A 72,089-nucleotide genomic window follows, 5' to 3' on the forward strand; every position below is an offset into this window, starting at 1 on the left:
TAATTCATTCACACCCTACCTCCTCAGTCTCAATAGTTTCGTGCCACCACCCCCAGTCTGGCACCACCCCTAGTCTCCAGTCAAGACATGTCATCAAAACCTTGTGGGTGGACTAGTCACATTGTATCTATAGCAAATGGGATGATGCTCCTTTTCCCTGTGGTATTCGCTAATCAGGCAATAACTAAATAGTTATATTTTATCTGTTATGTTTTTGAGGTATCTAAAAAAAACTTTACAATACCTTCCTCTGTTATTAGTCACACAATCAGTGAGGAGATTGACAGACAGACTTGCACAAACACTTATCGAGTGTTTTAGCATTGAAACGTGACCTGCTTGTCTCGTCTCTGTGCCAACTCTGTAATCAAAACATTTTCAAGATGAATGTTGAAGGACTTTACAAATTAGATAAGTATGGCGAAGGGTTCGGATACATTTGGAATGCATTGTCCTTTAATAGCTCAATATGGAGATACAGTGTAAAAGAGATACAGTGACATACAGAGCATTCGGAAAGTATTCAGACCCCTTCCCTTTTTCCACATTTTGTTACTTCACAGCCTTATTCTAAAATGCGTTAAATTATTTTCCCCCTCATCAATCTACACACAGTGCCCCATAATGACAAAGTGAAAACAGGTATTTAGTAATTATTGCAAATGTATAAATACAAAATATACATTTGCTATGAGACTTGAAATTGAGCTCAGGTGCATCCTGTTTCCATTGTTCCTCCTTGAGATGTTTCTACAACTTGATTGAAGTCCACCTGTGGTCAATTCAATTGACTGGAAATTTTTTGGAAAGGCACACACCTGTCTATATAAGTTCCCACAGTTGACCAAGCCAGGTCGAAGGAATTGCCCGTAGAGCTCCGAGACAGGATTGTGTCGAGGCACAGATCTGGGAAAGGGTACCAAAACATTTATGGAGCATTGAAGGTCCCCAAGAACACAGTGGCCTCCATCATTCTTAATAAATGGAAGAAGTTTGGAACCGCCAAGACTCTTCCTAGAGCTGGCCGCCCAGCCAAACTGAGCAATCGGGGGTTGGTCAGGGTTGTGACCAAAAACCTGATGATCACTCTGAAAGAGCTCCAGAGTTCCTCTGTGGAGATGGGAGAACCTTCCAGAAGGATAGCCATCTCTCCAGCACTCCACCAATCAGGTCTTTATGGTAGAGTGGCCAGACTGAAGCCACTCCTCAGTAAAAGGTATATGACAGCCCGCTTGGAGTTGGCCAAAACGCACCTAAAGGAATCTCAGACCATGTGAAACAAGATTCTCTGGTCTGATGAAACCAAGACTGAACTCTTTGGCCTGAAGGCCAAGCGTCACATCTGGAGGAAACCAGGCACCGCTTATCACCTGGCCAATACCATCCCTAGAGTGAAGCATGGTGGTGGCAGCATCATGCTTTGGTGATGTTTTGAGGGAAAGATGAATGGAGCAAAGTACAGAGACATCCTTGATGAAAACCTGCTCCAGACCTCAGACTGGGGGAAGGTTCATCTTCCAACAGGACAATGACCCTAAGCAAACAGTCTAGACATGCAGGTGTGGCTTCGGGACAAGTGTTTGAATGTCCTTGAGTGGCCCAGCCAGAGCCTGGACTTGAACCCGATCTGGAGAGACCTGAAAATATCTGTTCAGCTTCGCTCCCCATCCAACCTGACAGAGCTTGAGAGGATCTGCAGAGAAGAATGGGAGAAACTCCCCAAATACAGGTGTGCCAAGCTTGTAGCGTCATACCCAAGAAGACTCAAGGATGTAATCGCTGCCAACGGTGCTTCAACAAAGTACTGAGTAAAGGCTTTGAAGACGTATGTAAATGTGATGTTTCAGTATTTTATTTGTAATACATTTTTAAAAATGAGGGAAAAAAACAATTTAATCAATTTTAGAATAAGGCTGTAAAGTAACAAAATGTGGGAAAAGTCAAGGATTCTGAATACTTTCCGAATGCTCTGTATATAGTATGATTGTACACAATTCATACACTATGGAAGTAGGCACATATGAGTCTCAATAGCAATTCTACTCTATATTAAAAACGAACAATCTCACCAGCCAGTATATGATTTAGCATGGTTTAGAATGATCAAGTATTTGGCTATTGGTGCGTACAGTAGTTGTATTATGCAGCATCATTGTTTTGAATGTCTTAAGATGCCATTGAATAAACTTGATCTCATAAAACACTGAGTAAAAAAAGCCATATTGTTGATGTGAGTAAAAGATATAGGAATCTCTGTTACCAATTACTTTGACTTTGTACTGCGACCATTTGCTTCTTCTTCTTCTTCTTTTGTAAAATAGCCTAGTCACTCTCTAAGATCAAAATGCACAACATCTTCTCAAGCCAGGTTCTCTCAGTGGAAGAGAATTGAACTTAAAGAGGAGCCTCTGACCTAGAAGGCCAAATGGAGCCTTGGAGTCACACTAAGAACCAGCGAGAGGACTCAGTGTTCATATCATATCATAAACCACAGTCATACTGTGCATGAAACATTTCATTTTACCAAACAACTTGAGTGAAGTAAACTTGAGAAGCTATGCAATCCAATTTCTGTAAAAAGATAACGACGAGACTCCGGTCGTATAAGAGCAAAACCTTGACCCATAATCTCGTCGTTTTCTATCAGTAGAGTAAAAATGAACTGAAAATAATGTACCAGAAGCTTTTATGTGCACCCAATGATGTGCAGCGTACCATTTGAACAACATTTCACACATTTAAAAGTATAAGTAATTTGCTTTGAAGCCATTGGTTGATCCTCTGCAACAGTAGGTTCAATTTTGTTTCTGTGGGTGACATTCAAATATCATAAACAACTTACTAAATCATCAAATCACTGCTGTCTGGCACATGGTGGTTCAGAGTAAGATAAAAAGGGAGAGTATACTTGAGCATTCAAGTGTTTGGCTAGCTCACACCACAAGACCAAGACAAAGGGGACTCCACTTGGCAGGTTTCCTGGTTGCTGAGAGGCGTTGCGACATCTTCACTGAATGTTCCCTTCAAAGAGTTCAGTCTGTATCGTCAGGTGACTATGAACTGATACACCATTGGTCAGTACCTGAAATAGAGGATAGACTAAGTCGCTTGATGTGTTGAAATATTCAGATTAGATACAACAGTAACAGATATTCTAATACAGATTCAGAAATGTAAAACAGTAACTTGCGAGAAACTTTCTTCCACTTAAAAAAAAACAGAAAGTACCACTCTCAGAAAGTACCACTGTGCCTCACACAGCCCCTTAGCAATACTAAGAAAACACGTCTCCGACCACTGTTCTGAGAACACAGCAGGGGGCATGTTCAAAGTGTTCACAGGCCTCATTTCTTTCGCTGTTGTAATCGGGCCACTCTCCCTTTGAAAACGACACTTACATCAAGTACCAAAGAATCTCACGTGGAGAGTGGATTTCTTATATAACTATTGTTTTCACCTCTCATTATTTTCACTATTAGGTCGACTTTTAATATTAGTACTAGTACTATGAGTGAGAAAGAGCTGATGGTAAATGGAGATAAAGCACAGAGATGAGTGGTTGAGGAAGGGAATGTTCTTACTATGGTGTGAGTGAGCAATGTCTTACGGAAGAAAATGGGGGAAGCGGTTGCAGCAGAAAGAGACTCGTGAGTTGAAGTGGAGAGTGATTTTCTGATCGAGATCAGATTGAGAGGCACATTCAAAATACCGTACTGGTGTGAGACAATCACTTTTATTCTGTAACTGGAACACCCAGGTTCTCTTTATTTTCGGAGGGAATGGCTAGGTAGTTTGTCCTGTAGATGGGTACAAAAGAGAGGCAAATCTAAGATCCTGCGGTGCATCCATGGAGCACCATACTGTGAACATTTCATTGGGCCTTTCTTATTGAACTCTGTCAACGGAAAACAATTGAGACAATTGCAAAACAATTTAGACAATTGGGGTAACTTACCATTGGGAATGTTACAGTTTATTCATGACAACAGCAATTCTGAACATACTGAACATAAGCCTGGACACTGACTAAGAAACATGACATCGATTTATTTCAACTTTGCTAATAGGATTCCCACAACCCATGAGTTAGCCTATTTCCTAGCCATTATTCTACACGACAAAAGTATTCAAGTAAGAGGAGCAGGTCAAATGAAAGTGGGGAAATGGTAGGAAATCAGTAAATCACACTTGCAACTGGTGTGGGATCATCCTGTCTCCTAGCCAACAGTCCATGATTGATGTAATTTAGGATCAGTGATGCATGCTACAGATCCTTTTAAATGGATGCATTATCCTGTACTGTTGAACCGCCAGTCACATACAGTATATTATGGCTGGCTGCCATCAGTGCGCCTCTAACGTTTATCTGCACAAACAGCTCAGTGCCCATCTGCGTCCCAAATGGCACCCTATTTCCTATACAGTGCATTCTTTTTTTTTAACCAGCGCCCTAAGTCCTGTCGGCACTAGACCGGACGGAGGTCACGCCTTGCAACACACCACTGGTGGTTAAACTTACTGTGGTATTCTTGGGCATAGGGTCATTAGGCATTGGCTCTAGACTGAGTGCAAAGAGTTGTCTATTTAAAAAGCATTCTCGGAACAACTGACACAAGCCATGTAAATGTAGCAGTGTACACGCTCTTCATTTGTTCAGAAGTGCATTATTTTAACCCATTTCCTCAATCGATGCCATCAGACATTCTCTCATTTTCCCAAGTAAGTTCTGTGTACATCCATCCTGCACTACTGGTACTTCCATTGTAAGGTACAGGAATAGTGTCATTGGAATCAAACATTCACGGTATATTACCCGATATCTTTATTGTAAGGTTGAAATTTGATGGCCCACAATCCACTGTACCGACTTCCATCTACCGCCCAGCACCATCACCAATCATTGGGAGCTGACAGCACCGAAATATATTGAAGCCTTGGCCACAGAACAAGTCAATTTCAGATCCGGCTGCAAATCCACAGAGCACTAAATTGGTTGTTTGAAAATGGCAGAACAGGAGTCAGCAGAGCGCTCCAAACTATCCAGGGACCTCAGCAGAAAGACAACTTACTGAAATAGCTGACCGACTACTATTGACCGACAGCATGAGCCCTCAGAAATTACACCTCCATTACACTCTTTCACAGAACGCACAACCTATACATTGGATACTGCATGGCCTAACAGTAAATGTAAACTATTCACTACCCCCAATTTATTGAAGGAGTCGTAAAATCAGCAAGGGGAATTTTACGCCACATTGTCAGTAATGCTTACTGTTGGTAAAGCCTAAACTCCGCATATAGTATGAGACACTTAGCATCGTATCCATTCTGTATGTGCTGAAGCCAACTCTAGTTGTCTATCATTGTCCTACGGCCTACATCTAGATACGTGGTTCAAAGCAACGATAGAAACTAGAGTTGGCCTTGGTACATTCAGTATGGAGACGAGGCCATGATATGAGGCTACAAGACACGAGGCTACAAGATACGAGACTACGAGTTACAACGCTACGAGATACAAGACACGACCGCGAGATATGAGCGTATGAGATCTAATGCTAAGAGATACAAGCCTACAAGATTCAAAGCTACGAGATACAAAGCTACGAGATACAAGACAAGCCTATAAGATAAAAAGCCATGAGACACATGGCTAAGAGCTACTCACGCGGTGTCCTGGGCCTGCTCGTCCGACTTGGAGATCTTCCTGTAGCAGTATACCATCTCCACCAGGAGCCAGCAGGTAAGGAAGACCAGCAGGACATACATCATGATCTCTGAGTACAGGGCAGTGGTGTCCTCACTGGCTGCCAGACAGACACACACAACCCATAGAGATGGATATAGGGCACACTTGCTACAAAGTCGGTTTCAGCATTGGCAGCGCCATCAAAGGCTTTCACCATTTTAAAGTAGGCAACTGGGTGGGACTACCTATGGGTCAAGGAAGGATAACAGAATTTCATCCAAGTCAGCAGAAGGGATCAGCAAATACTTCTGAGCAAAGATTCAAGCTCAACAGGTGGCAGTTAAATAATTAACTTTAGCTCAGTGCCTGTTCAGGCTATACACACTTGAACACAGTAGGTGTAGGTATACACCTTTTTAATTTGATTACAAACCGCCAATAAACTCATATAATTAGAAGAAGAAGACATTGACTACTTTGAAATTGATATAGCCCTCAATGGTTCTGCCCATGCTGTCACAGAAGTGATGAATGGCAAAGATAGGTGTGCCCTCTTTCCATCTCTATGACACAACCCACACCACATCTGTTTGGATGGACCACTGCAAGACAACAGAAATAGACAATGTATTTAAACTGCATTGATTTGATAGGGACTTACTGTAAATCTTGCACAGACTGTTCTACAATTATGTGATTTCTGAATAAAGCAAAGAGCTGTAAAGATAACTATGTGTTAGTTAGATAACTATGTAGGCCTATTTGTTTGTATGGGACGGTGAACAAATTCTCAATATGTTTTGAGACCCAGCATATCAGCCATAATAAATAACTGTCCTGTCGCCACTAGCAATGAAATGGCAATTCTAATTCAAATTGCTTCAGTATGTAGCAATCTATTTCTGATTTATCCATTCACTCATAATAAAAAAATATAAACAGTCCCATATGTGGGCATTACAGCTAGTTCTGTTAGCCAGGTGAAGTCAATCTCATTCATTATGGGAGGCAGACTTCTTCAGGGATCGGTGTCACTTCCACGATACGGTTGAGCAAATGTTGGCTAATGCGATTAGTTTGAGGTTGTAAGTAACAAGAACATTTCCCAGGACATAGACATATCTGATATTGGCAGAAAGCTTACAGTCTTGTTAATCTAACTGCACTGTACAATTTACAGTAGCTATTACAGTGAAATAATACCATGCTATTGTTTGAGGAGAGTGCATAATTTTGAACATGAAAAGTTATTAATAATCAAATTATGCACATTTGGGCAGTCTTGATACAAAAGTTTGAACAGAAATACAATGGTTCATTGGATCAGTCTAAAACTTTGCACAAACAGTGCAGCCATCTAGTGGCCAAAATATAAATTACAACTGGGCTGGAAAAATACATGATGGCCTTTCTCTAGCATTTCAAAGATGGTACAAAAAAAATACAAAAGAACAGTTGATTTTTTCTTTGTATTATCTTTTACCAGTTATATTGTGTTATATTCTCATACATTCCTTTCACATTTCCACAAACTTCAAAGTGTTTCCTTTCAAATGGTACCAAGAATATGCATATCCTTGCTTCAGGGCCTGAGCTACGGGCAGTTAGATTTGGGTATGTCATTTTAGGCTAAAATTGGGGGAAAAGGGGCTGATCCTTAAGAGGTATGCTTTGTGTGTACATACACGTTTTGTAAAAAATGTTGGTACATATTGAGAAGATACATTTGATGGGATAATGGTCCAATGATAAAGATGGTAAGATCCAATTATTGCTAGTATAATCACATTTGTAAAGTATACAGAATAGTGTTTCACATAACCTTATTGGGAATAACCAAAAAGTCCTCTCATGATGCTTTAGTGTTTTCCTCCATGCATAGTACACTATAGTCCAGGCAATTTATTGCCAGCTGACAGTTAGTGTAGCTCTATGCAAAACACATAAGATATTGTAGCACATATTGATAGGTCAAATTCCCTCAGTTAAACAATTGTCATACTGCAAACCCAACAGTATTATTCAACAGTCATGCAATTTCTTCTTCTCTTTTTCTTACATAGTATTCAGACCCATTTACTTATTCCATATTTTGTTACGTTACAGCCTTATTCTAAAATGGATTAAATTCCAAAATGATTCTACACACAATATCCCATAATTACAAAGAAAAAACAGTTAACATTTCTTTTTAAATTGCAATTGCATAAAAAAATTACTGAAATGCCTTATATATTTAAATATTCAGACCCTTTGCTATGAGGCCAAACTGAGCAATCGGGGGAGAAGGGCCTTGGTCAAGGTCACTCTGACAGAGATTTAGAGTTTCTCTGTGGAGATGGAAGAACCTTACCAGCAGGACAACCATCTCTGCAGCACTCCACCAATCAGGTCTTTATGGTAGAGTGGCCAGACTGAACCCACTTCTCAGTAAAAGGCACACGACAGCCCGCTTGGAGTTTCCCAAAAGGCTCCTAAAGACTGTTAGACCATGAGAAAGAAGATTCTCTGGTCTGATGAAACTTTGGAAACTTTGTGTTCCAAGATGGCATAGCAGTCGGACGTGTGTTTTGTCTAGTCCCGTCCCGTGTAAATATAGTTTTTTTCCTCATTTATTTGTATATATTTCGTATATATTTTAATCTCACTTTCCATCTACGGACTGAATATATTCTCCTGCAACCCGCCTCACCCGGATCTGCTATTTTTATACTTTAGAACCGTAACCCCCATCAGAGGTTGGCCAGCTAACTAGCTTCTAGCTAGTAGTCAATTAGCCACTGCTAGCGTTCTTCACTGTTAACTCGGATACAAGCAAGCTTTAGCTCGGTCAATACCTGCCAGTCTGTACAGCGCGATATCAACTCAGAGCATATCGGACTGCTTTTTCTCTACCACATCTCCGGATTCCTACCACAAGCTCTGACCCTTTACACCGGATCATCGCAGCTAGCTAGCTGCAATCCGAGTAGCTATTCTTGGCTAACGTCTCTGTCCCGAAGCAAGCACCAGTTAGCCTTGAGCTAGCCTCGAGCTAGGCCCATCTCCCGGCTAGCCGAAGAGGTCCACAAGGCAATTCTTGGGCTACAATACATCTTTTGCCAATTGGCCTGGACCCTTTACTGCCAACACGGATCACCGCCGATCCATCATGACTGGTCTGCCGACGTAATCGTCCGAGGTGGTTTCAACAGGCCCCTTCGTTGCGACGTTGCTGGCCCATCTGCTAGCCCTGGCCCGCTAGCTGTCTGAATCACTGTGTTCCCAGTTCATCTAGCGTAGTAGCGACTACTGAATCGGCTCCCTGACTCATCTATTGATACTCACTGGACCCTATGATCACTCGGCTACACATGCCTCTCCCTAATGGCAATATGCCTTGTCTATTGCTGTTTTGGTTAATGATTGTCTTATTTCACCATAGAGCCCCCAGCTCTGCCAATTATGCCTTAGATATCCCTTTTTGTTCCACCCCACACACATGCAGTGACCTCACCTGGCTTAACTGGTGCCTCTAGAGACAAAACCTCTCTCATCGTCACTCAATGCCTATGTTTACCTCCACTGTACTCACATCCTACCACATGCTTGTCTGTACATTATGCCTTGGATCTATTCTTCCACGCCCAGAAATCTGCTCCTTTTAATCTCTGTTCCGAACGCACTAGATGACCAGTCCTTACAGCCTTTAGCCGTACCCTTATCCTACTTCTCCTCTGTTCCTCTAGGGGTTAACCTAGGCCCTGCAGCGCCCAACACCTCTCCCATTCCTTAGGCGCTCTCATTTGTTGACTTCTGTAACCGTAAAAGTATTGGTTTCATGCATGTTAACATTAGAAGCCTCCTCCCTAAGTTTGTTTTATTCACTGCTTTAGCACATGCCGCCAACCCGGATGTCTTAGCCGTGTCTGAATCCTGGCTTAGGAAGGCCACCAAAAATCCAGAAATTTCCATCTCCAACTACAACATTTTCTGACAAGATAGAACTGCCAAAGGGGGCAGAGTTGCAATCTACTGCAGAGATAGCCTGCAGAGTTCTATTACACTATCCAGGTCTGTGCACAAGCAATTCGAGCTTCTACACCTTTCCAGAAACAAGTCACTCACCACTGATGCTTGTTATAGAACCCCTCAGCCCCCAGCTGTGCCCTGGACACCATATGTGAATTGATTGCCCCCCATCTATCTTCAGAGTTCGTACTGTTAGGTGACCTAAACTGTGATATGCTTAACACCCCGGCCATCCTACAATCTAAGATAGATGCCCTCAATCTCACACAAATTATCAAGGAACCTACCAGGTACAACCCTAAATCCGTAACCATGGGCACCTTCAGATATCATCCTAACCAACCTGCCCTCAAAATACACCTCTGCTGTCTTCAACCAGGATCTCAGCGATCACTGCCTCATTGCCTGCGTCCATAATGGGTCCGTGGTCCGTAATGGGACCACCCCAATCACTGTCAAAAGCTCCCTAAAACACTTCAGCTAGCAGGCCTTTCTAATCAACCTGGCCTGGGTATCCTGGAAGGATATTGACCTTATCCCGTCAGTAGAGGATGTCTGGTTGCTCTTTAAAAGTGCTTTCCTCACCATCTTATATAAGCATGCCCCATTCAAAAAATGTAGAACGAATAACAGATATTGCCCTTGGTTCACTCCAGACTTGACTGCCCTTGACCAGCACAAAAACATCCTGTGGCGTTCTGCATTAGCATCGAATAGCCCCCGCGATATGCAACTTTTCAGGGAAGTCAGGAACCAATATACACAGTCAGTTAGGAAAGCTAAGGCTAGCTATTTCAAACAGAAACTTGCACCCTGTAGCACTAATTTCAAAAAGTTTTGGGACACTTTAAAGTCCATGGAGAATAAGAGCACCAGCTGATGTTCTGAAAGAGCTGCAAAATCTGGATCCCTACAAATCAGCTGGGCTAGACAATCTGGACCATCTCTTTCTAAAATTATCCGTTGAAATTGTTGCGACTCCTATTACTAGCCTGTTCAACCTCTCTTTTGAATCGTCTGAGATCCCCAAAGATTGGAAAGCTGCCGCGTAATCCCTCTCTTCAAAGGGGGAGACACTCTAGACCCAAACTGCATTCAACTGTCAATCACCGCATTCTTATCGGCAGTCTCAATAGCCTTGGTTTATCAAATGACTGCCTCTCCTGGTTCACCAGCTACTTCTCAGATAGAGTTCAGTGTGTCAAATCGGAGGGCCTGTTGTCCCTGTGGCAGTCTCTATGGGGGTGCCACAGGGTTCAATTCTCGGGCCGACTCTTTTCTCTGTATATATCAATGATGTCGCACTTGCTGCTGGTGAGTCTCTGATCCACCTCTACGCAGACAACACCATTCTGTATACATCTGGTCCTTCTTTGGACACTGTGTTAACAAACCTCCAAACGAGCTTCAATGCCATACAACACTCCTTCCATGGCCTCCAACTGCTTTTAAATGCTAGTGAAACTAAATGCATGCTCCTCAACCGATTGCTGCCCGCACCCGCCCGCCCAACTAGCATAACTACTCTGGACGGTTCTGACTTAAAATATGTGGACAACTACAAATACCTAGGTGTCTGGTTAGACTGTAAACTCTCCTTCCAGACTCACATTAAGCATCTCCAATCCAAAATTAAATCTAGAATTGGCTTCCTACTTCGCAACAAAGCCTCCTTCATTCATGCTGCCAAACATACCCTCGTAAAACTGACTATCCTACCGATCCTTGACTTCGGCGATGTCATTTACAAAATAGCCTCTAACACTCAGCAAACTGGATGTAGTCTATCCCAGTGCCATCCGTTTTGTCACCAAAGCCCCATATACTACCCACCACTGTGACCTGTATACTCTCGTCGGCTGGCCCTCGCTAAATATTTGCCGCCAAACCCACTGGCTCCAGGTCATCTATAAGTCTTTGCTAAGTAAAGCCCAGCCTTATCTCAGCTCACTGGTCACCATAGCAACACCCATCCGTAGCACTCACTCCAGAAGGTATATTTCACTGGTCATCCCCAAAGCCAATACTTCCTTTGGCCGCCTTTCCTTCCAGTTATCTACTGCCAATGACTGGAACGAATTGTAAAAATCACTGAAGCTGGAGACTCATATCTCCCTCTCTAACTTTAAGCACCAGCAGTCAGCTCTGAGCTTACCGATCACTGTACCTGTACACAGCCAATCTGTAAATAACACACCCAACTACCTCATCCCCATATTTTTGTTAATCTTCTTGCTGTTTTGCACTGCAGTTTCTCTACTTGCACATCATCACCTGCACATCTATCATTTTCGCCTCTATTTCTCCTCTATGGCCTATTTATTGCCTTACCTCCATACTCTTCTACATGTGCACACACTATACATATATTTTTTATATTGTGTTATTGACTGTACGTTTGTTTATGTGTAACTCTGTGTTGTTGTTTTTGTCGCATTGCTTTGCTTTATCTTGACCAGCTCGCAGCTGTAAATGAGAACTTGTTCTCAACTGGCCTACCTGGTTAAATAAAGGTGAAATATATAGATATTTTTTAAATGGCAAGTGTCATGTCTGGAAGAAACCTGGCACCAACCCTGTGGTGAAGCACGTTGGTGGCAGCATAGAGGGAAAGATGAACGGAGCAAAATATAGAGAGATCCTAGATGAAAACCTGCTCCAGAGTGCTCAGGACCACAGACTGGGGCGAAGGTTCATCTTCCAACAGAACAACGACCCTAAGCACACAGCCAAGACAACGCAGGAGTGGCTTCGGGACAAGTCTCCGAATGTCCTTGAGTGGCCCAGCCAGAGCCTGGACTTCAACCCGATCGAACATCTCTGGAGAGACCTGAAAATAGCTGTGCAGAGACATTCCTTATCCAACCTGACAAAGCTTACGAGGATCTGCAGAGAAGAATGGGAGAAACTCCCAAAATACAGGTGTGCCAAGCTTGTAGCGTCATACCGAACAAGACTCGAGGCTGCAATCGCTGCCAAAGGTGCTTCAACAAAGTACTAAGTAAAGAGTCTGAATACTTACATATTATATTTCCGTTTTTTTTAGGTTTTACAAATGAGCAAACATTTCTAAAAACCTCTTTTTGCTTTGTTATTATAGGGAAAAAACAATTTAATACATTTTAGAATAAAGCTGTAACATAACAAAATGTGAGGGGTCTGAATACTTTCCAAAGTCACAATAGATAGGAACCCCCAGCAGTCCACAATAGATAGGCAGATAGAGGTAATGTAAAGTGAATGTGCGAATAATTGTATACAAGTATACCTATTAAATAGTATTTATGAGTAAGGTGAACATCCAGCTAGCATCCAGTAAATGGAAAACCAAATGATGTACATTAATAGATCGTAAAGTAGATGGTTAGAAAAAACCCTCCCTTACTATGAGCCCTTCAATTGAGCTTTGATAATAAAAACAGAGCAAAAACACACAATTACTCATACAATACAACTATTAAAAACGTTTCATGAAAATTGTAAATAGGATTAATAACATACCGAATAGCACCTAAGACAAAATAACACATTGGCAACAAGAATAAGGTTTATGGGTAAAGCACATATAAATACGCAAATCACACATTGCAAACCACAGATAGTTAAGCCTCCAGCAGGGAGCTTGAAATGACAGGAAGTACAATTACAAAACAGGAAGTACTCTTACCTTCCTCTCTGACCACCAGGTTGATTATCAGGCTGTTGGTAACCGAGGGAGAGTAGCAGTCAAACTCAAACTGTCGGAAGACCACACACTTGTAGGTGCCCGTGTCGTTCATTGTGACGTTGAGGATACTGATGGAGAGTTCCTGCAGGTCTTTACTTCCATTCCACACCAGTCGACCCCTCCAAGGCCCCTCCAGGTCCCTGGGTTTTCCATCAAACAGGTAGATCTGATGGGGCAACGTAGCAAGCACACACACATTAATCGTTGTTAGCTAACTTTGCCAGATTTTTCCCTCATAATTCAAAGTATTTGTGGACCATACAGCCTGACCAGGAAAAAGTTATAGGCAATCATTCCTGGTCAGGTCACATGGTCAGGATATAGTGCTGGTCCTGTCAGGTGAAATAATTGTACTGAAAATGTAGAAGTTTTTGTTTGTGCAAATGGATGTTAGATGGAGGAGACCTACAGGGATGGGTTCTTCGTCAGGTGGGATGTAGTACCAGTCCACGCGCGTCTCCGCGTTGACCTCCTCCCTCTTCATACATGAGATGCAGGTCAGTTTCATGGGGTTCCCAACAACAGCCTCTGTTTCTGAGGGCACATCCACACATACTGGCCTGCTCACCTGCACTGGAGATAATAACACACAGAGCATCACACCAGCACCACACGGTAGCATGCACAGTACACATCACCCAGAGATACATAAGTGTGTGTGTTTGTGCGTGTGTTAGAGAGGCAGGGTTACGTTTTTCATCATGAATGTGGTTCTGGAGGCAGCTCTGCAGAGTGGTCACTAGTCATACAATCAGATCTTAATCCTAACCTTAACCACACTGCTAAACCTAATGCCTAACCTTAAATTAATACCGAAAAGCAAAATGTTTTTTATTAATTTTTACAATATAGCCAATTTTGACTTTGAAGCTAGCCTAAGGGGAAATCACTCAGGTCTGCCTCCAAGACACTCATGATATTAAACATCAACCTGCGTGTGGGAGCTAGCAGGAATAAAAGACAGCAAAAACACAAATGTATTATTCTATTCAACTTCACCCTCTACCCATCACCCTTTGGTCTGTTGTCAGAGCGTGGTGTTCTATCGGATAAACCTATGACCTAATTTTGCTGCTCTCTTAATGATGTAATGTGAGCCAGGCTTGGATGAGCTTCCTGTTGTGCCAGTCAGACTGGCATAATGCAGTACCATAGACACCACTGTTCCCAAATCACAACTCACTCACCACATAATATACCCTCACACCCCGGACCATCGGAGCTGGTCACGACCGGGAGAGCCATGAGGCGGCACCCAATTGGTTCAGCATCGACTGGGTTATGGGAGGATTTGGCCGGCAATGCCCCATGGACGTCCATGCCCCATCACTCCTGTAGTGGACTGCGTGCACGCATGCTGACATGGTCGCCAGGTGTACAGTGTTTCCTCCGACACATTGGTGCGGCTGGCTTCCGGGTTAAGCGAGCATTGCGTCAAATAAGCAGTGCGACATGGTGGGGTCGTATTTTGGTGGACGCACGGCTCTCCGTACAGGAGTTGCAGATATGTGACAGGACTGTAACTACCAATTGGATACCATGAAATAGGGGAGAAAATACAATAATAATACAAAAATATATAGAAATATATGTATACATTAAGGTTGGAGTCATTAAAACTAATTTTTCAACCACTCCACAAATTTCTTGTTAACAAACTATAGTTTTGGCAAGTCAGTTAGGACATCTACTATGTGCATGACACAAGTAACTTTATCAACGATTGTTTACAGACAGATTATTTCACTTATAATTCACTGTATCACAATTCCAGTGGGTAAGAAGTTGACTGTGCCTTTAAAAATTCCAGAAAATTATGTCATGGCTTTAGAAGCTTCTAATAGGCTAATTGACATAATTTGAGTCAATTGGAGGTGTACCTGTGGATGTATTTCAAGGCCTACCTTCAAACTCAGTGCCTCAGAAAAAAATGGTAGACCTCCAGAAGTCTGGATCGTCCTTGGGAGCAATTTCCAAACGCCTGAAGGTACCATGCTCATCTGTACAAACAATAGTATGCAAGTATAAACATCATGGGACCACGCAGCCGTCATACCACTCAGGAAGGAGACGCATTCTGTCTCCTAGAGATGAACGTACTTTGGTGCGAAAAATGCAAATCAATCCCAGAGCAACAGCAAAGGACCTTGTGAAGATGCTGGAGGAAACAGGTACAAAAGTATCTATATCCACAGCAAAACGAGTCCTATATCGACATAAACTGAAAAGCAGCTCAGCAAGGAAGAAGCCACTGCTCCAGAACCTAACTAACTACGGTTTGCAACTGCACATGGGGACAAAGATCACACTTTTTGGAGAAATGTCCTCTGGTCTGATGAAACAAAAATAGAACCGTTTGGCAATAAAGACCATCGTTATGTTTGGAGGAAAAAGAGGGAGGTTTGCAAGCCGAAGAACACCATCCCAACCATGAAGCACAGGGGTGGCAGCATCGTGTTGTGGGGGTGCTTTGCTGCAGGAGGGCCTGGTGCACTTCACAAAATAGATGGCATCATGAGGTAGGAAAATTAAGTGGATATATTGAAGCAACATCTCAAGACATCAATCAGGAAGATAAACCTTGGTTGCAAATAGGTCTTCCAAATGGACAATGACCACAAGCATTCTTCCAAAGTTGTGACAAAATGGCTTAAGGACAACAAAGTCAAGGTATTGGAGTGGCCATCACAAAGCCCTGACCTCAATCCTATCAAAAATCTGTGGGCAGGGTTCTGGACTCCTGCTCATGGGAGGAGATTTTGGATGGTAAGGGACCCTGGGCACAGGCTGGGGAATATCGCCGCCCCAGGTAAGAGCTGGAGGCAGCTACAGCCGAGCGGCGGCGATATGAAGAGGCAGCCCCAAACATTTCTTGGAGGGGGCACAAGTCAGGTAGGAGACCTGAGCCTACTCCCCGTGCTTACCGTGACGAGAGGATGACCGGGCAGGCACTGTGTTATGCTGTGAGGCGCACGGTGTCCCCAGTGCGCAGGCATAGCCCGGTGCGCTACATCGCAGCTCCTCGTATCAGCCGGGCTAGAGTGGGCATCGAGCCAGGAGTATTGAAGCCAGCTCAGCGCATCTGGTCTCCAGTGCGTCTCCTCGGCCCGGGTTATATGGCACCAGCCCTACGCATAAAGGGAGTATCCAGCCGGGACAGGTTGTGTGGGCTCGGTGCTCGAGACCTCCAGTGCGCCTCCACGGTCCGGTCCATCCGGTGCCTCCTCCACGCACCAGGCCTCCTGTGGCAGCCCCACGTACCAGGCTGTCTCTCCTTCTCCTCCCTCCAGGTGCTCCCGCCTGTCCAGAGCTTCCAGAATCTCCCTCCTGTCCAGCGCTTCCAGAGCCTCCCTCCTGTCCGGAGCTGCCAGAGCCGCCCGTCATTCAGGAGCTGCCAGAGCCGCCCTTCACTCCGGCGCTGCCAGAGCCGCCCTTCACTCCGGCGCTGCCAGAGTCGCCCTTCACTCCGGCGCTGCCAGAGCCTCCTGTCTATTCGGGGCACGCTGAAAGGGTCCCCAGTCCGGGGTCAGCGGCGAGGGTCGCCACTCCAAAGGCGCCACCTAAGTGGGCCCGGAAGGTGGAGTGGGGTCCACGTCCCGCGCCAGAGCCGCCACCACGGACAGATGCCCACTCAGACCCTCCCCTATGGGTTTAGGTTTTGCGGCTGGACCTTAGTTCCTTTTTTTATGTCTCTATTTTAGGTTGGTCAGGGCGTGAGTTGGGGTGGGCATTCTATGTTTCATTCTCGTTATTCCTCGTTGTTATTTTGTTTAGTGTTCAGTTTTGATTAAATGTCCAACATGAACACTTACCACGCTGTGTTTTGGTCTACTCCTTCCACCAACGAAAACCGTTACACAACAAAACCCAGTCAAACCCAGCCAGGCTGCTATAGTGATTGAGGGATGAAAATGTGTGGTTTTCTGCATGGAGTCTTTGTGTGATTGATTGACAAAACGCACGGTTAGTATTATGCAACACATTATTATGTAACCTAGTATTTGTCAACATCGATCACATCTCCAGCTCATGAAGGGTCATACAAATCAAATCAAATGCATTTATCACATGCTTCGAATACAACAGTGAAATGCTTACTTACAAGCCCTTAACCAACAATGCTTTAAAAAAAAAGTTCAGAACAATAGACAAGTAAAAAATAGAAAATAACAGTAACAAATAATTAAACAGCAGCAGTAAAATAACGATAGCTAGGCTATATACAGTGCCTTGCGAAAGTATTCGGCCCCCATGAACTTTGCGACCCTTTGACACATTTCAGGCTTCAAACAAAAAGATATAAAACTGTATTTTTTTGTGAAGAATCAACAACAAGTGGGACACAATCATGAAGTGGAACGACATTTATTGGATATTTCAAACTTTTTTAACAAATCAAAAACTGAAAAATTGGGCGTGCAAAATTATTCAGCCCCCTTAAGTTAATACTTTGTAGCGCCACCTTTTGCTGCGATTACAGCTGTAAGTCGCTTGGGGTATGTCTCTGTCAGTTTTGCACATCGAGAGACTGACATTTTTTCCCATTCCTCCTGGCAAAACAGCTCGAGCTCAGTGAGGTTGGATGGAGAGCATTTGTGAACAGCAGTTTTCAGTTCTTTCCACAGATTCTCGATTGGATTCAGGTCTGGACTTTGACTTGGCCATTCTAACACCTGGATATGTTTATTTTTGAACCATTCCATTGTAGATTTTGCATTATGTTTTGGATCATTGTCTTGTTGGAAGACAAATCTCCGTCCCAGTCTCAGGTCTTTTGCAGACTCCATCAGGTTTTCTTCCAGAATGGTCCTGTATTTGGCTCCATCCATCTTCCCATCAATTTTAACCATCTTCCCTGTCCCTGCTGAAGAAAAGCAGGCCTGAACCATGATGCTGCCACCACCATGTTTGACAGTGGGGATGGTGTGTTCAGCTGTGTTGCTTTTACGCCAAACATAACGTTTTGCATTGTTGCCAAAAAGTTCAATTTTGGTTTCATCTGACCAGAGCACCTTCTTCCACATGTTTGGTGTGTCTCCCAGGTGTCTTATGGCAAACTTTAAACAACACTTTTTATGGATATCTTTAAGAAATGGCTTTCTTCTTGCCACTCTTCCCTAAAGGCCAGATTTGTGCAATATACGACTGATTGTTGTCCTATGGACAGAGTCTCCCACCTCAGCTGTAGATCTCTGCAGTTCATCCAGAGTGATCATGGGCCTCTTGGCTGCATCTCTGATCAGTCTTCTGCTTGTATGAGCTGAAAGTTTAGAGGGACGGCCAGGTCTTGGTAGATTTGCAGTGGTCTGATACTCCTTCCATTTCAATATTATCGCTTGCACAGTGCTCCTTGGGATGTTTAAAGCTTGGGAAATCCAAATCCGGCTTTAAACTTCTTCACAACAGTATCTCGGACCTGCCTGGTGTGTTCCTTGTTCTTCATGATGCTCTCTGCGCTTTTAACGGACCTCTGAGACTATCACAGTGCAGGTGCATTTATACGGAGACTTGATTACACACAGGTGGATTGTATTTATCATTAGTCATTTGGATCATTCAGAGATCCTCACTGAACTTCTGGAGAGAGTTTGCTGCACTGAAAGTAAAGGGGCTGAATAATTTTGCACGCCCAATTTTTCACTTTTTGATTTGTTAAAAAAGTTTGAAATATCCAATAAATGTCGTTCCACTTCATGATTGTGTCCCACTTGTTGTTGATTCTTCACAAAAAATACAGTTTTATATCTTTATGTTTGAAGCCTAAAATGTGGCAAAAGGTCACAAAGTTCAAGGGGGCCGAATACTTTCGCAAGGCTCTGTACATGGGGTACCGGTACAGAGTCAATGTGTGGGGGCACCGGTTATTCGAGGTAATTGAAGTAATTATGTACATGTAGGTAGAGTTAAAGTGACTATGCATTGATAATGAACAGAGTAACAGAGATAATAAACAGAGTAGCTGTAACGGCTTTCTTCGGTTGAAGTAGAGTCGGACCAAAATGCAGCGTGGCTATTGCAATCCATGTTTATTTAATAATGAAGAAACACGAACTGTACAAAAACAATAAACGTAATGTGAAAACCGAAACAGCCTAAACTGGTGCAAACTAACACGCGACAGAAACAAGGACACTAAGGACAATCACCCACGAAACACCCAAGGAATATGGTTGCCTAAATATGGTTCCCAATCAGAGACAACGATAAACACCTGCCTCTGATTGAGAACCACTTCAGACAGCCATAGACTTCACTAGAACACCCCACTAAGCTACAAACCCAACACACCACATACAAAAACCCATGCCACACCCTGGCCTGACCAAATAAATGAAAATAAACACAAAATACTTCGACCAGGGCGTGACAGAACCCCCCCCCAAGGTGAGGACTCCCGGACGCACACCAAAAACCATAGGGGAGGGTCCGGGTGGGCGTTTGTCCATGGTGGAGGCTCCGGCGCGGGACGTGGACCCCACTCTATCAAAGTCTTAGTCCCTCCTCCTCACGTCCCTGGATAGTCCACCCTCGCCGCCGACCATGGCCTAGTAGTCCTCACCCAGAACCCCACTGGACTGAGGGGCAGCTCGGGACTGAGGGGCAGCTCGGGACTGAGGGATAGCTCGGGACTGAGGGATAGCTCGGGACTGAGGGGTAGCTCGGGACTGAGGGGTAGCTCGGGACTGAGGGGTAGCTCAGCACTGAGAGGAAGCTCAGCACTGAGAGGAAGCTCAGGCAGGTAGTTGGATCCGGCAGATCCTGGCTGGCTGGCGGATCTGGAAGAGTCTGGCTGACTGGCAGATCTGGAAGAGTCTGGCTGACTGGCAGATCTGGAAGAGTCTGGCTGACTGGCAGATCTGGAAGAGTCTGGTTGACTGGCAGATCTGGAAGAGTCTGGCTGACTGGCAGATCTGGAAGAGTCTGGCTGACTGGCAGATCTGGAAGAGTCTGGCTGACCTGGAAGAGTCTGGTTGACTGGCAGATCTGGAAGAGTCTGGCTGACTGGCAGATCTGGAAGAGTCTGGCTGACTGGCAGTTCTGGCTGTTCCATGCTGACTGGCTGCTCTGGCTGCTCCATGCTGACTGGCTGCTCCATGCTGACTGGCTGCTCCATGCTGGATGGCGGCTCTGGCTGCTCCATGCTGGATGGCGGCCCTGGCTGCTCCATGCTGACTGGCGGCTCTGGCTGCTCCATGCAGACTGGCAGCTCTGGCGGCTCCTTGCAGACTGGCAGCTCTGGTGGCTCCTTGCAGACTGGCAGCTCTGGCGGCTCCTTGCAGACTGGCAGCTCTGGTGGCATCCTGCAGACTGGCAGCTCTGGCGGCTCCTTGCAGACTGGCAGCTCCTTGCAGACTGGCAGCTCTATGCAGACTGGCAGCTCTATGCAGACTGACAGCTCCTTGCAGACTGGCAGTTCCTTGCCGACTGGCAGTTCTGAACAGACGGGAGACTCCGGCAGCGCTGTATAGGCGGAAGGCTCTGACAGCGCTAAACAGGCGGGAGACTCCGGCAGCGCTGGAGAGGAGGAAGGCTCTAACTGCGCTGAACAGGCGGGAGACTCCGGCAGCGCTGGAGAGGAGGAAGGCTCTGACAGCGCTGGACAGGCGAGGCGCATTGTAGGCCTGATGCGTGGTGCTGGCACTGGTGGTACTGGGCCAAGAACACGCGCAGGAAGCCTGGTGCGGGGAGCTGCTACCGGAGGGCTGGGGTGTGGAGGTGGTACTGGATAGACCGGACCGTGCAGGCACACTGGAGCTCTTGAGCACCGAGCCTGCCCAACCTTACCTGGTTGAATGCTCTCGGTCGCCCTGCCAGTGCGGCGAGGTGGAATAGCCCGCACTGGGCTATGCAGGCGAACCGGAGACACCGAGCGCAAGGCTGGTGCCATGTAAGCCGGACCAAGGAGACGCACTGGGGACCAGATGCGTAGAGCCGGCTTCATGGCACTTGGCTCGATGCTCACTCTAGCCCGGCCGATAAGCGGAGCTGGAATGAGACACCGTGCGCACCACAGCATAACACGGTGCCTGCCCGGTCTCTCTAGCCCCCCGGTAAGCACAGGGAGTTTGCGCAGGTCTCCTACCTGGTGTAGCCATACTCCCTGTTAGCCCCCCCCCCAATAACTTTTTGGGGCTGACTCTCGGGCTTCCGTCCGCGCCGCCGTGCTTACTTCGCCAACTCCATTCTCCGATAACCTTCCGCGCACTGCTGCATCGAATCCCAGGCGGGCTCCGGCACTCTCCCTGGGTCGACCGCCCACCTGTCTATCTCCTCCCAAGTCGTATAGTCCATACTCTTGCTGTCCATAACGTCCTCCTATGTCCTTTCCTCCTTTTGCTGCTGTTGCCCGTTACCACGCCGCTTGGTCCTGTTGTGGTGGGTGATTCTGTAACGGCTTTCTTCGGTTGAAGTAGAGTCGGACCAAAATACAGCGTGGCTATTGCAATCCATGTTTATTTAATAATGAAGAAACACGAACTGTACAAAAACAATAAACGTAATGTGAAAACCGAAACAGCTTAAACTGGTGCAAACTAACACCGCGACAGAAACAAGGACACTAAGGACAATCACCGACGAAACACCCAAAGAATATGGCTGCCTAAATATGGTTCCCAATCAGAGACAACGATAAACACCTGCCTCTGATTGAGAACCACTTCAGACAGCCATAGACTTCACTAGAACACCCCACTAAGCTACAAACCCAACACACCACATACAAAAACCCATGCCACACCCTGGCCTGACCAAATAAATGAAAATAAACACAAAATACTTCGACCAGGGCGTGACAGTAGCAGCAGCATAAAAAAAGCGGAGTCTAGGTAGCCCTTTGATTAGCTGTTCTGGAGTCTTATGGTTTGGGGGTAGAATCTGTTAAGAAGCCTTTTGGACCTAGACCTGGCGCTCCAGTACTGCTTGGTGTGCGGTAGCAGAGAGAACGGCCCATGACATGGGTGGCTGGAGTCTTTGGCAATTTGTAGGGCCTTCCTCTGACACCGCCTGGTATAGAGGTCCTGGATGGCATGAAGCTTGGCCCCGGTGATGTACTGGGCTATACTCTCTGTAGTGCCTTGCGGTCAGAGGCCGAGCGATTTCCATACCAGGCAGTGATGCAACCAGTACGGATGCTCTCGACGGTGCAGCTGTAGAACCTTTTGAGGATCTGAGGACCCATGTCAAATATTTTCAGTCTCCTGAGGGGGAATAGGCTTTGTCGTGCCCTCTTCACAACTGTCTTAATGTGTTTGGACCATGATAGTTTGATAGTTCCATGCATGGAAACCAGGAATGTCACAGTAGTGAAAGTGACACAGAAACGTATTGGGAAAGAGGACCAGGTAGAAACCTGCTCTAAATGGTATGTGTCAGCAGCCTAATGTTATGCAAATGTATTTCTTATTTCTGAATGGCAGCACTGACGGACCTCATTTGAGGCTTTCACTTACTGTTGAAGATGATCTACTGTATGCTCCCTATTTAAGTACCTCTATTAGTTTGTTCATGTTTTTAAATGTTGGAATAGTTGGTGAAATATTTAGAATATTTTATATAAATGTGTTACCAAATTGTATTTTATTTTACTTTAGAGACTGATTACCCAAATCATGTCCTGTCTGTTGGCTTATACATGTAATGATAATAGGCTTATACCTTCATTTAACTTTATCCAAAAGCCAAGTGAATGTTATTAGAAGTTGTCTATGTCACTTGACCGTGTCAAATCATGCCATATTAGCCTTAGTCAGATCTCTCAAAGTGTTCAGTTGAACCCCCCCCCCTCCAAAAAAAAGGTTATGTCAATGTAGATGGAACATAAAGGCCTTAATTGTTGGGATTTGTTTGATAGTGATGTGTCAATTAATGTCAAAAACCGTTGCATCACAAATCTAATTTAGGTGTGATTTTCAACCATTAGAGACAAAACACATAATGTAAGTGCAAACACTTACCTACTAAAACCAACAGTAATAGAGAATGCAATATAACCCTGGTTCGAGTTCTCATATTCGGTATTCTCTGGGATAGCTGCCTTGGACACGCTCTCCTGTTCACAATCAAAGAAAGAAAAAACACGTTAAACCCCGAATAATCTCATATTTCATCTACAGTATTTTCATCTAGAGTATATCTATGGCGTGTTAGTTTAATGCCCTAGTTTGATTAGGCTATTTGAAGAGCGTAATTTCAGGACAATGGACAGCGCACCGCTACCCAGGAGATCGGTCGTCGATAAATATAACACATTCTCTGTAGAGATTTCACAAAGTGTAATAAAAATCTTGCTCTACGCTATATGATGGTAATTTGACAGTGTCTGAAGAGAACATTAATTTAATATGATCATTGACTGGCCTGTTGCCTAAGATTTATCACTTATATTTTTGTAAACTTATCCCACATTATTAAAGTCGTAGTATATTTGTGGTGAGCAAAAATAATAATACTCAAACTCACAGTCATTCACTCGATATTCCTCGCAGCTTCACCATGAATAAAACCCAAAAGAGACCTGTAGATTCCACACTCCGCTGAGGCCACTTTCTATTGCGGGATTTGGGTGAGCGTCTAGAAATCCTCAATCATCAAAAGTTTTATATGAATAGCGAATAATAAATTGGTTTAATCAAAAAAGGATACTCTTTTGTAAGATTCTTCATAAAATGAGGAACAATCCGAAAATGACATTCTGTTCAGCTGTTCACTGCCTTTGTTTTTCGCAATAAGCGGTCGTCACTTAGGGCTACGATAACGTTTCCATTGATGCGCATGCGTAAAAGTCACAACCTATTTATTTTCACTCCCTATCTTCTTGTTCCCAGGCACATGGACAATACGAAGTACAGTTCCAGTTCAACGTTTGTAAACACTTCCTCATTAAAGGGGTTTTTCTTAATTGTTTTACTATTTTCTACATTGTAGAATAATAGTGAAGACATCAAACCTATGAAATAATACATAAGTAATCATGTTGTAACCAAAAAAGTGTTAAACAGATCAATATATATTTGAGATTTGAGATTCTTTAAAGTAGCCACCCTTCTCCTTGATGAAAGCTTTGCACACTCTTGGCATTCTCTCAACCAGCTTCATGAGGTAGTTACCTGGAATGCATTTCAATTAACAGGTGTGCCTTGTTAAAAGTACATTTGTGGAATTTCTTACCTTCTTAATGCATTTGAGCCAATCAGTTGTGTTGTGACAAGGTAGGGATGGTATACAGAAGATAGCCCTATTTGGTAAAAGGCCAAGTCCATATTATGTCAAGAACAGCTCAAATAAGCAAAAATAAATTACAGTCCATCATTACTTTAAGACATGAAGCTCAATCAATGAGAAAAATGTCAAGAACTTTGAAAGTTCCTTCAAGTGCAGTTGCAAAAACCATCAAGGGCTATGATGAAACTGTCTCTCATGAGGACAACCACAGGAAAGGAAGATCCAGAGTTACCTCTGCTGCAGAGGATAAGTTCTTTAGAGTTACCAGCCTCAGAAAATGCAGCCCAAATAAATGCTTCACAGAGTTCAAGTAACAGACGTAACAGACACGTCAACATCAATTGTTCAGCGGACACTGCATGAATCAGGCATTCATGGCCGAAAAGAAACCACTACTAAAGGACACCAATAATAAGAAGATACTTGCTTGGGCCAAGAAACATGAGCAATGGACATTAGACTGGTGGAAATCCCTCCTTTGGTCTGATGAGTGCAAATGTGAGACCCAGAGTAGGTGAACGGATGATCTCTGCATGTGTGGTTCCCACCGTGAAGCATGGAGGAGATGTGTGGGGGTGCTTTGCTGGTGACACTGTCTGTGATTTAGGCACACTTAACCAGCATGGCTACTACAGCATTTTTCAGCAATATGTCATCCCATCTGATTTGCGCTTAGTGGGACAATAATTTGTTTTTCAACAGGTCAATGACCCAAAACACACCCCCAGGCTGTGTAAGGCTGCGTAAGTGATGGGGTGCTGCATCAGATGACCTGGCCTCCACATTCACCAGACATTAACCCAATTGAGATGGTTTGGGATAAGTTGGACCGCAGAGTGAAGGAAAAGCAGACAAGTGCTCAGCATATGTGGAAACTCCTTAAAAACTGTTGGAAAAGCATTGTAGGTGAAGATGGTTGAGAGAATGCAGAGCGTGTGCAAAGCTGTCATCAAGGCGAAGGGTGGCTACTTTGAAGAATCTAAGATATAAAATATATTTAGATTTGTTTAACACTTTTCTGGTTACTACATGATTCCATGTGTTATTTAATAGTATTGATGTCTTCATTATCATTATTATACAATGTAGAAAATAATAAAAAAATAAAGAAAAACCCTTGAATGAGTAGGGGTCCAAACCTTTAACTGGTACTGTATATGTACAGCATGTGTGTGTGTGTGTGTGTGTGTGTGTGTGTGTGTGTGTGTGTGTGTGTGTGTGTGTGTGTGTGTGTGTGTGTGTGTGTGTGTGTGTCACGCCCTGCCCTTAGAGAGCCTTTTTATGTCTCTATTTTGGTTTGGTCAGGGTGTGATTTGTGTGGGCATTCTATGTTCTGATTTCTATGTTTTGTGTTTCTATGTTTTGGCCAGGTATGGTTCTCAATCAGGGACAGCTGTCTATCGTTGTCTCTGATTGGGAATCATACTTAGGCAGCCTTTTTCACATTTGTTATTGTGGGAAGTTGTCTTTGTTAGTGGCACTGTAGCCCTCATAAGCTTCATGGTTGTTTTGGTTGATTTTGTTGGCGACATTTTATAAATAAAGAAATGTACACTCACCACGCTGCGCTTTGGTCCACTTCTTCAGACGATCGTGACAGTGTGTGTACAATAAAGTTTGTTCAATCAATTAAAACAAAGCATAATAGATTCAGTGTACTGTAATACATTTGTTTTTGGGTGTGTGCATGAGAGTTAGGCTACATGGAGGAGACTACTGTGCAGTTCACAAAAAAGTTATTAAATTCACATAAAATAACAAAGGTTCAATATAGGTCTTACTTCCAACATTGAATTGAGATGGGAGAGCTGAAGAAGACTTTCTTGTTCAACATATGATGATTTTCCATGTTGACTTTATATTGTTTGCATATTCTTGTAATTTGCTAGTATATTTTTGTGGATATCCGGGTAAATGTGTTATACTATACTGAACAAAAATATAAACACAGCATTCAACAATTTTACTGAGTTACAGATCATATAAAGAAATGAGTCAGCTGAAATAACTTCATTAGGCCCTAATCTATAGATTTCACATGACTGGTCAGGGGCGCAGCCATGGGTGGGCATAGTCCCACCCACTGGGGAGCCAGGCCCAGCCAATCAGAGTTTTGCCCCAACAAAAGGGCTTTATTACAGAGATAAATATTCCTCAGTTTCATCAGCTGTCCAGGTGGCTGGTCTCAGAAGAAGGTGAATGAAGAAGTCGGTGTGGATGTCCTGGGCTGGCATGGTTACACCTGGTCTGTGGTTGTAAGACCGGTTGGACGTACTACTAAATTATCTAAAATGACATGGCAGGTGACTTTTGGTAGAGAAATTAACATTCAAATCTCTGGCAGCAGCTCTGGTGGATATATGTTATTTTATTTCACCTTTATTTAACCAGGTAGGCTAGTTGAGAACAAGTTCTCATTTGCAACTGCGACCTGGCCAAGATAAAGCAAAGCTGTGCGACACAAACAACACAGAGTTACACATGGAATAAACAAACGTACAGTCAATAACACAATAGAAAAAGTCTATATACAGTGTGTGCAAATGTTGTGAGGGGGTAAGGCAATAAATAGGCCATAGTAGCGAAGTAATTACAATTCAGCAAATGAACACTGGAGTGATAGATGTGCAGATGATGTGCAAGTAGAAATACTGGTGTGCAAAAGAGCAAAAAAGTAAATAAAAACAGTATGGGGATTTTTTATTTTACCTTTATTTAACCAGGCAAGTCAGTTAAGAACAAATTCTTATTTTCAATGACGGCCTAGGAACAGTGGGTTAACTGCCTGTTCAGGGGCAGAATGACAGATTTGTACCTTGTCAGCTCGGGGGTTTGAACTTGCAACCTTCCGGTTACTAGTCCAACGCTCTAACCACTAGGCTACTATTTACAGATGGTCTGTGTACAGCTGCAGCTGTTGCCCCCAGCACAAGGTGCACCTGTGTAATGGTCATGTTGTTTAATATTATCTTCTTGATATGCCACATGGTCAGGTGTATGGATTATTTTAGCAAAGGAGAAATGGTCCCAAAACAGGGATGTAAATTTTTTTATTTCAGCTCGTTGAAACATGATACCAACACTACATGCTGCGTTTATATTTTTGTTGAGTATATTTTGAATTGGCAGAATTCAAGAGGGGGAGGATTTTTGAGAAACCTTTTTTTACTGAGGATTTTTGGAGACAGGTTGTAAACGATTGTTTCCAGAACCCATCTGCTGCTCTCGTATGAGGCCTGAATAAGGGAAAGCAGCGGTGAATTGAAGGATGTGAGAAAAGTCTGGTAAAGCAGACTCCACAGTAAATTATTATAAAAATGTTCCCATTAAATATCATCAATCAACATATTCAAGTGCTCGGTAAATACTTTTGTAAAATATTCTACATTTAATGCTACTATCCATTCCCACCTATTCATTTCCAAATTTTTCTCGCTGACAAAGAGCAGTGGAATATTGGAAATTGGTCATAAATGTCAGTATAAAGTGTACCTGTTTTTGCCACATTATTAAATTAATCAGTAAAAATATTACTAATAAGGATGATCGATGAACTGGTCACTTTTGTGGGCTTTGTAGTTGAGGAGATATAAATAGCTGGTGTATAAAGTATTCAAAAAGTCTGATGTCAGTGAGCCCTTTTTACACAATGTCACAAAGTGCTATACAGAAACCCAGCCTAAAACCCCAAACAGCAAGCAATGCAGATGTAGAAGCATGGTGGCTAGGAAAAACTCCATACAAAGGCAGGAACCTAGGACGAAACCTGGCTCTGAGGGATGGCCAGTCCTCTTCTGGCTGTGCTGGGTTGAGATTATAAATGGCCAATATGTTCAAACGTTCAGAGATGACCAGCAGGGTAAAATAATAATACTATTATTATGGTTGTAGAGGGTGCAACCGGTCGACACCTTAAAATCAATCTTGATGCAAGGGCATCATTAAAACTACCAATGTCAGTATCGGGTGCCCTATAAACACATCCAATTCTAACTTTTTTACCACCAAAAAATGTACAGGAGGGAATTTCAATGAAGGGCGATGCAACGTTAATGTTATGAGTTGCAAGTGCGAGGTCCTCTCGTACAAATAATATAAGACTTATGAACAAAAATGACAACAGACATCCAATGTACCACCACAACCACACAAATGTTCTATAATGTTGTTGAACATCTGGAAGGAGAGTGCTTATTCATAGCCACTCATTTAATACAGATCAGTGAAGCACATATATTTGTCTTCACCCCCTCAGGCATCTCCAAAGGATCACACAGCAGTGATAGAGCTCAAAGATCACCCTGGAGTAGATCTTTAACTCTTGATTTAATGTATACTCTGACATCGGTGTGTACAGTATGTGTAGGGCATTAAACTAGGGCATGTGTAGGCCATTGAAAAACACATCATTCTGAGTATACCAAGAAAAACCAGCCTACAGAGCTTCTAATGCAACCTTACAATCCCCATGATTCTCGCTCATATTTGGTGCTTATAGCAGGATGACGCAATGACCTTTCATCTACATAAAACTTAATCTGCATTTGACACAAAGCGATGAGTTTTTCGATTATGTTTTATTCCATTCTGCTTCACTGCTTCTCTCTGCCATTACCTCTGAGAGCAGTCATTACCCCCCCCCCCCCCAGTTCACCCACACATCAGTGTGAAAGAAGCCTGGGTTGCATCTCAAATGTCACCCTATTCCCAATATAGTGTGCTACCTTTGACCAGAGGACACTATGGGCCCTGGTCAAATGAAGTACACTTATAGGGAATAGTGTACCTTTTGAGACGCGGTGCTAAAGTACTTATGAAGGATCGGCATGGTATCAACTATACCCATTATTCTCCATGAGTCACATTGAGTATGAATTATGTTTGCCTTCCTAGACATTTATTTAGGAAAGACTACGCTGTTTAACGAACTGTTAGGCATTGACATATGGAATAGGATAAATCAGATTTGTACTGTAATGGATGGTACTGTGTGTGTGAGTATTCCATACATTGCATAAATACAGTTCATTCTGAACCCAGCATCTCAAGTAAAGCTATTGTGATATTTATTCCGAAATCTTCTAACCAGTATTTCTACATTTCTCTATGGCACGTCGACCTCTTAAACTCTCGATTGTTCTTCAATGTTCTTAATCTGGGGGGAAAAAATCTAAGGTTTATCCAGGGAAGATATCTTAAAACTACATTCAACTTCATGAAGCAGATACAGTGTATTTGTAGTGCTCAAATTAGAAAATGCAGTGTACTCTAACAATGAGATCACTGTGTTTAATCTAGTGGCCGATGTACAGTATGTGTGCATGGAGGAATAAGAAAGGCTTACCTCAAAGTATACCATAGGTTTAATGATTTCAGCTTTCTACCATGGATTACAAATTTCATTTGGAGTATGTTGCCATTCTATATCTATGGATGTTGTATGTCATACATTTTTTTCACTGTTTAAATATCAGAGCACATGGCTGATATATCCATGGCATCAGGCAAGTAGGCAGCAATCATAATTTGAATGACTAATCCCACGGCATATTATTTCTAATGAAAACACATAAACAATGAAAATGGGAGTGGAGAATAAGCAGTGTGTTGTTCCCAGCAGGCTGGGTGTCTCAGAAACACTAAATATGGCAGGCCTGGTGGCTGCCACTGCCACATCCCAGAGATAAGGGAACCATGGCAACAGTGATGCACAAGGACCGGATGAAGGGAACACGGCAGAGAAAAGGAAAAACCCTCAGACTAACACAGGAGAAGCTCAGCTCTGAGAAGAAACCACACTGGTTTGTTTATCATTCTCCTTTCTAAGAACAAAACAAATGGATTTGTTCCTACCCAACGGGCACACACTGGTTGAATCAACGTTGATTCCACAGAATTATGTGAAACCAACGTGGAATAGACGTTGATTCAACCAGTGTGTGCCACTAGGCAATAGCCAATAGCCACTAGGCAACTTCGCAGTATTTTTTTTATTTTTATATGTTGTTTCTTACATTATTAGGCCAGACATATTTTTGTGTTATTACATACAGCCGGGAATAACTTTTGGATATCAGAGCGACGGTAACTCGCCAGTATTACCAGCATTACAACCAGGAATATTTGTCTTTCCTGAATCAGATCCTTTGTCCGTAACCCCCAGGGCAATTGAAATGATTTCGGAGGCTGACCCAGAACATCGTCCGTGGATAAGAGGTACTCAGAGTGGGCTTCTAGACTGACTCGGGAGGTACGCACATCACCCACCACTTCCGAGTATATTACTCTGTAATGTTCAGTCTCTGGATAATAAAGTTGAAGAGCAGAGTGTGATGATTTCCTTCCAGAGAAACATCAGGGATCGAAACATTGCTCTCTTGGGATTTACTATCCAAGTCCGTACAGCCAGTTGGGTTCACAATTCATTGCGCAAACAGGAATAAATCTCTCCGTGAAGAAGAAGAAGGGGGTGTATGTTTCATGATTAACTACTCATGGTATGATTGTGATTGTGATTGTGACATACAGGAACTCAAGTCATTTTGTTCACCTGACCTAGAATCCCTCACAATCAAATGCCGACCTTATTACATCCCAAGAAAATTCTCTTCGGTTATGGACACAGCAGTGTATATTCCCCCTCAAGCCGATACAATGACGGCCCTCAAAGAACTTCACTGGACTTTATGTAAACTGAGGCCGCATATACTGAGCCCGCATTTATTGTAGCTGGGGATTTTAACAAAGCAAATTTGAGGAAAGTGCTGCCGAAGTTCCATCAGCACAACAACTGTAGTACTCGCACTGCTAAAACACTCGACCACTGCTACTCCGACTTCCGTGATGCCTAAAAGGCCCTCCCCCACCCTTCATTCCGCAAATCTGACCATGACTCCCTTTTTCTCCTCCCTTCCTATAGGCAGAAACTCACTATTCAAAGCTGGTCTGACCAAATTGTTTTGATCACGCTGACTGGGATATGTTAGCCTCAGAGAATAACATTGACAAATATACTGATACGGTGACTGAGTTTATCAGGAAGTGTATAGTAGATGTTGTACCCACTGTAACTATTTAAACCTACCCTCACCAGAAACTGTGGATAGATGGCAGCATTCGGACAAAACTGAAAGCGCAAACCACCACATTTAACCATGGCAAGGTGACTGGGAATATGGCAGAATACAAACAGTGTAGTTATTTCCTCCGTAAGGCAATCAAACAGGCAAAGCATCAATATAGAGACAACGTGGAGTCACAATTCAACGGCTCAGACACGAGACGTATGTGGCAGGGTCTACAGACAATCACGGACTAAAAAAGGAGCGCACAACCTCTTACTCAACGTCAACAAGACAAAAGCAATGATCTTGGACTTCAGGAAACAGCAGAGGGAGCAACCCCCTATCGACGGGAACGCAGTGGAGAAGGTGGAAAGCTTCAAGTTCCTCGGCGTACATATCACTGACGAACTGAAATGGTCCACCCACACAGACAGCCTGTTGAAGAAGGCACAACAGCACCTCTTCAACCTCAGGAAGCTGAAGAAATTCGGCTAGGCACCTAAAACCCTTACAAACTTTTACAGATGCACAATTGAGAGCATCCTGTTGGGCTGTATCACCGCCTGGTACGGCAACTGCACAGAAAGGCCAAAAATATCATCAAGGACAACAACCACCCGAGCCTCTGCCTGCTCACCCCGCTATCATCCAGAAGGTGAGGTCAGTACAGGTGCATCAATGCTGGGACCGAGAGACTGAAAAACAGCTTCAATCTCAAGGCCATCAGACTGTTAAATAGCCATCAATGGCACATTTAGAGGCTGCTTCTTATATACAGTGCCTTGCGAAAGTATTCGGCCCCCTTGAACTTTGCGACCTTTTGCCACATTTCAGGCTTCAAACATAAAGATATAAAACTGTATTTTTGTGAAGAATCAACAACATTGTGGGACACAATCATGAAGTGGAACGACATTTTTTGGAAATTTCAAACTTTTTTAACAAATCAAAAACTGAAAAATTGGGCGTGCAAAATTATTCAGCCCCCTTAAGCTAATACTTTGTAGCTGTCACAGCTGTAAGTCGCTTGGGGTATGTCTCTGTCAGTTTTGCACAACGAGAGACTGAAATTCTTTCCCATTCCTCCTTGCAAAACAGCTCAAGCTCAGTGAGGTTGGATGGAGAGCATATGTGAAGAGCAGTTTTCAGTTCTTTCCACAGATTCTCGATTGGATTCAGGTCTGGACTTTGACTTGGCCATTCTAACACCTGGATATGTTTATTTTTGAACCATTCCATTGTAGATTTTGCATTATGTTTTGGATCATTGTCTTGTTGAAAGACAAATCTCCGTCCCAGTCTCAGGTCTTTTGCAGACTCCATCAGGTTTTCTTCCAGAATGGTCCTGTATTTGGCTCCATCCATCTTCCCATCAATTTTAACCATCTTCCCTGTCCCTGCTGAAGAAAAGCAGGCCTGAACCATGATGCTGCCACCACCATGTTTGACAGTGGGGATGGTGTGTTCAGCTGTGTTGCTTTTACGCCAAACATAACGTTTTGCATTGTTGCCAAAAAGTTCAATTTTGGTTTCATCTGACCAGAGCACCTTCTTCCACATGTTTGGTGTGTCTCCCAGGTGTCTTATGGCAAACTTTAAACAACACTTTTTATGGATATCTTTAAGAAATGGCTTTCTTCTTGCCACTCTTCCCTAAAGGCCAGATTTGTGCAATATACGACTGATTGTTGTCCTATGGACAGAGTCTCCCACCTCAGCTGTAGATCTCTGCAGTTCATCCAGAGTGATCATGGGCCTCTTGGCTGCATCTCTGATCAGTCTTCTCCTTGTATGAGCTGAAAGTTTAGATGGACGGCCAGGTCTTGGTAGATTTGCAGTGGTCTGATACTCCTTCCATTTCAATATTATCGCTTGCACAGTGCTCCTTGGGATGTTTAAAGCTTGGGAAATCTTTTTGTATCCAAATCCGGCTTTAAACTTCTTCACAACAGTATCTCGGACCTGCCTGGTGTGTTCCTTGTTCTTCATGATGCTCTCTGCGCTTTTAACGGACCTCTGAGACTATCACAGTGCAGGTGCATTTATACGGAGACTTGATTACACACAGGTGGATTGTATTTATCATCATTAGTCATTTAGGTCAACATTGGATCATTCAGAGATCCTCACTGAACTTCTGGAGAGAGTTTGCTGCACTGAAAGTAAAGGGGCTGAATAATTTTGCACGCCCAATTTTTCCGTTTTTGATTTGTTAAAAAAGTTTGAAATATCCAATAAATGTCGTTCCACTTCATGATTGTGTCCCACTTGTTGTTGATTCTTCACAAACAAATACAGTTTTATATCTTTATGTTTGAAGCCTGAAATGTGGCAAAAGGTCGCAAAGTTCAAGGGGGCCGAATACTTTCGCAAGGCACTGTACATAGACTTGAAATCACTGGCCACTTTAATAAATGGAACACTAGCCACTTTAATAATGTTTACATATTTTGCATTACTCATCTAATTTGTATATACTGTATTCTATTCTATTCTACTGTATCTTAGTCTATGCCGCTCTGACATTGCTTGTCGATATATTTATATATTCTTAATTCCATTCATTTACTTAGATGTGTCTGTATTGTGTGTATATTGATGTGAAATTATTAGATATTACTGCACTGTTTGAGCTTGAAACACATGTATTTTGCTACACTCGCAAACAACCGCAATAACATCTGCATGTGACCAATAACATTTTCTTTTAAATTGACATCTGTCCTCAGTGGGTACTGTGTAGTGTGAAAATCAAGTGATCATGTCCTAATAAACGTACACACAACACTAAGCTTTGAGGGTGGTGGTAATGCACACCAAGCAAATACAAGCAATCACTGGTGGCCTACTTACGGTAAAGTAGACTGATTGGATATTGACACCCAACTGGTAAGTGGATAAACTGGTCAAGTGACACTTTGGCTCAGTAGAAATATGAGACTGTGAATTGGGATGACCAAAAATTATAACTAGCACAACTATGAGGCTCACCACAAGTGGGTGGAGTTCAGTAAGGAGAAAATGTTTGTTTTTTTGGAACAGAGTAAAACAGGGAGGTTCTGTACTGTCCAATAAGAAACACATTTGCTGTAAGAAAAAAAAATAATGTATGTATAAAAAAATATTCTTACAAACTTAAATGTTTTCCTTCAAAAACAAACATTAAAAGAATTTAGTAAAACATTTTTTTTAAACATTAAAACGCTTTGTTCCAACGTTTATAAAACCATAACTATGCTTTCTGGTGTCCGGGGCAAGTGAACAGAGTTTTGGGGATTTGGAGGGATTTCAAGATTACAACATGATTACAGCATGTGGACACTAATGGGAAATGTTGGAACTTAACTGCTAAATCTGGCCAGCAACTATAGAAACATTTTAATTATTGAAACTCAGTGCTAAATTAATGAGAAGTAGACTACATGCTTATCCCCAGTGGTGTAGTTCAGATGTTCAATACAAAACATGCATATGGGATTTACACACTCCTATATGAAGAGGAGGATAGATTTTGAAGGGTCTGATCATTGTTATTGAGCATCTTTTTTTGTGGCATCACTGATATACTCATCAATTTCAATATTTATGTACCTCAATTAGAGATTTTAATACTGCAGCAAATATAACTTTTTAATTGCATTATCCCCCGCCCCCAAATTAAATCAAATAGCAACACTTACAGTGAGTCTGTATCCATAGGATCCTGAAAAATCTTACTTATCAAACACGTTTCCTCAAAAATATGTGCTGCTCCAAACAAAGCTGTAATGACCAAACAAGTTCAAATAACATTTGGGGAAAGTATTTTGTGTTTGTATCATGGACTATGTTTTGCAGCTGTCTGTCCATTTGTTATCGACAGACAGTGATGGGACAGGAATAGTTGTGGGCTCCACTAGCAGCTGGCAAACGGTAACATTATGCCAACCTGAGGACAAAAACATACACAGGGCTTTACTTTCTATAAATATCACTGTTGTTCTCGTTTAAGCAACCGGAGCAGAAATAATATTGTAATATTGCAAATCCTTACATGAGAAAGATGTATGCAGGTTTACACTCTTTGAAGGAAAGTTTCTACCTAGAACCATAAAGGCTTCTTCGGGTTACCCCTCCACAAAGAACCCTTTGGCAACCCTTTTTCCAAGAGTACAGTGCCAGCTGAGAGAGGTATGACAAGTAGTCAGATCTTGGGTGGTATGAGATATGATTTTTAGTGAGACATTGTTTCTAATCTCCATGATAGGGTCTGTCAGGCTGAGTCAGCCTATGGAACTTTCTAAGGGGCATCACCCCATTTTAACCCGAGACTTGGCACCGAGTTGTGGGCACTGATACTGATAGCCATTGACGATTGGCCACAGACCTCCTAAATCTGCTCACAGTCTAGACTGGTCATCCAATGAAACGGTGATGTTTTGATTTGACAACGGTGGCTGAAGCCTGAAAGATATGGAGGGCCGATGACCTGGGAAGTATTTCTACTTGGCGACATTGTGATAAAAGTGGTAGTGCACAAGCATAATTCATATCTTTAATAAATATCAGTCCAATGAAAATGACCAGTTTGATTAAATCAGATGTGATTAACAAAATCACAAGAATCATACCAAAACCACACACTTCAGTAGTGCTCCGTTTTCACATGCTTCTGACTGGCTCATTCCCATACATCTAGTTCTGTGTAGCCTTTTTAACCCATGGGTGTCATCTGACTGCTTGATCCCTGGCTTTCTACTTCCTGATTGTATGGGCTCTGGTTATCTTCTAGTTTATGGTTCTTTGGTACCCTGCTTTCTAGATCTTCATGGTCTGGATAATTACTGTGTTCCTCCTGACAATCTGCTCTATGGTTGTCTGGCTCTGGGTGTTCTCTGGTGTGCTCCTTTTCCTCTGGACTGTTGCCGTCTAGCTGGCACCGGCTCATCCCGTTTAATACGATTTTACAATTTTCATGAAGTAATTCTCAAAAGTGTAACACAAACCTGTCTGACAAGAGGTGCTCTGTGAACGGGCTTTCAGTGGGGACAGAGACATTGAGAAAGTCCGCCTCTAACTTCCCAGGAGGCTGGTCTGAATCCAGTGAGGTGTCCCTCTTTGCCTGTAAAAGTAAGGCAAAAGTCTGCTTGCTGCACTCACCATTACAGTATATTTAACTTTGAATAAATGGGTAACAGAAACGTCAAGGCTTCTTACCTTGTTTGCTTCATATGTGAAAGAAGAGTTAAACAACTGAAGGCTCAAAGCATAGATGGCATGATGGAGGGCTTGCATGAAGCTTTCAGGCTTGGAACCTAATACAGGAAGTTGATTTGACATGATAAACCTACAGTGGGAGAACATCAACAACAAAGTTGTACAAAAAAAATCTGCTTAAAATGTGACCATGCTTCACAACATTATTTCTTATCTATTTACCTGAAGCAATAAAGGCCATAGACTGTAGGAGAGTGGCAATAAACTGTCCAACACTCTCAAGCTTTGCCTCACAGAGATACAGAATCTGATTGGTGGTGTCAAAATAAAAGTGCCCATTGCAGTGTGACACCACACCCTCGTAGGCTGAGACAGGAACCATTTTGGCCAGAAGCAGCGTGACCGGGAGGGAAGATTTGAGTGTTGCACAGCAATTTCACAACATGACAGCCGAACAGGAAAAAGGCAAAGCGCTGTGGGGAGAGGTTGTCCAGGGCAACGGGGATCAGGTGCACTGCTGGGTCCTCTCTGTTCTTGTCAGTACTGGCTGGAATACAAACTATAGTGTCAGAGGACATCATTCGTGTACTGTACAAGTCAGATACCCAGATAAACACTAAGATAGTCTTTTTGTGGCCTACTTTTCTGAGTGTCTTACTGAACAATTTCTGTATTATGAGGGCAATGACATTTTAATTGATTGGTATATCAATATTTATTTAAGTTTTTATGGAATGTATGCGAATAAAAGTAATATGCAGCATTTATTGATGTACAGTATAATTGACCATAGCCCATGATGGGCACTCTAGTCAATATTGTGTTGGACTCGAGTCCGTCTCGAGTATCAGTTGTTATCTCCAACATTTCAATCAACAGTTACAGAGGATTATCTCTTATCTCAGAGAAGAGAAACATGGAGCTTTCGAGAGGTTCAAACTGTCCCTATCCTCTGTCTATACTGGATAGGTTCTAGAGGGACTCCTGTATCTCCTGCAGGGTCCTGGTCAGAGGGGTCATGGCCACAAGTTTGGACAGGTCCTGCTCACTCAGACAGGGGGCTGTGCTCTGTAGGTGTACTAGTACAAAGAAATCAGAAGATAACTCAGAAATGAATACACAACACTACAATGTCCTATATGTGTGGGAGTAGTTGCATTCCCACTTCATAGGGCGATGCAAGTTGACAAAGTTTAAAAATACTGCCTACCTTCAAACTCAGTGCCTCTTTGCTTGACATCATGGGAAAATCAAAAGAAATCAGCCGAATTGTAGACCTCAACAAGTCTGGTTCATCCTTGGGAACAATTTACAAACGCCTGAAGGTACCACGTTCATCTGTACAAACAATAGTACGCAAGTATAAACACCATGGGACCACGCAGCCGTCATTCCTCTCAGGAAGGAGACGCGTTCTGTCTCCTAGAGATGAACGTACTTTGGTGCGAAAAGTACAAACCAATCCCAGAACAACAGCAAAGGATCTTGTGAAGATGTTGGAGGTACAAAAGTATCTATATCCACAGTAAAACGAGTCCCACATCGACATAACCTGAAAGGCTGATCAGCAAGGAAGAAGCCACTGCTCCAAAACCGCCATAAAAAAGCCTGATTACGGTTTGCAACTGCACATGGGGACAATGATCGTCCTTTTAGGAGAAATGTCCCCTGGTCTGATGAAACAAAAATATAACTGTTTGGACATAATGACCATCGTTATGTTTGGAGGAAAAAGGGGGAGGCTTGCAAGCCGAAGAACACCATCCCAACCGTGTAGCACGGGAGTGGCAGCATCATGTTGTGGGGGTGCTTTGCTGCAGGAGGGACTGGTGCACTTCACAAAATAGATGGCATCATGAGGTAGGACAATTATGTGGATATATTGAAGCAACATCTCAAATCATCAGTCAGGAAGTTAAAGCTTGGTCACACATGGGTCTTCCAAATGGACAATGACTCCAAGCATACTTCCAAAGTTGTGGCAAAATGGCTTAAGGACAACAAATTCAAGGTATTGGAGTGGCCATCTCAAAGCCCTGACCTCAATCCTATAGAAGATCTGTGGGAAGAACTGAAAAGCATGTGCGAGCAAGGAGGCCTACAAACATGACTCACTTACACCAGCTCTGTCAGGAGGAATGGGCCAAAATTCACCCAACTTATTGTGAGAAGCTTGTGGAAGGCTACCCGAAACGTTTGACCCAAGTTAAACCATTTTAAAGGCAATGCTACCAAATACTAATTGAGTGTATGTAAACTTCTAACCCACTGGGAATGTGATGAAAGAAATGAAAGCTGAAATAAATCATTCTCTACTATTATTCTGACATTTCACATTCTTAAAATAAAGCGGTGATCCTATCTGACCTAAGACGAGGATTTTTTACTAGGATTAAATGTCAGGAATTGTGAAAAACTGAGTTGAAATGTATTTGGCTAAGGTGTATGTAAACTTCAGACTTCAACTGTATGTACTGTACAATGCATGGGTGGTTGTGAAATTGCGGTGTAGACGGGGATTAACCCATCATGACTATGAACCTATCATCATTAAGGCAGTGAGTAATTTAACTGAGTTTAGTCACCTCCTCCACGGTAGACTGCAGGCTCCTCAGCCCCATCTCGCACTCCCCTGCAGCCCAAGCCATTCAGACTGAGACAAAAACAAAAGATAGAAGTCAATAATTGTAGATAGTGGCTTTTCAAAATGAGCTTTTCAGAGAGGAGTTTCACTTGCACAGCAAGGTGTCCCTGGTCAGATGGATTGATTTAGAAAAACAACAGCCCTGTTGCATGACGCACCTGAAGACTTCTCAGCCATGCTCACTATCAGAATTGAATGGGTAAAACCACAGGACTGCTGATTTCTAAGGGACATGCTGCAGTGGAAATAAAATACACCTCTGAAAATACAATTCAGAGAACCCATTATCTGCCATGATTGAATTCTGACCAGAGAGCTGTTAGTAGAGCCATTCCCTGCTATCTACCAACTCTCAATCATAACTGTGGTAAGATCAGATGTCAGATAAATGGCTGGCACACTTCCTGAAAGCTATTAGCCAAGCTAATAAAAGCTAATAGAATAAACCAGTATTGATCGTTTGGTTGCGTCTGGCTGACCTTTCTCCACTGTAGATGTATTCCACTGGAGCAGTGGTTCCCAAACTTGTTATGGTCCCGTACCCCTTCAAACATTCAGCGTCCAGCTGCGCACCCCCTCTAGCACCAGGGTCAGCACAATCTCAAATATATATTTTTTGCCATCATTGTAAGCCTGCCACACACACACTATACGAAACATAAGAATTAGTGTGAGTTTGTGTCACAACCCGGCTGGTGGGAACTGACAAGGTGCTCTTATAGGACCAGGGCACAAATAATAATATAATAATAATAAATAGTTTTGCTCTTTATTTAGCCATCTTACATATATAACCTTATTTGTGCATCGGAAATTGTGAATATCGCACGACAGAATAATGAGAAGGGTGTGATTGAATGGATGCACATAACTCTACAATGTTGGATTGTACTGGAGAGAGACGCAGTCTTAAATAATTTTCCACACAGTCTGTGCCTGTATTTAGTTTCCATGCTAGTGAGGGCCGAGAATCCACTCTCACATAGGTACGTGGTTGCAAAGGCTTAGCAGTGCGATTTGCCAAGGCAGGATACTCTGCATGCAGCTCAATCCACAAATCTGGCAGTGGCTTCTGATTCAATTCAATTTTCACAGAACTGCTTGTCGGTAAGTGGACTGGAGGCAGGGAATGAAAAGGATAAAAAATCCAGTTGTTTGTGTCATCCATTTTGGGAAAATACCTACTTAATTGCGCACCCAACTCACTCAGGTGCTTCGCTATATCACATTTGACATTGTCCGTAAGCTTGAGTTCATCTACACACAAAAAATCATACAAAGACCTGTGTCCTGTCCTTGTTAATGCAGACAGGGAAGAGCTCCAACTTCTTAATCATGGCCTCAATTTTGTCCCGCACATTGAATATAGTTGTCGAGAGTCCCTCTAATCCTAGATATAGCAAGCCACAAAATTGTACCCCTTCTGGATCCAGTTAGAACCCCTTTGGTTCCAGGTAGAACCCTTTTGGATTCCATATAGAACCATCTGTGGTAAGGGTTCAACATTCCACCCAAAATGGTTCTACATGGAACCAAAGGGGTTCTAACTGGAACCAAAAGGGGTTCTTCAAAGGGTTCTCCTGTGGGGGCAGCCGAAGAACCTTTCAAAGTTCTAGATAGCAACTGTTTTTCTAAGAGTGTATATAGTGCACTACTTTCTCCCAGAGCCCATTCACATATTGTACTTCTCAGAGAACATGTGGGCATACACCGTACAGTGGGGCAAAAAAGTATTTAGTCAGCCACCAATTGTGCAAGTTCTCCCACTTAAAAATATGAGAGAGGCCTGTAATTTTCATCATAGGTACACTTCAACTATGACAGACAAAACTAGATTTTTTTTTTCTCCAGAAAATCACATTGTAGGATTTTTTTATGAATTTCATTGCAAATTATGGTGGAAAATAAGTATTTGGTCAATAACAAAAGTTTATCTCAATACTTTGTTATATACCATTTGTCGGCAATGACAGAGGTCAAACGTTTTCTGTAAGTCTTTACAAGGTTTTCACACACTGTTGCTGGTATTTTGGCCCATTCCTCCATGCAGATCTCCTCTAGAGCAGTGATGTTTTGGGGCTGTTCCTGGGCAACACGGACTTTCAACTCCCTCCAAAGATTTTCTATGGGGTTGAGATCTGGAGACTGGCTCGGCCACTCCAGGACCTTGAAATGCTTCTTACGAAGCCACTCCTTCGTTGCCCGGGCGGTGTGTTTGGGATCATTGTCATGCTGAAAGACCCAGCCACGTTTCATCTTCAATGCCCTTGCTGATGGTAGGCTTTGTTACTTTGGTCCCAGCTCTCTGCAGGTCATTCACTAGGTCCCCCCGTGTGGTTCTGGGATTTTTGCTCACCGTTCTTGTGATCATTTTGACCCCACGGGGTGAGATCTTGCGTGGAGCCCCAGATCGAGGGAGATTATCAGTGGTCTTGTATGTCTTCCATTTCCTATTCATTGCTCCCACAGTTGATTTCTACAATTTTGTTTCTGGTGTCCTTTGACAGCTCTTTGGTCTTGGCCATAGTGGAGTTTGGAGTGTGACTGTTTGAGGTTGTGGACAGGTGTCTTTTATACTGATAACAAGTTCAAACAGGTGCCATTAATACAGGTAACGAGTGGAGGACAGAGGAGCCTCTTAAAGAAGTTACAGGTCTGTGAGAGCCAGAAATCTTGCTTGTTTGTAGGTGACCAAATACTTATTTTCCACCATAATTTGCAAATAAATTCATTAAAAATCCTACAATGTGATTTTCTGGATTTTTTTTCTTCTCATTTTGTCTGTCATAGTTGAAGTGTACATATGATGAAAATTACAGGCCTCTCATCTTTTTAAGTGGGAGAACTTGCACAATTGGTGGCTGACTAAATACTTTTTTACCCCACTGTATATGGTAAAAGAAGTCTGAAACGGCATCTTATTCCCTATTGTGAGCGGACCAAGTCACTCTAAAGCGGGAAGGTGTAATAAACGAGTCAGGAGTAGGTTTTCTTGATTGAACACAGTTCTCTATTGAGGGCATTTGGTCAACTCAAACACTCCAACATAATCAATGGAAATCTTCCAAGGAAAAACATACATCTTCTTCTCCAAATGAAACAGGAACACAATATGATTATTTTTAAACTACAACAAAAAGTCACGGGATTGTCACCGTCTTAGTGGTTCTTCCTGGATAGCTCCTCTCTCTCGGTGGCCATCTTCCAGAGATAGTTTTCCCCTCTCCTCTCTGCTGGTTCCATTATCTCTCTTATAGGGGAAGGAGAGTATGTCATTAGTACCGTCAGCTGTGCTTAATTGCCTCTGGTTACCTTGTCTCCCATGCCTTGTTGGGCTACTATCCATGAGCCCAGCCTGCCCTCTGGTGGTCCTTCCACACTATATAGTGGACAATTTATTCTATAATATAGTAGCCATATCTAGGAAAACCCGGCTGGGCCTAATATGGTGTAAAAGAGGTCATACAATAAGTTTGTAGTAATTCCTATGTTGTTGATGAATATTTGTTGGTCCATGGTGTGTAATGATGAGCAAACAGACGCTGCACTTGACACATTTATGAAATTGATTATTCCAGTTACTAAAAAGCATGCACCCATTAAGAAAATGACTGTAAAAACTGTTAAATCCCTGTGGATTGATAAGGAATTGAAAAATTGTATGGTTGAGAGGGATGAGGCAAAAGGAATGGCAAATAAGCCTCCTTGCACAACCGATTGGCAAACATTTTGCAAATTGAGAAATCATGTGACTAAACTGAATACAAATAAGAAAATACACTATGAAACAAAGATAAATGACATAAAGTAGTGATAGTAAATGATAGTAAAAAAGCTTTGGAGCACCTTAAATAACATTTTGGGGAAAAAGGCAAACTCAGCTCCATCATTCATTGAATCAGATGGCTCATTCATTTAAAAAAAGGACTGATATTGCCAACTACTTCAATTATTTTTTTCATTGGACAGATTAGCAAATTTAGGCATGACATGTCAGCAACAAACGCTGACACTACACATCCAAGTATACAGTGCCTTGCGAAAGTATTCGGCCCCCTTGAACTTTGCGACCTTTTGCCACATTTCAGGCTTCAAACATAAAGATATAAAACTGTATTTTTTTGTGAAGAATCAACAACAAGTGGGACACAATCATGAAGTGGAACGACATTTATTGGATATTTCAAACTTTTTTAACAAATCAAAAACTGAAAAATTGGGCGTGCAAAATTATTCAGCCCCTTTACTTTCAGTGCAGCAAACTCTCTCCAGAAGTTCAGTGAGGATCTCTGAATGATCCAATGTTGACCTAAATGACTAATGATGATAAATACAATCCACCTGTGTGTAATCAAGTCTCCGTATAAATGCACCTGCACTGTGATAGTCTCAGAGGTCCGTTAAAAGCGCAGAGAGCATCATGAAGAACAAGGAACACACCAGGCAGGTCCGAGATACTGGTGTGAAGAAGTTTAAAGCCGGATTTGGATACAAAAAGATTTCCCAAGCTTTAAACATCCCAAGGAGCACTGTGCAAGCGATAATATTGAAATGGAAGGAGTATCAGACCACTGCAAATCTACCAAGACCTGGCCGTCCCTCTAAACTTTCAGCTCATACAAGGAGAAGACTGATCAGAGATGCAGCCAAGAGGCCCATAATCACTCTGGATGAACTGCAGAGATCTACAGCTGAGGTGGGAGACTCTCGATGTGCAAAACTAATAGAGACATACCCCAAGCGACTTACAGCTGTAATCGCAGCAAAAGGTGGCGCTACAAAGTATTAACTTAAGGGGGCTGAATAATTTTGCACGCCCAATTTTTCAGTTTTTGATTTGTTAAAAAAGTTTGAAATATCCAATAAATGTCGTTCCACTTCACGATTGTGTCCCACTTGTTGTTGATTCTTGACAAAAAAATACAGTTTTATATCTTTATGTTTGAAGCCTGAAATTAGGCAAAAGGTCGCAAAGTTCAAGGGGGCCGAATTTTTTCGCAAGGCACTGTATCTGACCAAATTATGAAAGACAAGCATATTCATTTTAAATTCCGTAAAGTGAGTGTGGAAGAGGTGAGAAAGTTGTCTATCAACAATGACAAGGCAACAGGGTCTGACAACTTGGATGGAAAATGACTGAGGATAATAGCAGACGATATTGCCACTCCTATTTTCCAAATGTTCAATTTAAGCCTACTAGAAAGTGTGTGCCCCCAGGTCTGGAGGGAAGCAAAAGCCATTTTGCTAGCTAAGAATAGTAAAGCCCCCTTTACTGGCTCAAATAACCGACCAATCAACCTGTTGCCAAGCCTTAATAAACTTTTGGGAACAATTGTGTTTGACCAGATACAATGCTATTTTAAAGTAAACAAATTGACAACAGACTTTCAGCACGCTTATAGGGAAGGACATTCAACAACACTTACACAAATGACTGATGATTGACTGAGAGAAATTGATGATAAAAAGATTGTGGGGGCTGTTTTGTTAGACTTCAGTGCGGCTTTTGACATTATCGATCATAGTCTGCTGCTGGAAAAACATGTGTTATGGCTTTACACCCCCTGCTATATTGTGGATAAAGAGTTACCAGTCCAACAGAACACAGAAGGTGTTCTTTAATGTAGTCTTCTCCAACATAATCCAGGTAGAATCAGGAATTCCCCAGGGCAGCTGTTTAGGCCCCTTGCTTTTTTACAAATGAAATGCCACTGGCCAATGTGTATATGTATGCAGAAGACTCAACATGTCAGCTACCACAGCAACTGAAATGACTGCAACACTTAACAAAGAGTTGCAGTTAGTTTCAGAGTGGGTGGCAAGGAATAAGTTAGCCCTAAATATTTCTAAAACTAAAATGATTGTATTTGGGACAAATCATTCACTATTCGCTAAACCTAAACTAAATCTTGTAATAAATAATGTGGAAATTGAGGTGACTAAACTGCTTGGAGTAACCGTAGTTTGTCAACTGTCACGGTCAAAACATATTGATGCAGGAGTAGCTAAGACAGTGAGAAGTCTGTTCTACCTTCTTAAAAGCACTATCAACAAGGCAGGTCCTACAGGCCCTAGTTTTGTCACACCTGGACTACTGTTCAGTCATATGGTCAGGTGCCACAAAAAGGGACTCAGGAAAATTGCAATTGGGCAGCACGGGCATAATATTAATAATATGCATGTCAATCTCTCCTGGCTGAAAGTGGAGAAGAGATTGACTTCATCACTACTTTTACGTTTGAGAGGTATTGACATGTTGAATACACGTCTGTTTGAACTACTGGTGCACAGCTCAACACCCATGCATACCCCACAAGATATATATATCACAAGAGGTCTCTTCACAGTCCAGAACAGACTATGGGAGAAGCACAGAACTACATAGAGCCATGACTACATGGAACTCTGTTCCACATCAAGTAACTGATGCAAGCAGTGAAATTTGATTTAAAAAAACAGATAAAAACACACCTTATGGAACAGCGGGGACTGTGAAGCAACAAACATATGCATAGACACATGCACGATAACATACGCACTATTCACACACCTACACATGGATTTTGTATTGTAGATATGTGGTAGTGGTGGAGTAGGGGCCTGAGGGCACACAGTGTGTTGTGAAATATGTGAATGTATTGTAATGCTTTTAAAATTGTATAACTGCCTTAATTTTGCTGGACCCCAGGAAGATTAGCTGCTGCCTTGACAGCAGTTTATGGAGACCCATAATAAATACAAATACAAATGCCATCGCAATGACAGCAGAGTTGGCTATAGCACATACAGTATGGCTTTGAGGCTACTGAAGCCATCTTGGGCACAGTCATGTGACGGAGGTCAGGTCCCTTGAGTGTGTTACTTCTCAGAAAGTTCCAGATGGATCGGGCCATAAGGCTGTACAGTAAGCATGCAGTGGTGGCTGGTGGTGCTCACTCTGCTCCACACTCAGCTTTCATCTGGCTCTTTGATCCCCAGCAGCAGCTGTCCATCTGGGGAGAGCCTGGCAGATATGTGGGGCAGTCTGGACAGACACGAGATGTTGCACAGCTCCTCTGCTGATATGTAGCGCTCACAGTGGCAACTGATGAGGAGAGAGACTGTAAGCTACTGAGTTGGAAGTAGGAGGGATTTATATAGTCTACTATACATCATGGCATAGATTAATATAAAATAGATGTGCTTATACACAAATACGAGTGTAATATAACTGAGCAGATGCTTTTATCCAAAGTGACTTACAGGGAGTGCATACAGTACATAGTAAGTATATGTGATCCCTGCAGGAACTGAACCAATGACCTTGTGTTGCGAGCACCACACGCTTACCAACTGAGTCACACAGAACGGTCGGTAAAAAAGGATACTGGACGACTGTAACATTGAACAATATTACAGTTAATTCAATAGACCAGAGATAATTTTGAATAAGCCAACAGTAAATACAACAGAAATATTTGACATGGTAAAAATTGGACATGTGGTCCTCTGTACCTCAGTGGGAAGAGCATGGCGCTTACAACACCAGGATGTTCGATTCCCGGGACCACCCATACGTAAAGAAGTCGCTTTGGATAAAAGTGTCTGCTAAATGGCATATGTTATACTATATTACATTGACAGAGTACTCACATGCCCATCTCCACATCCAGACTCCCTTCCTGAGGTCCACAGGGGATGTTACAGGAGTGATGAGACGGGGAGAAACATTCTCAGGACACAGCAAGACGCACCTGTTCCGCATTACAGCGCTTGTTCACCTACAGTACAGAGACCAGAGAGGGTTCCTACTCCTATTCCCTCCCTTAGTTCAGCAGGATACAAACACGCACTCACAAGGAACAGTCAAAGGAGATGATCGTGGACTACAGGAAAAGGCGGGCCGGACAGGCCCCCATTAACATCAATGGGGCTGTAGTGGAGTGGGTCGAGTGTTTCAAGTTCCTTGGTGTCCACATCACCAACAAACTATCATGGTCAAAACACACCAAGACAGTCGTGAAGAGGGCACGACAACACCTTTTCCCCCTCAGACTGAAAATATTTGGCATGGGTCCCCAGATCCTCAAAAAGTAATACAGTTGCACCATCGAGAGCATCACCACCGGGTTTGGTAACTGCTCGGCATCTGACTTTAAGGCGCTACAGAGGGTACTGCGTACGGCACAGTACATCACTGGGGCCAAGCTTCCTGCCATCCAGGACCTGTATACTAGGCGGTGTCAGAGGAAAGCCCAAAAAATTGCCAAAGACTACAGTCCCCCAAGTCATAGACTGTTTTCTCTGCTACTGCACGGCAAGCGGTACAAATTACCTCGACTAACCTGTAACCCCGCACATTGACTCGGTACCGGTACCCCCTGTATATAGCCTCGTTATTGTTATTTTATCATGTCACATTATATAATGTTTTACTTTAATTTATTTGGTAAATATTTTCTTAACTCTTTCTTGAACTGCACTGTTGGTTAAGGGCTTGTAAGCAAGCATTTCACGGTAAGGTTTACACAGTGTATTCGGCGCAGGTGACAAATAAAGTTTGATTTGATTCTAAAACATGACAAGTGTCATGTGTGGTTACATTTGTATCCGAGCAGCCAAACACAGATGCATCCGACTACACTGACTGCTGAATCGAACCTCAGACTGGCAGTCCAGTTCATTGTCAGAGCTGGAGCTCTTGAAATACAGATCCCTGTAGAAAATAGTCAGTTCGACACAGACCGGAGCCATCTTAGTGCTGGAAAGCACCGTTCTTCCAAACGCAAGTGCAGGAAGAGGCGCCTGTGGTATAAGAAGATAAAAGTCAAGTTGTGATACGTAGGCTACATTTACACAGGCAGCCCAATTCTGATATTATTATTGGTAATTGATTGGTCAAAAGGCCAATTAGTGGTAAAAAAAAAGAGTTAGAATTGAGCTGTCTGTGTAAACACAGCCTTTTTGAAGCAGACTTTCAAACTTATATGAGGCAACATCAAATATAAGTTATATATAATTTTTAGGGCCCTGTGTTTTGGACAATCATGTCACATGACCTTTACTTAAAGCTTTGTCACATGACCTTTATTTAAAGCTTCATCAAACTGTCCCCTTAAATTTTTGTGTCAGACGGTCCAGCACTATCCTCAGACAATTGCTTACATTTTATGTTACATTTTTAATTTCTGGAAAAGGCTCAAATAAAAGGTTGTCGGAGGGGTTCAGAACGTTTCAGATGCCTTGTTGCCCTAAACGAGTACTTGAAGAAACTTTGCTACGACATACCTCCTTTAGTGACAATTTTGTTTGGTGTGGGAGCAACCAGCACTTTTTAAAAGAGATGGGATTCACCCTAACCGCAAGGTTCCAGGGTTACTTTCAGCAACATTGCAAACTGTTTTAGAGACGACTGATGGCCTGGCTCTGGTAGTGTTCCAGTCCTCCCTTCCATAATTAGCAACAGAGGACATGAAAAGTATATTATGTCCCGTAGTGCAGTTCATGTAAGTAACCTCATTTATGTTCCTCTAACTCCCCAGAATACCTCTGTAAATCCTGCAGCTATTGTAACGAGATTTGTCCTCCTCTGACGAGGAGTATGAGAGATCGGACCAATATGCAGCGTGGTACATGTTCGTCATGTTTTAATGAACAAAATCACTGAACACGAAAATAAAAAATAACAAATTGAAAGAAAGAACCTAAAACCGAAACAGTTCCGTGTGGAACACACAGAAAACAATCACCCACAAAACACTGGTGGGAAAAGTCTACCTAAGTATGATTATCAATCAGAGACAACTAATGACACCTGCCTCTGATTGAGAACCATACCAGGCCACACGCAAAATACAACATAGAAAAACAAACATAGACTGCCCACCCCAACTCACGCCCTGACCATACTAAAACAAAGACAAAACAAAGGAACTAAGGTCAGAACGTGACAGCTATCCATGTCAAGATCTCTAAATAATAAGTTGCTCATATGCAATGATTTTATTATTTCCAATGACATTGATATTTTCAAGCTAACTGAGACTTGGCTTAAACTTGAGGATTTTAGTACTCTAAATGAAACTACCCCTCCATCCTTTTATTTTCTTAACTACAGAAATCAAGGCCGTTTGGCCATGGTGGTGGGGTAGCCGTCATTCATAGAGACAAGTTTATATGGAGCCCTGTGTCATGTGGCAACTTTTCCTCATTTGAGAAATGTATTCTCATATTTTGCCACCTTTTTAGTGTACCACCCTCCTAAACATAATCGTTTGTTCATAATGAATTCTCTGACCTGCTTTCTTTGGTTACGCCTAAATATGACAGGGTAATTATTCTTGGAGATCTAAACATTCATGTGTGTTGCCCAAACAATGCACTAGCAGGGGAGTTTCTTAACCTGTTAGAATCATTTAACTTGTGCTACATGCCACAAGGCCTACACACCACAAAGGCCATACTCTTGATATTGTGCTGTCCTATGGTCTGAATATTGATAACTTGGAAACTATTGATGTCAATACTGACCATCTCAGTATTGTTTTTTAAAATGCTTTATCCTCCTAAAATGTCTTTCCCCACTCGCTCTTGTATCATTAACTCCAGGACTGCTAGTAAATTTACAAATGCTTTTCTATCCCCTACCACTGATCCTGTTCTTTATCTTCACACCGATAATTTGGTGAACAGATTCGATGACATACACTATATATACAAAAGTTTGTAGACACACCTTCGAATAAGTGGATTCGGATATTTCAGCCACACAGGTGTATAAAATTGAGCAAATAGCTATCCAATCTCCATAGAGAAACATTGGCAGTCGAATGGCCTTACTGAAGAGCTCAATGACTTTCAACGTGGCACCATTATAGGATGCAACCTTTCCAACAAGTCAGTTCTTCAAAGTCCTGCCCCGCTAGAGCTGCCCCAGTCAACTGAAAGTGCTACTATTATGAAATGGAAACTTCTAGGAGCAACAACGACTCAGCCGCAAAGTGGTAGACCACACAAGCTCACAGTGCTGAAGCACGTAGTGTGTAAAAATCACCTGTCCTCAGGTTGCAACACTCACTACTGAATTCCAAACTGCCTCTGGAAGCAACGTCAGCACAAGAACTGTTCGTTGGGAGCTTCATGAAATGGGTTTCCATGGCCAAGTAGCCGCACACAAGCCTAAGATCACCATGCGCAATGCCAAGCATCGTCTGGATTCGTTTAAAGCTCACCGCCATTGAAACGTGTTCTCTGCAGTGTTGAATCACGCTTCAACATCTGGTAGTCCAACGGACGAATCTGGGTTTGGCGGATACCAAGAGAGCGCTACCTGTCCCAATGCATAGTGCCAACTGTAAAGTTTGGTGGAGGAGGAATAATGGTCTGGGGCTGTTTTTCATGGTTCGGCTAGGCCCCTTAGTTTCAGTGAAGGGAAATCTTAACACTACAGCATACAATCACATTCTAGACAAAACTTTGTGGCAACAGTTTGGGGAAGGGCCTTTCTTGTTTCAGCATGACAATGCCACCGTGCATAAAACAAGGTCCATATAGAAATAGTTTGTCGAGATCAGTGTAGAAGAACTTGACTGGCCTGTACAAAAGCCCTGACCTCATCGAACACCTTTAGGATGAATTAGAACGCTGACTGCGAGCCAGGAAAATTGTCCACCATCAATGCTCAATCTCACTAATGCTCTTGTGGCTGAGTGGAAGCAAGTACCAGCCGAAATGTTCCAACATCTAGTGGAAAGCCGTCCCAGAAGAGTGGAGGCTGTTATAGCTGCAAAGGGTGGGGGTGGGGGGGGGACCCCATGTTAATGCCCATGATTTTGGAATGAGATGTTTGACGAGCAGGTCTCCACATACTTTTGGTCATGTAGTGTATGTGTAACGGATGTGAAACGGATAGCTTAGTTAGCGGTGCGCGCTAAATAGCGTTTCAATCGGTGACGTCACTTGCTCTGAGACCTTGAAGTAGTAGTTCCCCTTGCTCTGCAAGGGCCGCGGCTTTTGTGGAGCAATGGGTAACGATGCTTCGTGGGTGACTGTTGTTGATGTGTGCAGAGGGTCCCTGGTTCGCGCGAGGGGACGGTCTAAAGTTATACTGTTACATATGTCAGGCTACTTTAGACTGGTTAAATAACCACACGTGTACTTTCAAAAGTGAAATTCGAAAGGCGTATTCTATGAGAAATTACAATGTTGCTATTCAAGATGCAAGAGCTAACTACTTATCTATCGCAATCTCTGAGCACTCCCACAACTCAAAAATTCACTTTTATCAGTGAGAATGGGTGGCTCAGTATTGTCACAAGCACCTTTTCACTACGGTGTCCCTCAGGGGTAAATTCTGGGCCCCATCCTTTTTTCCTTGTATATGGTTCCCTTTTTTGATCATCCGCAATCATAAAATTCAGTTTTACTGCTATGTGGATAACACACAGCTCTATTTACAAATAAGACCCAGTGACCAAAGCTAGCGTAGCTAACCTTCACAAATGTCTTGCTGAAATCAAATGTTGGCTGTCTGACAATTTTCTTCAGCTCAATGATAAAAAAATCTGAGGTTGTATTTGGCCCCTACCTTGCTAGAATTCAGATTGTAGATAATCTTGGGCATTTGTCCACAAATGTAAAGCAAATGGCCAGAAACCTTGGTGTCTTCTTTAACCCTGACCTAAACATCAAGCTGCATGTACAAAATCACTCCATCGTCTACAGTGAGTTCGAAACGCTGCAGCTCGGCTTTTAACAAGCACCAGGAAATGTAACCATATCACACTTATTTTAGACGTTCGACACTGGCTACCAGTCACTTTGAGAATAGATTTAAAAACTATATTAATCCCATTTAAGGCTAGGCTACTTTTATTATCATCATTATTATTATTAAAATCTAGCTAATGTGACATGACAGTCCAAAACACATGGCCCTAATTATGTTACACAAAAATGCACACATACACACAAAGGGTAAGGAGTTGTTCCTGGTCTGGTCACCTGATCGGGAAAAGGTTAGGAAGCTTTGAAATCAAGAAAGATGAAACGTGTGATGGATGAAGAAAGAAGAATGGATGGATAACTGAATGTTGAAAAAAATTGATGAAGGAAAGGCTTGAAGACTGGATAGATGTATGGATGGAAGGAAGATGACGGTATGATAGATGGATGATGGTTGGTTGGTTGGATTAATTTAAGTAGGCAAGAAGGTATTAGCCTCGTATGAACCATCCTGATTTCACAAGCGTACATTCTGTTTCGCTACATGGTAGACAGGGATGGTTCGTACGAGGCTAAGAAAGTATAGATAAAACTTTGAAAGATGGGTGGATCAGTGAAAAATTGGAAGGATGAATGAATGAAGGTTGGAAGAATGAACAAATGGATAAAAGAGGGTTGAAAAGATGGATGGATTGTGGAAAGCATCACTAAATCTTGCTAAAGCAATCACACTAAACTAAAAGTAACACAAACAGCTGACCTGGAGGGCAGCGGTACCCTAGTGGGCAGGTGAGACAGTGAGGGTGGGGGTCGGTAGGTCCCTGCCTCACACAGCCCACAGCTGCTCTCCTGGGAGGCTCTGGGGCCACTGGTGTTGAGAGGCACAGAGCCCCCCTCACAGGACAGCATGGCAGAGCTGTTTGCAGGACAGTAGAAGGGAAACATGCAACTGTGGAATGACAAATGATCAGATTTTAAATGTTATCTTCAAAGTAAATCTATGATGTCATGGCATAAATGTAATATAAATGTTACTGTTTCTTGTCATGTTAAGGACCATAATGAATGTGCCTAGGAACAGGGGTAAATATTACATTGTGGTTTTAAGTTAGGCCTTTGGTTTGGTGTGTTGTAGGTGTTTGATCCCTCTGGACAGAGGTACTGTAGCTTTCAGGACAGATTTCAGATTCTGCAGTCTGGGGCCCACAGTAGGTGTCAGCCTTATACAGCTTCTCTAAGACCGCACCTGACCAACATACATGCACGCACACACACACACACACACACACACACACACACACACACACACACACACACACACACACACACACACTCACACTCAATCATACTTATTAGGGCCTGGGGTTTTGCTTAATCAGGTTTTCTGGTCAGAAAAAACCTACTTAACTAGGGCCTGGAATTTCCCCAAGTCAGGTCACTTATGGTCATGAAAAACTCCTGGCCCTAAGACATTACATTCCTTCATACATCATCACCTACCAGGGGCACACTGGTACGAGGGTCTACAGGTGGACAGGGTTTTTTGTATATCTATGGGGTTTTAGTATGTCTAGGTATATGTAGGTCTATGGTGGCCTGAATTGGTTCCCAATCAGAGACAGCTGTTTATCGTTGTCTCTGATTGGGGATCCTATTTAGGTTGCCATTTGCCATTTTGGTTTTGTGGGTTATTGCCTATGTGTAGTTGCATGTCAGCACTCGTTATATATATATATATATATATATATATATATATATATATAGCGCGTCACGTTTGTTTTGTAATATTTGTTCAGTGTTCTCTTTCATTAAAGAGGAATGTTTTCATATCACGCTGCGCCTTGGTCTCCTCGTTATGACGAACGTGACCACAGGAGATTCCAGCAATGTCGGGCTGCCCTGTGGACATGGGGTCAGTGCAGTAGGTGCCCCCTGCAAATGGCTCACACTGACTGGCAGCTGCCGCCCCAGTAGCCCGGGGGACAGGGGTAGCCAGAGTAATCTGTAAGACCTGAAAAAACAACCCAGGCAGAGCAATCACTGTAAAAGTATACTGGTGATTTGAGCCTAATAATTACAATGTAGCTGTATTCAAATACAAGTGGTTGGAAGATGCAAGTGGTTGGAAGATAATTGTAGGTCTAATAGTATGCCATTTGTCAAGGAATGGATTACTATAGTTATATGTAAATCCACAGGGTACTCATTTGTGTTGCCTCAGGAAAATGTATTTTAGATTCCCCTTATTATAGCTCATTACCCGCCTCTGCTCTCCTATTTCATAAGTTAGACGAATGTTGTCTTTCCCGAAGGAACTTAATGAAAGAAGAATGCATTATTGTGTCTAATGGCGGAAACTGCCTTCTGCTTTACTCCAAACCCCGGAAAGACACATACACATACAGAGGTTGGAGAAGGGCAGCCGTACTATGGCGCCCATTGAGCAGTTTAGGGTTTCAGTGGCTTGCTCAAAGGCACAAAGGCAGGAGATGGCATGTAGGACAAGATTTTTTGCCTTGTCAGACATTTTCCCTGCCAAATGTTTTCCCTGTCATACATTTTCTCTCATTTCTTTGTCCAACCGGCAACCCTCTGGTTGCCAGCCCGCTTTTTAACCCCTAGGCTACTTGCCAATGCTACAGTAATAGTAAGATATTGAAGTCTAAGGTGTTTCAGTCTGACCTGTAGAGTTACAGTAGGATCCAGGGGGACAGGAGTGGCAGTCCCCCTTGCCGGCTGTCCCAGGGGTGGATCTGTAGGTGAAGAATGGACATGCCCTGGGTGCCACCCCTGGGTCGTAGTCACTACAAGCCACCCCATCACAGTAGTGACCAGCAGGACACCGTTACAGAACAGTGTCACCTGTAGAAGAGTTTAATGGAATTCTAAAATTGCCTTGTTCATGGACAAAATACTGAGGGTGTCTCACAGAAGTTGTTTCAAATACTATCCTAAAACAAAAATATGAACGCAACAATTTCAAAGATTTTACTGAGATACAGTTCACATAAGGAAATTAGTCAATTGAAATTCATTCCTTAGGCCCTAATCTATGGGTTTCACAGGACTCGGCAGGGGCGCTGCCATCTTTGAGCCTGAGAGGATATAGGCCCACCCACTTGGGAGGCAGGCCCAGCCAATCAGAATGACTATTTCCCCACAAAAGGGCTTCATTACAGACAGAAATACTCCTCAGTTTCATCAGCTGTCGGTGTGGCTGGTGTCAGACGATCCCGCAGGTGAAGCCTGATGTGGATGTGGAAGTCCTGGGCTGGCGTGGTTACATGTGGTCTGTGGTTGTGAGGCCGGTTGGACGTTTTTACAAATTCTCTAAAGCAATGTTGCAGCAACTTACGGTAGAAAAATAAACATAAAATTCTCTGAAAACAGCTCTGATGGACATTCCTGCAGTCAGCATGCCAATTTGCACGCTCCCGCAAAACTTGAGACATGCGTGGCATTGTGTTTTGTGACAAAACTAAACATTTTAGAGTGGCCTTTTATAGTCCCCAGCACAAGGTGCACCTGTGTAATGATCGTGCTGTTTAATCAGCTTCTTGATATGCCACACCTGTCAGGTGGATAGATTATCGTAGCAAAGGAGAAATGCTCACTAACAGGGATGTAAACACATTTGTGCACAAAATTGGAGAGAAATAAGCTTTTTTGTGCATATGGAAAATTTCTGGGATCTTTTATTTCAGCTCATGAAACATGGGACCAACACTTTACATGTTGCATTTATATTTTTGTCCAGTATATTTGAAATTATTAAACATTATTTAACTGTGCTAGATTGAGATGCCTGTTGCAATGGAACCAATATAAAAGTCCCAAAAGTGCAAACCCCACCCATCTACCAAGCAGACTCTCAAAGTAGTTTAAAATCTCAAATATTATTTGAACCTAGGTCTGGTGTCTTATGGTACATCATGTCTTTGAATTCCAATATTTTGATTAAAATGGGTAGAAAGACTAAGCATTATAAGGCATCATTATTATTTGGCGTTATAATTACCTTTTTTGCACCTTTGCTGTGGTGGACAAGGCCGTGGACAATGGATATTGGCTGCTCCAGGTAAAACTCTGATAGTGTTGTCACAGCAGACTTCTCTGAACCTTCTGTGCAGTAGAATCCAGAGACAACTAACACTACAAATTATTACACATTAAAATCGATACACAGACCTGTATGCCCAAGTACTGTAACAACAAACGTCGAACACAGGAACTCCAAAGTCATAAGCCAAACTCTCTCCTATACAATAAATGGACAATAAATTACACCCCTGTAATGATCTTGGACTTTGAAATAATACACTGTATGTTATCCTGTTTTTGAACAACTCATAAAAAGTGACCCACTTCCTGAACAAGGACCAGCACACTGCATTCCCCATTCACACCAGCTCCAGTTGGAGTGAGGCCAGACATACACAGATACCCTGCTGCACAACAGCCCTGGATCTTACCAGCCCTACAGTTAGAATAGTTACAGTACATTATTAATGACCATGGCCCATATCCATAAAGCATCTCACAGTATGAATGCTGATCTAGGATATGTCCATATAATATTATTCATTTCATCTAAAAGGCTAAACTGATCCCAGATCAGCACGTCTACTTTGAAATATTTTGTGGCTACAGGCACAGAGCATCTTACCACAACCTAATCTATGACTTTGAATGAAGTTAAATGAATCCCTTTCGGGAAAATGCGCTTTGCGTCTACAAGCATTTAATTACTATGCATGAAGGGCCGGTTTCCCAGAAAGTCAAATAACTCAAAATACAGTTCTATTTCAAAATATAACTTTTTCCAAGAATAACAGCGCTGAAAGCACTCGTGGCAACATTGCTCAGGCTACTGAGCAAAGACTGGTAAAACAATACAACTTCAAATATGTTTTTCTGTTCATTTTTCTTAAGACCTGCCAAAACGAAGATGGACTTCTTTGGGTTTGATTTAACTATTGAACTGTGGTGTTTCAGTGTTTTTTGCGTGTTTATTCACATAAAAGCCTGCAGCAGGGTTACCCAACTGGTAGCCCGCGGGTGTTTTCATGAACATTTCATGAACATTTTACTGGGTGACTTTCACTTTTACTTAAGTCATTTTCTTTTGAGGTATATTTACTTTTACTCAAGTATGACAATTGAGTACTTTTTCCACCACTACCGATATCATATATGAAATGTATTTATTGTTGACATATCACACCACATAAAAAGGGGGCTACAGTAAATTAGGCTATAGTCAATATACACAGATCTGTCGATGAGCTCACAGAAGAGGATGGGGGAGGGGAGGGACAGAAGTGCAATATAACTGCATTGCAATGGCCACAAAGCACAAAATAAGCGATTTCAAAAGTGTTATAATTATAAAAGAACCTCTCTTGAAGCATAATCACTGAACCACACATGCTTGAGGGCCTTTCTAATTTGGTATGTAACTGAGAGTTTAGTGTTTGACTCTAGAGTGAGGTGTTAATGAGAAAAGACTGTTCTAGTACCATACCTGCAGAACCTCCCTGGGAGGCAGGGCAGACACTCCCGCTCTTACTGTAACCACCCCAGGTCAGCAGGGGTGAACGTACGCCTGGGGAACCATGGTGGCTGGAAAAGACAAAGGTGGAAACAGTATGACAGTATAATAAGGTTGTATTTTTGCAGCTGATGTTGATGTTTTTGTTCCGTGTAGGCCTACACGCCTAGATCAATTCCTATTAATGCTTGTTGAATTGTAATAACGTTTTCGGATTTGAATTCTGGTAGATAGATGAGTCTATATTAACTTAATATTGCTGTGTATAACTAATGCCTGGAGTCTCTCCTGATCCTGTGACTTGACCAGGAAAAATGTAACCTTTGTAATATAGAACCCTTGTCGAAGTTAATTCAGAGTCCTTGGGTTCATCATATCTAGTTCCCAGAATTTTTCCTGGTACAGTCATATAGTCAGGAAAAACTCCTGGCTCTACATATAACCAATGTCTGCATCTGCAGGGCAGAAGGAGTGAGGGGGGCAAGGCCAGGGCTCTCTAACAATGGCCTCCTCACAGTAGAAACCTGGGCGGCATGGGATGCAGGAGTCAGAGCCTGGGTTGGGCTGGTACTCTTCTGTAGGACAGGGCAGGGCCAGGGGAGAGCCCTCTGGACAGTAGTGACCCTGGGTAGGAAGACATTTCAGCAGTCTCAGAACTGGTCCCAAATCGCTCCCTAAACCTTCTTTCAAATCAAATCAAATGTATTTATATAGCCCTTCTAACATCAGCTGATATCTCAAAGTGCTGTACAGAAACCCAGCCTAAAACCCCAAACAGCAAGCAATGCAGGTGTAGAAGCACGGTGGCTAGGAAAAACTCCCAAGAAAGGCCAAAACCTAGGAAGAAACCTAGAGAGGAACCAGGCTATGAGGGGTGGCCAGTCCTCTTCTGGCTCTGCCGGGTGGAGATTATAACAGAACATGGCCAAGATGTTCAAATGTTCATAAATGACCAGCATTGTCAAATAATAATAATCACAGTAGTTGTCGAGGGTGCAGCAAGTCAGCACCTCAGAAGTAAATATCAGTTGGCTTTTCATAGCCGATCATTAAGAGTATCTCTACCGCTCCTGCTGTCTCTAGAGACTTGAAAACAGCAGGTCTGGGACAGGTAGCACATCCGGTGAACAGGTCAGGGTTCCATAGCCGCAGGCAGAACAGTTGAAACTGGAGCAGTAGCACGGCCAGGTGGACTGGGGACAGCAATGAGTCCTCATGCCAGGTAGTCCTGGGGCATGGTCCTAGGGCTCAGGTCCACGAGAGAGAGAAATAAGAGAGAAAGAGAGAATTAGAGAGAGCATACTTAAATTCACACAGGACAGGAGAAGTACTCCAGATATAACAGACTGACCCTAGCCCCCCGACACATAAACTACTGCAGCAAAAATACTGGAGGCTGAGACAGGAGGGGTCAGGAGACACCCTGGCCCCAGCCGATGATACCAGACCTCCCCAGACAGGGCCAAACAGGCAGGATATAACCCCACCCACTTTGCCAAAGCACAGCGCCCACACCCCTAGAGGGATATCTTCAACCACCAACTTACCATCCTGAGACAAAGCCGAGTATAGCCCACAAAGATCTCCGCCACGGCACAACCCAGGGGGGTGCGCCAAACCAGACAGGAAGATCACGTCAGTGACTCAACTCACTCATGTGACAAACACCTCCTAGGGACGGCATGAAAGAGCACCAGTAAGCCAGTGACTCAGCCCCTGTAATAGGGTTCTGTGTGTTCGTTGCTCCAGAGCCTTTCCGTTCACATTCACACTCCTGGGCCAGACTACACTCAATCATGTGACCCACTGAAGAGATGAGTCTTCAGTAAAGACTTAAAGGTTGAGACCGAGTCTGCGTCTCTCACATGGGTAGGCAGACCATTCCATAAAAATTGAGCTCTATAGGAGAAAGCCCTGCCTCCAGCTGTTTGCTTACAAATTCTAGGGACAATTAGGAGGCCTGCGTCTTGTGACCGTAGCGTACGTGTATGTATGTACAGCAGGACCAAATCGGAAAGTGTTATGGGATTTTGATGAATAATGACTAAATGATGTATACATTTAACTTAAAACTATAACTAAACAGAATACTACTATGTTACTGTATGGATGTATAAATCTTATTATAATCATAATGCTGAATATAATGTGTGTAATTTTAGTCAAGAATTAGAACAAGGACTGTCTGTTCCTTGTTAGAAAATAACTGAGCTATCGTCAGACTGGTTGGAATGCTGTGTTCCTTACAGGACATCCTGTCTCTACCCAGGGAGGGGAGAGACCTTGGGCTAGTAGTAGATTGTTTAACAGGTGGCAGACAATGTGGGAAGGCTTGTGAACTATATTGCCATTGTATCGGAGAGAAGGAGGAGCAGCATTCAAAACGCTATGACGAAATGTGATGTATATAAACCAATGTACATTGTATTATGATCAGTACTCTCGAGAATAAACGCTATTGATTGATTTTGAGACTGGTCTCTGTCCATTTTATGCAAATAAGTATCTTACAAATTCTTAGAAATGGGCAGAGTATTTTAATTGAATTGGTTGATGAACATATAGGAATGAAATTCCTTTAACAGAAAGATAGGTAGGAGCAAGCCCATGTAATGCTTTGTAGGTAACAGTAAAACCTTGAAATCAGCCCTTGCCTTAACAGGAAGCCAGTGTAGAGAGGCTAGCACTGGAGTAATATAATCGCATTTTTTGCTTCTAGTCAGGATTCTAGCAGTCGTATTTAGCACTAACTGAAGTTTATTTAGTGCTTTATCCGGGTAGCCGGAAAGTAGAGCATTGCAGTAGTCTAACCTAGAAGTAACAAAAGCATGGATTAATTTTTCTGCATCATTTTTGGACTGAAAGTTTCTGATTTTTGCAATGTTTACGTAGATGGAAAAAAGCTGTCCTTGAAACAGTCTTGATATGTTTGTCAAAAGACAAATCAGGGTCCAGAGTAATGCCGATGTCCTTCACAGTTTTATTTGAGACGACTGTACAACCATCAAGATTTATTTGTCAGATTCAACAGAAGATCTCTTTGTTTCTTGGTACCTAGAACAAGCATCTCTGTTTTGTCCGAGTTTAAAAGTAGAAAGTTTGCAGCCATCCACTTCCTTATGTCTGAAACACAGGCTTCTAGCGAGGTCAATTTTGGGGCTTCACCATGTTTCATTGAAATGTACAGCTGTGTGTCATCCGCATAGCAGTGAAAGTTAACATTATGTTTTCGAATGACAACCCCAAGAGGTAAAATATATAGTGAAAACAATAGTGGTCCTAAAACGGAACCTTGAGGAACACCGAAATTTACAGTTGATTTGTCAGAGGTCAAACCATTCACAGAGACAAACTGATATCTTTCCGACAGATACGATCTAAACCAGGCAAGAACTTGTGGCTACACGGACAATTTGGGTTTCCAATCTCAAAAGAATGTGGTGATCGATGGTATCAAAAGCAGCACTAAGGTCTAGGAGCACGAGGACAGATGCAGAGCCTCGGTTTGACGCCATTAAAAGGTAATTTACCACCTTCACAAGTGCAGGCTCAGTGCTATGATTGGGTCTAAAACCAGACTGAAGCATTTCGTATACATTGTTTGTGTTCAGGAAGGCAGTGAGTTGCTGCGCAACAGCTTTTTCTAAAATGTCACGGTTTGGCTTTTTCAAGAGAGGCTTTATTACTGCCACTTTTAGTGAGTTTGGTACTCATCCGGTGGATAGAGAGCCATTTATTATGTTCAACATAGGAGGGCCAAGCACAGAAAGCAGCTCTTTCAGTAGTTTATTTGGAATAGGGTCCAGTATGCTGCTTGAAGGTTTAGAGGCCATGATTATTTTCATCATACTGTCAAGAGATATAGTACTAAAACACTTGTGTCTCTCTTGATCCTAGGTCCTGGCAGAGTTGTGCAGACTCAGGACAACTGAGCTTTGGAGGAATACGCAGATTTAAAGAGGAGTCTGTAATTTGCTTTCTAATGATCATGATCTTTTCCTCAAAGAAGTTCATGAATTTATTACTGCTGAAGTGAAAGCCATCCTCACTTGGGGAATGCTGCTTTTTAGTTAGCTTTGCAACAGTATCAAAAATACATTTAGGATTATTTTTATTTTCCTCAATTAAGTTGGAAAAATAGGATGATCGAGCAGCAGTGAGGCCTCTTCGATAGTGCACGGTACTGTCTTTCCAAGCTAGTCGGAAGACTTCCAGTTTGGTGTGGCGCCATTTCCGTTCCAATTTTCTGGAAGCTTGCTTCAGAGCTTGGGTATTTTCTGTATACCAGGGAGCTAGTTTCTTATGACAAATGTTTTTAGTTTTTAGGGGTGCAACTGCATCTAGGGTATTGCGCAAGGTTAAATTGAGCTCCTCAGTTAGGTGGTTAACTGATTTTTGTCCTCTGACGTCCTTGGGTAGGCAGAGGGAGTCTGGAAAGGCATCAAGGAATCTTTGTGTTGTCTGAGAATTTACAGTGCCTTGCGAAAGTATTCGGCCCCCTTGAACTTTGCGACATTTTGCCACATTTCAGGCTTCAAACATAAAGATATAAAACTGTATTTTTTTGTGAAGAATCAACAACAAGTGGGACACAATCATGAAGTGGAACGACATTTATTGGATATTTCTAACTTTTTTAACAAATCAAAAACTGAAAAATTGGGCGTGCAAAATTATTCAGCCCCTTTACTTTCAGTGCAGCAAACTCTCTCCAGAAGTTCAGTGAGGATCTCTGAATGATCCAATGTTGACCTAAATGACTAATGATGATAAATACAATCCACCTGTAATAAAAATTTAAAAAAATAAAAAAATAAACATATCCAGGTGTTAGAATGACCAAGTCAAAGTCCAGACCTGAATCCAATCGAGAATCTGTGGAAAGAACTGAAAACTGCTGTTCACAAATGCTCTCCATCCAACCTCACTGAGCTCGAGCTGTTTTGCAAGGAGGAATGGGAAAAAAATTCAGTCTCTCGATGTGCAAAACTGATAGAGACATACCCCAAGCGACTTACAGCTGTAATTGCAGCAAAAGGTGGCGCTACAAAGTATTAACATAAGGGGGCTGAATAATTTTGCACGCCCAATTTTTCAGTTTTTGATTTGTTAAAAAAGTTTGAAATATCCAATAAATGTCGTTCCACTTCATGATTATGTCCCACTTGTTGTTGATTCTTCACAAAAAAATACAGTTTTATATCTTTATGTTTGAAGCCTGAAATGTGACAAAAGGTCGCAAAGTTCAAGGGGGCCGAATACTTTCGCAAGGCACTGTATAGCACAAATTTTGATGCTCCTTGGTTGGGGTCTGAGCAGATTATTTGTTGAGATTGCACCATAAAATGGTGGTTCGATAGTCCAGGATTATGAGGAAAAGCATTAAGATCCACAACATTTATTCCATGGGACAAAACTAGGTCCAGAGTATGACTGTGACAGTGAGTAGGTCCAGAGACATGTTGGACAAAATCCAGTGAGTCGATGATGGCTCCGAAAGCCTTTTGGAGTGGGTCTGTGGACTTTTCCATGTGAATATTAAATTACCAAAAATTAGAATATTATCTGCTATGACTACAAGGTCCAATAGGAATTCAGGGAACTCTGTATATGGCCGCTGTATATGGCTCAGGAGGCCTGTAAACAGTAGCTATACAGTAGCACTAAAAAGTGATTGAGTAGGCTGCATAGATTTCATGACTAGAAGCTCAAAAGACAAAAACAGCTTGCTTTTTTTTGTAAATTGAAATTTACTATCGTAAATGTTAGCAACACCTCCGCCTTTGCGGGATGCACGGGGGATATGGTCACTAGTGTAACCAGGAGGTGAGGCCTCATTTAACACAGTAAATTCATCAGGCTTAAGCCATGTTTCAGTCAGGCCAATCACATCAAGATTATGATCAGTGATTAGTTCATTGACTATAACTGCCTTTGAAGTGAGGGATCTAATATTAAGTAGCCCTATTTTGAGATGTGAGGTATCACGATCTCTTTCAATAATGGCATGAATGGAGGAGGTCTTTATCCTAGTGAGATTGCTAAGGCGAACACCGCCATGTTTAGTTTTGCCCAACCTAGGTCAAGGCACAGACACGGTCTCAATGGGGATAGCTGAGCTGACTACACTGACTGTGCTAGTGCAGACTCCACTAAGCTGGCAGGCTGGCTAACAGCCTGCTGCCTGGCCTGCACCCTATTTCATTGTGGAGCTAGAGGAGTTAGAGCCCTGTCTATGTTGGTAGATAAGATGAAAGCACCCCTCCAGCTAGGATGGAGTCCATCATTCCTCAGCAGGCCAGGCTTGGTCCTGTTTGTGGGTGAGTCCCAGAAAGAGGGCCAATTATCTACAAATTCTATCTTTTGGGAGGGGCAGAAAACAGTTTTCAACCAGCGATTGAGTTGTGAGACTCTGCTGTAGAGCTCATCACTCCCCCTAACTGGGAGGGGGCCAGAGACAATTACACGATGCCGACACATCTTTCTAGCTGATTTACACGCTGAAGCTATGTTGCGCTTGGTGACCTCTGACTGTTTCATCTTAACATCGTTGGTGCCAACGTGGATAACAATATCTCTATACTCTCTACACTGGCCTGTTTTAGTTTTAGCCAGCACAATCTTCAGATTAGCCTTAACGTCGGTAGCCCTGCCCCCTGGTAAACAGTGTATGATCACTGGATGATTCGTTTTAATTCTAATACTCCGGGTAATGGAGTCGCCAATGACTTTGTCAGAGCTAATGGTGGGAAGCTTCGGCGTCTCAGACCCCGTAATGGGAGGAGTAGAGACAAGATTCAGACTCCGACTCGCTGCTTAATAATGGGGAAAACAGGTTGAAAGTTTGTCGGCTGAATGAGCGTCACCGGTTGAGCATTCCTACAGCATTTCTCTCCAGAAGCCATGAGAAAGTTGTCAGGCTGCGTGGACCGTGCGAGGGGATTTATACTAACGTTACTATCTGTACTTACTGGTGGTACAGACGCTGTTACATCCTTTCCTACACTTAGAATTACCCTTGCCTAACGATTTCGTCTGAAGCTGGGCTTGCAGCACAGCTATCCTCGCCGTAAGGCGATCGTTCTCCTGTATATTATGAGTACAGCGACTGCAATTAGAAGGCATCATGTTAATGTTACTACTTAGCTTCGGCTGCTGGAGGTCCTGACGAACCATGTCCAGATAAAGCGTCCGGAGTGAAAAAGTTTAATAGAAAAAAGTGAGTGAGGGAAAAACTAAAAACATAAACGGTAATTAAAAAGTAAAAACCGTAAAGTTGTCAGGTAGCAAAGTAAGGTTGGGAACAAAATGCACAGCAACACGTAAACAAGTCTGCAAGTTGTGACCGGAAAGGGTTTTTGCAGATTTGAACAGTCTGAAAAGGTATAGTTTCGATTAGCCATACCTTCAAATCACATTGTTGTCACGCCGCACCTTTGGAGGTCTGAAGAATTTTGTATTAGCCGAAACACCTAGAATTGCCCGCTGGCTTCCACCGGCTGCATTTTGATTGGATGTTACATTTCAAGTACGTATACATTCCCCCCAGTAGTGTCATGTTCGTCACTGTTTTTCCGACCAATCGAGTCAATGAAGGCAAAACAACTCTCTACCTGTCTACCTACAGGCTATGAAAAAAGTTGTGTGTATCAAGTGTGGCTGACAGTCGATTTATTAAAATTGAAAGTCACCACAAACACGGAATACAGCAACATACACTGAGTGTACAAAACATTAGGAACACCTGCTTTTTCCATTATAGATTGACCAGGTGAATCCAGGTGAAAGCTATGATCCCTTATTGATGTCACTTGTTAAATCCACTTCAATCAGTGTAGATGAAGGGAAAGATACAGGTTAAAGAAGGATTTTTAAGCCTTGAGACAATTGAGACATGGATTGTGACATGGACATGGATTGTGTACGTGACATGGATTGTGTATGTGCGCCATTCAGAAGGTGAATGGGCAAGACATGAGATTTAAGTGCCTTTGAACAATGTATAGTAGTATGCGCCAGTAGCACCGGTTTGAGTGTGTCAAGAACTGCAACCATGCTGGGTTTTTCGTGCTTAACAGTTTCCCGTGTGTATCAAGAATGGTCCACCACCCAAAGGACATCCAGCCAACCTGACACAATTGTGGGAAGCATTGGGAGTCAACATGGGCCAGCATTTCTGTGGAATGCTTTCGACACCTTGTCGAGTTCATGCCCTGACAACTTGAGGCTGTTCTGAGGGCAACAGGGGGTGCAACTCAATACTGGGAAGTTCCGAATGTTTTGTGCACTCAGTGTATTTTGATTGGGTGTTAAATCGACGAATCACCATATTGTCACTTACAGATTTGCAAACATTGAAGGGTTAGGCCAAATGGAGGATTAGGGACTCTCTCTGGTAGGTGTTGTACATTTTAAATATATGAGCTGAGTTAGTCAAAGTGGTTTGGTGCAGAGGCTGTGGTTGAATGGTAGCACAATTTACACATGATACTGGGGTTTCATCCCTGCGTCCATCACTCTTACGGTCTCCTGGTCATCCATCTACCCCGTGTAGACAACAGTCTAAATAATTAAAATATAAACAAAAAAAGTGATTTGATCACTTGGAAAAGTTATAAATAAATCCTAGCGATTAGCATTATTATTCATTACTATAGGACCTCAGAGATACGAACACATCAGGAATGGTGGGGTTAAGAACGCTGCGATGTAATTTTTTTTTACATCAAACAACAATAGAAAATATTTAACACATGTCCCGGATTGATATTGACCATTCCGTTGACCAGTCAGTCCGCAATTTCGAGGTTCACATTTTTTATGTTCTACTGTAGTCCAATTAGACAGGAGTGAGGCGAGCAGAACAGGGCTCATCTTAGGGCAGAGGAAGGCATGGCGTCGTGGAGGAGAAGTCAAATGGACAGTAGAAGCCACTGGGGAAGGCCCCTCAATGAAACAGTAGTGTCCAGTGGTCAGGTGGAGCAGCTGTCTATGGATAACCCACACATTCACCGTCTTACATTAATTTAACATTATTCAGATCACATCTTTGAATAAAGGCATTACGCCGCCATGAGCCAGTGAGCATTCAGATCATTGTTGACTCCTGATAAATGCATGTCATTTAGCACTAAAGCAGAACATGGTGATATCAGGAGTGAGTCAAAAAAAGGGTGTGTATCTGATTTGTAAAGGTACATGAGTCGACTGTGTCTCAGAAAAAAACAGCACTAAGTAAGGCCAGGATTCAAACCAACGCAGACTAACAACCTGCACTCAGCGATAGACCTTTACAGGAATTCCCAGATGTTCCCCGAGATTGTGTCACTGTGGATGTCAGCTCAAGCATAAATCACCTTTAAAAGTAAATCGTAGTACACAGGTCGTTCATCTGTGTTGACTTGAATCCCAACAAGAATCCTTATCACGTTGATGTATCTCTAAGTACTGTTGTAGTTTTGGATGCTGCCTGCAGGACACGGCAGTGGGGAGAGGGTCCCAGACAGGCAATAGAGGCCCATGGGGCAGGGCCCGTTCCTGGGAAAGATGGCTAAACTCTGGGGAGCTGGACCTGGTGCTCCACTCTGGCAGAAGTAGCCCTGCTGACACTGACCTGGTAACAACAGAGAGGAAGGGGAGGAAGTGGGGCCAGTTCTAGGACTTTAACGACCGGTCGTAAACTTTCTCCCTCGTGCACGGCAGTACGGAGAAGTCAAAAATCCTTTGTGTGTAGAGAGAGAATCTTCCGCCAAAAACTCCAACCTCCAAAAGTGGATAATGAAACAATATTTCTTTATAAAGAATGGGGGAAATGGTTGGTGGGGCTCCAAACAATAATCATGTAAAATAAGTTGTTGAGTTCCGCGACGCATATAAGGCCCTGCCCCGCCCTCCTTTCGGAAAAGCTGACCACGACTCCATTTTGTTGATCCCTGCCTACAGACAGAAACTAAAACAAGAAGCTCCCGCGCTGAGGTCTGTTCAACGCTGGTCCGACCAATCTGATTCCACACTCCAAGACTGCTTCCATCATGTGGACTGGGATATGTTTCGTATTGCGTCAGACAACAACATTGACGAATACGCTGATTCGGTGAGCGAGTTCATTAGAACGTGCGTTGAAGATGTTGTTCCCATAGCAACGATTAAAACATTCCCAAACCAGAAACCGTGGATTGATGGCAGCATTCGCGTGAAACTGAAAGTCCGAACCACTGCTTTTAATCAGGGCAAGGTGACCGGAAACATGACCGAATACAAACAGTGTAACTATTCCCTCCGCAAGGCAATCAAACAAGCTAAGCGTCAGTATAGAGACAAAGTAGAATCTCAATTCAACGGCTCAGACACAAGAGGTATGTGGCAGGGTCTACAGTCAATCACGGATTACAAAAAGAAAACCAGCCCAGTCACGGACCAGGATGTCTTGCTCCCAGGCAGACTAAATAACTTTTTTGCCCGCTTTGAGGACAATACAGTGCCACTGACACGGCCCGCAACTAAAACATGCGGACTCTCCTTCACTGCAGCCGACGTGAGGAAAACATTTAAACGTGTCAACCCTCGCAAGGCTGCAGGCCCAGACGGCATCCCCAGCCGCGCCCTCAGAGCATGCGCAGACCAGCTGGCTGGTGTGTTTACGGACATATTCAATCAATCCCTATCCCAATCTGTTGTTCCCACATGCTTCAAGAGGGCCACCATTTTTCCTGTTCCCAAGAAAGCTAAGGTAACTGAGCTAAACGTCTACCGCCCCGTAGCACTCACTTCCGTCATCATGAAGTGCTTTGAGAGACTAGTCAAGGACCATATCACCTCCACCCTACCTGACACCCTAGACCCACTCCAATTTGCTTACCGCCCAAATAGGTCCACAGACGATGCAATCTCAACCACACTGCACACTGCCCTAACCCATCTGGACAAGAGGAATACCTATGTGAGAATGCTGTTCATCGACTACAGCTCGGCATTTAACACCATAGTGCCCTCCAAGCTCGTCATCAAGCTCGAGAACCTGGGTCTCGACCCCGCCCTGTGCAACTGGGTACTGGACTTCCTGACGGGCCGCCCCCAGGTGGTGAGGGTAGGCAACAACATCTCCACCCCGCTGATCCTCAACACTGGGGCCCCACAAGGGTGCGTTCTGAGCCCTCTCCTGTACTCCCTGTTCACCCACGACTGCGTGGCCACGCACGCCTCCAACTCAATCATCAAGTTTGCGGACGACACAACAGTGGTAGGCTTGATTACCAACAACGACGAGACGGCCTACAGGGAGGAGGTGAGGGCCCTCGGAGTGTGGTGTCAGGAAAATAACCTCACACTCAACGTCAACAAAACTAAGGAGATGATTGTGGACTTCAGGAAACAGCAGAGGGAACACCCCCCTATCCATATCGATGGAACAGTAGTGGAGAGGGTAGTAAGTTTTAAGTTCCTCGGCGTACACATCACAGACAAACTGAATTGGTCCACCCACACAGACAGCATCGTGAAGAAGGCGCAGCAGCGCCACTTCAACCTCAGGAGGCTGAAGAAATTTGGCTTGTCACCAAAAGCACTCACAAACTTCTACAGATGCACAATCGAGAGCATCCTGTCGGGCTGTATCACCGCCTGGTACGGCAACTGCTCCGCCCACAACCGTAAGGCTCTCCAGAGGGTAGTGAGGTCTGCACAACGCATCACTGGGGGCAAACTACCTGCCCTCCAGGACACCTACACCACCCGATGTCACAGGAAGGCCATAAAGATCATCAATGACAACAACCACCCGAGCCACTGCCTGTTCACCCCGCTATCATCCAGAAGGCGAGGTCAGTACAGGTGCACCAAAGCTGGGACCACTAGCACTAACATTGAGTGGCTGCTGCCAACACACTGACTCAACTCCAGCCACTTTAATAATGGGAATTGATGGGAAATGATGTAAAATATATCACTAGCCATTTTAAACAATGCTACCTAATATAATGTTTACATACCCTACATTATTCATCTCATATGTATATGTATATACTGTATTCTATATCATCTACTGCATCTTTATGTAATACATGTATCACTAGCAACTTTAACTATGCCACTTTGTTTACATACTCATCTCATATGTATATACTGCACTCAATACCATCTACTGTATCTTGCCTATGCCGCTCTGTACCATCACTCATTCATATATCTTTATGTACATATTCTTTATCCCCTTACACTTGTAAGGGGTAGTAGTTTTGGAATTGTTAGCTAGATTGCTTGTTGGTTATTACTGCATTGTCGGAATTAGAAGCACAAGCATTTCGCTACACTCGCATTAACATCTGCTAACCATGTGTATGTGACAAATAAAATTTGATTTGATTTGATTTTAAAACAATGGCTCAGTCGCAAAGTGGTAAGCCACACAAGCTCACAGAACGGGACCGCCGAGTGTTGAACCGTGCAGCACGTAAAAATTGTCTGTCCTCGCAACACTCACTACAGAGTTTCAAACTGCCTCTGGAAGCAACGTCAGCACATGAACTGTTCGTCGGGAGCTTCATGAAATGGGTTTCCAATACCGAGCAGCCGCAAACAAGCCTAAGATCATCCTGTGCAATGCCAAGCGTCGGCTGGAGTGTTGTAAAGCTCGCCGCCATTGGACTCTGGAGCAGTGGAAACGCTTTCTCTGGCGTGATGAATCACACTTCACCATCTGGCAGTCCGATGAACAAATCTGTGTTTAGCGGATGCCAGGTGAACGCTACCTGCCCCAAGTTAGTTGGAGGAGGAATAATGGTCTGGGGCTGTTTTTCATGATTCATGCTAGGCCCCTTAGTTCCAATGAAGGGAAATCTACAGCATAAAATGACATTTTAGACGATCTGTGCTTCAACTTTGTGGCAACAGTTTGGGGAAGGACCTTTACTGTTTCAGCAATGACCCGGTGCACAAAGCAAGGTCCAGAAATGGTTTGTCGGTATGGATGAACTTGACTGGCCTGCAGAGCCCTGACCTCAACCCCATTGAACACCTTTGGGATGAATTGGAACGCCGATTGCGAGCCAGGCCTAATCGCCCAACATCAGTGCCCAAACTCACTAACGCTCTTGTGGCTGTCACAGCAGAAATGGGGGGACCAACTCAATATTAATGATTGATTTTGGAATGAGTTGTTCGAGCAGGTGTCCACATACTTTTGGTCATGTAATATGTGTACAAACGTAGGGAGACAGATCCATAGTCCCCCCATCCCCCTTGATTAATTAACATTAATTGTCACTGTATCTGCATGGGATTACAGTGCATATAGATAGATAGTCTATACATACTTTCAAAATGTTCACCTTTAGTGAATGGACGGAGCTTATAGATCCTTATGGAAAATTGGTTTCTCATGAGGAGATGCATATACAGCATGGACAAAATGTCATGACTGTAGCTCAGACAGGAGATATGCTTGTTCAAATTCTAAATTGGGGAAAATAAAATGGGCCGAGCTTATAGGTCTTTATGGAAAACTTGTTGCTCGTGAGGAGAAGCATATACACTGAGTGTACAATATTGATGAGATAGTCATGAGATAGTCACCTGGAATGCAAACGCATTAAGAAGGAAATAAATGTCAAAAACTAACTTTTAACAAGGCACACATGTTAATTGAAATGCAGGTGACTACCTCATGAAGCTGGTTGAGAGACTGCCAAGAGTGTGCAAAGCTGTCATCAAGGCAAAGGGTGCCTACTTTGACGAATCTCAAATAAATGTTGATTTGTTTAACACTTTTTTGGATACTACATGATTCCATGTGTTATTTCATAGTTTTGATGACTCCACTATTATTCTACTATGTAGAAAATAGTCTAAATAATTCTCCATGGGAGAACCCTTTTTGGTTCCAGATAGAATCCTTTTTGGTTACAGGCAGAACTATTTTGGGTTCCACAGTGTTCTGTGTTCCAACCCGTTCCACAGTGTTCTACATGGAACTGAAAATAGTTCTTCAACAGGACAGGTCAGAGGTAACACACACCCGGAAGGACAGAAATTACCTAGGTGGGAAAAGGAGAGAAACGGAAAATGCCTGCTCTGAATAAGTGCATTCATTTACAGTATACTAGTGAAGCTATGAAGTAACTAGAAATAAAATGTGTGCTCTTGAGTGGCAGCGGAGGGACACATGGTGCCATTAAGGCAGGTGAGGCAGTAGGAGGGGGCAGGACTGTAGGTGCCAGGCTCACAGGGTACATCTGAAGCTGTGCCAACAGGACAGCAATGTCCTGTGGGGCACAGGTAACCAT

At 43.0% G+C, this 72,089-nt stretch overlaps 1 protein-coding gene across 2 annotated transcripts; it reads right to left on the reverse strand.

Annotated features, from left to right (window-relative positions):
• Positions 1-2,756: 2,756 nt before the first annotated feature.
• On the reverse strand, positions 2,757-35,476 carry LOC139382995 (sodium channel regulatory subunit beta-3-like). Of its 2 annotated transcripts, none has more exons than XM_071127281.1 (7): positions 35,398-35,476; positions 23,387-23,481; positions 13,840-14,003; positions 13,371-13,596; positions 5,672-5,810; positions 3,732-3,797; positions 2,757-3,082 (listed from the first exon to the last, which is right to left on the reverse strand). In XM_071127281.1, exons 1-6 carry the CDS (start codon positions 35,412-35,414, stop codon positions 3,734-3,736), a joined length of 705 nt encoding a protein of 234 aa, XP_070983382.1. In that variant the 5' UTR covers positions 35,415-35,476; the 3' UTR covers positions 2,757-3,082; positions 3,732-3,733. The 2 variants fall into 2 exon arrangements, with proteins under 2 accessions (XP_070983382.1, XP_070983383.1); XM_071127282.1 differs by lacking the exon at positions 35,398-35,476 and adding an exon at positions 23,892-23,983.
• Positions 35,477-72,089: the final 36,613 nt, after the last annotated feature.

The sequence above is a fragment of the Oncorhynchus clarkii genome, chromosome 24 (assembly GCF_045791955.1).
Source record: "Oncorhynchus clarkii lewisi isolate Uvic-CL-2024 chromosome 24, UVic_Ocla_1.0, whole genome shotgun sequence".
NCBI lineage: Eukaryota > Metazoa > Chordata > Actinopteri > Salmoniformes > Salmonidae > Oncorhynchus > Oncorhynchus clarkii.

Bases quoted from the DNA above. Each gene is read 5' to 3' on its own strand.
- LOC139382995 (XM_071127281.1), bottom strand. The intron at 14,004-23,386 runs GTAAGTGTTTGC...TATTATCTCCAG, and splicing joins ATTACTGTTGGTTTTAGTAG to TGCAGGTGAGCAGGCCAGTA. The intron at 5,811-13,370 runs GTAAGAGTACTT...TCTGTCTGGCAG, and splicing joins CCTGGTGGTCAGAGAGGAAG to CCAGTGAGGACACCACTGCC.